Source organism: Apteryx mantelli, chromosome 15 (genome assembly GCF_036417845.1).
Source record: "Apteryx mantelli isolate bAptMan1 chromosome 15, bAptMan1.hap1, whole genome shotgun sequence".
Lineage (NCBI taxonomy): Eukaryota > Metazoa > Chordata > Aves > Apterygiformes > Apterygidae > Apteryx > Apteryx mantelli.
Genome location: NC_089992.1, coordinates 1,466,876 through 1,535,773, shown reverse-complemented (window position 1 = coordinate 1,535,773; position 68,898 = coordinate 1,466,876). Strand labels below are relative to the sequence as shown.

Sequence of the window (68,898 nt, the reverse complement as noted above, 5' to 3'; positions counted from 1 at the left end):
TTGGCCTCCATCAGCGGCTTGACCAAGCACCGCGTGTGGTCCGGGGCTGGCCGGAGCCTCCCTGCGAGCGCTGTGCCCTCTGCTCCGTACCGCCGTCTGGCCGAGCCGCAAGGGCTGAGCCGGGCAGGACGCTCTCCCGGCCGCGGCTGTTCCGGACGTCTCAGGAGACGGAGCTGCTTCTCCGCCCCGATGCTGGTGATGGGCACCCACAAGGGCCACCTCATTTGCGGTTTGCAAAATCAAAGCGGTTGCCAAATAATCAATATCTTCCTTCCTTTTAATGCACAGGAAATGTGGAGGTGGGGAATGGGGGTTGCTTGTTGTTTTTTCTTTTTTTTTTTTTAAGGGCACATGCATTCCATATCCATTTTAACTTTGTCCGCCCTGGGGGATTTATAGCCTCTATCCAGTTTTATTGTTGATACAGATCTTTATCTGCCCTGGGCTTATAACTGACATTTAAATTACACTGCAAACAATGAATCAATATTTATGGATTACTGGTCCAATACATTCGCCGAGCGAGTTGTTATGGGATTCTGTCTCCCAGCAAACAGGACAATGAGGTCAAGGTCAAGGCTTTGTCTAATGAGAAATAGGCACAGACAGGAACTGCCAGCCCAATATTGACTGCCTAATAGGAATGCATTTATGTTAGCCATTTAGCCGAATGTATTGAGCTCTTTGTTAATTTTCTCATTCTTGTCATTTTCCTGCTGATAATTGTTCATAATTTAAAGCCGGGAGCCTGGAATGTTTCCCCCTGCCCATAGCAACCTGGGGGGCCGGCAGCCCTGGCCAGGGCCCGGCAAGAGCGTCTTCTCCCGGCGCGGGAGCAGCGCGCGCACGCGCATGAGCACGCGCACGAGCACGAGCACGCTCTGCTCCCCTGCTAGCACACACCAAATATAGACTCGCCTTCTTTTCATTTTTTTTTTCAGCCCTGTTCTTCCGTGCGAGCTGGGCAGGGTGCGTGTGACTAACTAACTGCTCCAGGGTGGTGGTTATCAGCTCCAACAGCTGCCGGCAAATCCAGCCTGTGCTTCAGGCAGCAAGGGACACCTGCCTCGTGCCCACTTCGCTGCAGACCGTTTCTGGGTTTGAGACCGTTCAGCCTCAGGTGGGACTTTGCATACTTCTCCCCAGCTGAAATCAGAAGTCAGGCTGGCAAAAAAGAGCACTGCTTTTGGGTGTGGGTTTTTGGTTTTGTTTTTTTTTTTTGGCCCTGTTCTTGTGTAACAACGCTGGCGCCTGGTGTACGTAGGTGGCTGTTGTCCCCCCGCAGTGACAGCACCGCGGCTGCTTGTTAGGAAGTGGCGGAGAAGTGCAAATCGCCACCTGAAGGTCTTGCAGGGTTTTATAAATACTGATTTATTATGCTCCGCGTGGCCCTTGGAAACTAGCGGAATGTTTTATTTTATTGATGCGAAAGCTAAAATTTGGTAGAACTCAGCTTCTGGCTTTCCAAAGTGGCAAGAAACTACCAGCCGAGCGCGAAAAACCCCAAGGTCAGCGGCGTGCGTGGTTTCCCCACGCAGTTTCGCCAGGCGGGCGTGCAAATAGGCGACTGCCCAAGGTCACCTGGCAGGAAAAAGCAAAGCCGGGCCCGGCACTGACCTGCCGGCAAGTGGCGCGGCCGCGGTCCGGCTCCGGAGGCGCGGGAAAAGCCACCGCTGGGGCCCAGCGTGGCGCCGGGGCGGCTCTGGCCGGGTCTTGCGCGCGGCTCGGCCCAGATAAAAATGCAAACGGGGAGGCCGGGGGGGGGGGGGGGGGTTCGTTTTGTGACACTTCTCTTAAAGGACGTGTTTATCCCTCTTGTTAAATGCCAGATGAAAAGTTTAAGGCCAAAATGAGTTTTGTCCTCTTGCATTCGTTTATTTACATTATAATAATCCAGCGTCTGCGAATTGTGTCAATTATTCTTTCCTCTTGGCAAGGCAGGAATTCTTTGTTCCTCGCCAGTTTACAAAAGTGAAATATAGGTGAGGTTTAGGACCTTTTAATCCTCCTATGTAATTACTGTTCCCTGCAGACACCGCAGCGTTTTACAATCGCCGTGTGTAGCTGCCGGGCTCAGATTAGGCACACAAAGTCCCTCCACTTCATCAAAGGTTTCCTTATCTGTCCAAGACAGCAAAACAACAAACGATCCACAAATCTCAGCGGACCCAGTGTTTATTTGGCCACCGCTGAAATAAATAAATTTGCTCTGGACAAACCCGCGGAGGCCTGGAAACGTCCCTGAGAACGCTGTGCTCGGGCGGCCCGTGGGTGGGAATTCGCCCCGGCGCTGAGGGCCGGGGACTGCAGTGGGGCTTTTGAAGTGCTTTTTCCACATTTTATGAGACCAAATGAGGATGGAACTAAAATGACATGAAGAAATAATCCTTCATTCAGCCCTGAAAGGATTATTCTAATTACTTTGATTATTAAAGATCAGACAGATTTTTTTCAGCATATGAGCATAAGTAAACCAACCCAGAAATACAAATCCGCACTGGGAATTGAAGAACGTCTTAAGTAAACAGAGGGAACAAATGAGTTGTGTGACAGATATACAAGGCTTCTGTCTACAGCCTTAATCAGACGGGCCTACCACTGGCTTACTGGAGGCTAGGCTTTTGTGAACGCCTGAATAGGGGCTAAATATCCCTTGAAATCAGAACTCTTTGGCTTCACGAGTGTATAGGCCGCAGTCTTGCTCTTTTCAGATGCAAATGCAAGTGGTTTTCTTCTTTATCTCGGTAGTAAGATGGTGGTGTCAAGCTGGGCCTGGATGAATAAAACTGAGAATTTATGCTTTATTGAGATCTATTTTTTTCCCTAAGCCTCATTCCTCGCTCGCTCCGGGTGCTGGGGGGGGAGCACAGATGGTCTCTCCTGACCTGCTATTTATCATTCCCGCAAAAGCTTAGTCAGTGCAATGCTCCGCAGCAATTCAGTTAAGGACTCTGTTTGTTTCTGCTGATGAGGACTGTTAATTTGCACAGCAGTCTCATTAGGCCTAAACCACCAATTAATTTCTTTTGTTCTCATTAAATGGCTGATTCCTAAACATTTCTGCCGCGACAATGGGCGGCTCAGAGCTGCAATTCAGCCACCCTTCGGCGCTGGGCGAGCGGGGCCGGCGCTGCAGCAGGTCCCGGCGCCCCGGCTCGCATCGCGCTCCCGCCGCCTTCGCGGGCCCAACCCCGGCATGCAAAACAGCTCGTTAAATACGTGCATCTTGCCAGCAAACAAATAGCGAAGCTGAGAAACAAGTGTTCTCGAATCCTGGAGGCTGCAGTCACGCCGGCCTGGGGGGGACATGAAGAGAATCCAGAAGCACTTTTCCGACAGACAGGGACGCCGAAACAAAGAATTTTTTTCCAATCATTTCAGCATGTCTAAAATAAAGTTTTTTTGTCTGCGTTCCACTATGGTTTTATCTGATTATGGGTGCGTGCAGGCCAAGAATATCTTGTGGCTTGTATTTTCCAGCTTGGTCGCACAATTTGCAGCCGCATTGAAGAGTCCTTGACTGTCTCTTAGCGATTTAATGCCAGAAAGTGTCAGCTTTTGTCTGACAGTGATGCTAGGGCAACTACTTAGCCTCATTTGACATTCCTGCAGTTCAGTCTTTCTTCAGAGAATAAAATACCCAAGGTGAGGTTACAAAATGGCTTGCGTTTTACAAAAAAAAAAAAAAAAAAAGAAAAAGAAAAAAACACGCCGCAATCAAGATAACCTCTCTGAGACAGCGTTACATCAAAACCCTGCTGCAATCACACTGCTTTCTAGAATAATGGGCTCACTTGCTCACTCGCAAAGTATTGCTGGAATTAATTTTCATATGGGCCTTGGATGTGCATTCAGGCATAATTGCTCTTTTAAAGCTGCTGCTGGGGGGGGGGGGGGGAGCTGGGGGTGCGTTTCTCGTCCTGGCGGTGTCTGCAGTGCCGCTTGAACTGCAGCGCACGTGATGCTGAAAGGGGCACAGTAATATTCTCGCATTTTTGCTTTCCCTTCTTTCGCCTGGTAGCAGCAATCCTGCACTTTGCCGCATAAATGTTTTCTTTCCTTCACTGTGCACGCTTCTGTTCTTTCCCCAGCAGCTAGGAGAGCTGCTGCGCGGAGATAAAATAAGCAGGGAGAAGACACTCCCCTTCTCTGTCAGCTCCTAGGTCTGACAGATTGCCGCTTGCTTCACTTTGGGTGCAAACACTGATTTTGTCCGTTAGTCTCCCAGCCTCACGTCTGCTTTTGTAGGTGCCGTTGTTACTGACCGTGCCTTGGACAAGGGCTCGTCGCGCTCCTGCTGCCAGCCAGGTGGGAGTAGCGTTATTTTGGACAACCCGCTGCTCAGGCAGCGATGGGCGATCGGGCTCCGGTCGTTTGGAGGAGGCGCCTTGCGGCACGCTTGCGGCAAGGCAAGACCCATCCTTTGCAACTGTCCGTCTGTCCGGCACCATCCGTCTCCCAGCGCCTTCCCTCCCTGCAGGACTGAGGGGCGCCGGGCTCAACTGCCGGCAGCAATGGAGCGTTGCGTGAGCTCGGAGAGGCCACGGACGGGCTGGGTGTCCTTTCTGCAAGGAGCATTCAGGATGGCTCCTTGAGGTCGTCTCTGGCTTGCTACGGACACGTGCTGCAGCTGCCTTTCGCCGCTGGTAGGACCAACGTCCCATGGAGCGCGTAGCAAAGCTGATGCCAGTGAATTCCCTCGCTGAGGTCTGGGCTGCGGCCGAGCGCTCGCCTTCGCGTGCTCTTCGAGGGCGTTTCGCCCAGCTCTGCTTTTTGCGGGTCGAGAACCGCAGAGCCCGTCCGCCGCCTTTGGCCTCGTGGCTCTCCTGCGCTTCGCGCTGCCCGTGCGGCCGGGAGCTCTGCCCGGGGCCGGCGCGGGGCCGCGGGAAGGGCAGCGCCTGGGAGCAGCGGAGGGGGTGACGAGCCCCCCGAGGGTGCCTGGCCCCCTGACAGCCACATGCCTGCTGCCTCCGGGTGCTTCCGCGGAGACCTGGGCTGCCAAGAGAAACCTCCCCGCCACCGCGAGCAGGAATATTTGGAGGGAAGAGGAAGGCTCGCAGGAAATGCAGCGTGTTTTTCCTAGCACTTCCAACCGGTTACCAGCTGCAGCCTTGCACGCCTTGCAAAGCGGAGCGGTTCGCTCCCGCACCTCCCCGGCGCTTTCAGGGCAAAGCTGGCCATCGCCTTAGAAGCTGCAATTAATGTGAGAAATGTCGCCGCTCCCCGTGCAAATTCTGTGCTCCAAAGCCGCCTCCAGCATGGAAAGCAAGTGGAGCCGAAGCGTCGTTTCCAGGAGCCGTCCTGCTCCGTGTAAAGCCTCGCCAGCCGGGAGGCATCGCCACGGCGGGCGACGAGCATCTCCCCGGTCAAAGGCAAACGCGGTGTTTCGGGAGCGCTGGCAAAGGGGAGCCAGGTCCCCCGGTGAGACAGGCACCTGAGCGAGCCGCTGGGCGGGTTTCCCGGGAAGTCGGCCCTCAGCTGGCCAGTGACGGGTGAGGGACGCTGGCGAGGCCGGGCTGCCGCGCGGGAGCCGTCGGGAGCGCCGGGCCAGGCTGCAGGGACCAGAGCCGCCGAGCTGCACCCCGCAGCCGCGAGCCCCCTCGGAGCGGGGCCAGCGTCTTGTGCCGCTTGAATCCTGGCTCTGGGTCTCCAAATGGGCTGGAGCACGGAAGCAGTCAAAGGCCCAAACCAATTAACCTTTTTAATATAACCGTATCCTCATGCGGCAGCCGAGTAGCGCTCGGTTAGGAAGAGCTGTGGCTAGGTATAATTACTGCCGGAGCGCGAGCCAAGCGGAGAGAAAGCAGGGTGCAAAGCCGCCGGTGGGTCAAAAGCAGTCGATGCCGTTAAATAACAATTGCTTATTGTGTGCGCTGGATTCGCTAGGATTTATGGTGTCACGGCGGCCTGCCGGCGTAAGCAAACAGCTGCTGGAGAGCGCGCCGGCCCCGCGGACCGAGCAGCGCTGGGAAGGGCGTCCTCCGCGCCCGGTGGCGAGCGGAGACACGCGTGCAAGCGCGGCCCGGCCCCACGTGAACGACGCTGCGCGGTGGAAGCGGAGCGAGCCTCTCCTGGCGCGCGGCTCCGGAGCTGCCCGCGTGCAGGAGCCTGCCGGGGGGCAGCCGGCGCGTGTCCGGCAGGAATGACGCTCGCCCGTTAGGCGCCAGCTGCATTCGTCCCCATTACGCGGGAGAGGAGCACGGCGGTCCCTGGAAAGGGCCCCCGTGCTGGGCCACGCCGCCGCTCCTTCCACGGATTTCCTGCTCCTAATGAAGACAAATGAACGTCACCGTAACCTCTTCAAGCAATTCCCGTTATAAATGCCGGGCCTGGGAGCCTGCCTTCGCAGCGAGCTCTGAGGACGCGCAATGACCTCGTCTTTGCTGCGCTGCTTCGCCGGAGGGGCAAGAGGTTCATTTTGGAAAGGCGACGAGCGGAGCCGGCGGGGGGGTTGAGCTTCTTGGGGCTGCCGCTGCGGGGGAGAGGCTCGGGGCTGCTCCGGCGGCAGCGCCGGTCCCCAGGGGAGCTGAGAGCCAGGCAGAGATCTGTGCGAGGGTGGGAGTCAGGCCGGCACAGACGGGACGGGGCAGGACACCGGGGACCTTTCCATCGCCCACCTTTGAGGCGGGACAGGAGCTGAGGGTGGCCCGAGGGACCAAGCAGTGCCTTGCGGGTTAGTATTTCCAGGAGCTTCACCCAGCCAGATCCAGCCTAAGCTGCAGGTTGCTTAAGGACTTTTTGCTGTCTCTCCCGAAAGGCACCATCTTATGGAGAAGCAAGGCTGCTGGAGGCAGAAGTGCCAGCCAGGCAGGACAAGTGAAAGATCCCAACCATGGTGGAAGGCTGGTGGAGATGTTGGTGGCACCAAATAGAAAGTAGCTATGAAACATACATTAAAAAAAAAAAAAAAAAAATCAGTGTCACATAACACTAGAAGAAGATGGGAAAGGCAGTAAACCCAAGGCTGCAGTTTGTTGAGAACTGATGATGTGATTCAAGAAGAAAATCTAGGCCAGCAGAGGTTGGGGCCAAGACGACCTTTGGGAGCAAACGGCATCTAGACGATGTGCTCCTGATCTACTGGAGGAGGAAGAAAGGGCAGAAGTGTTCGGTGAATGCTGGGCTGGTGGCTAGGAAGAAGCCGAGGTTTGGATCGCTGGCTCGTGATGAAAGACTTTCCCTTCCCAGGGTACTTGCAGGAACATTAGACAGTTACTAAACCAGGTGTTTTTAAATCAGCAGATCCAGTTAAGCTGCAGCCAAGGAGTTTCAAAACAGTTGCTCAAGAACATTGGACCATTAACGTTGATTTTCAATAAGTCTTTGAACACTGGGGAGGTTCCAGAAAAAGAAAGCTAATGTTGTGCCGATATTTTAAAAGGGCGAACAAGATGACCCAGGTAATTACAGGCCTGTCAGTCTGACATTGATCCCGGGGAAAGTAATGGAACAGCTGATACGGGACTCAATTAATAGAGAATCAAAGGCGGACAGTGCAATTAATGCCAATCAGCATGGATTTATGGGAGCCGGCTCTTGTCAAGCTCTCGTGATACCTCTTTGATGAGATTACAAGTTGGGCGAGTAGAGGTAAATGCTGAGGTTACAGATTTCTGCAAAACATTGTGTTTAAGGGCTTGGGACCGGGGCTCCTTGCTGGGCAGGTGGTTTTCTCACCACCCCCCCCCCCCCATGGGTGCTGGCTCTCGGGGCCGGTTGCACATTTTTATCAGTGACCTGGAGGAAGAGCAGGGATTATTACTGGAATTTGGCAGGTGGCGCGGAGATGACGGGACTAACGGCGAGGACGGCAGCTCGCTCGTGCCCGGCGGTCTGGAGCGCTTGGTAAGGCCGGCGCAAGCAGGCTATATGTGTTTTAACCCAGCCAAGCGTAAAACCGCGCAGGGACCCAAGGGAGGTCCGGGAGACGCCAGGCCGGGGCGCCGGGTGCCGCTGGGATGGGAAGCCACGTCGCCACTGCGGGAAGTCGGCCCCGTCGGTTTGGTGCCCCACGGAGCCGTCCCGCGGAGACGGAGGGACCGGCTCAGGTCAAACCGCCCCTCCACGAAGCCAGCCTATTTTAAAAACGTGTCTAGGGGCACCTGAAACTTGTTGCCTGACCTAGGAGGTAATGTAGCACTTTCAGGTTGTTTAATCCTTCTTTTAACCTTTAAAAGGCGGGACAGTTTTTAAATAAAAATTGGGGAGAAAAAAAAAAAAAAGCTGTTTGTAAATGCAAAGGCAGAGTCGCATTTGGAAAATGTCAAGTTCTGAAACAAAACATTTCAGCGGCTTTAAAACAAAAAAAATCCCGATTCATGGCTGTATTTTCAGGCAAAACCCATCAGCCGGTTCAGCGGCGGATTCCTGGCGTTCCTGATCCTGGTCTGCGGAGCGCCCACGGACCCCGGCAGGCGCGGGGCGGCCGGTTGGGTTGGAACGAGGCGGTTTTGGTGGCTGCAGCGCGCGGCGCCGGGTGGGCAGCTCGTGTTGGGGTTGGTGGCACTGCTGCAGGGCTGCGTTCGCAGGGCGGGGAGGGATCCCTTCGCCCGGCCCCGGGGCAGCGCCGCCATACCCGCTGCGGAGCGGGCAGAGCTCGCCTCCGAATCACGCTACTAGTGCGTTTGCAAAGCCCAGTGCGGGCACGGAGCCGTGCGGGCACGCGTGCAACCCTATTTGCTCTTCACCCAGCCCGATTAGCAATCGGTTGCCTTCGGATGCAAAAGCCTGGAGCGAGGCAGTTGTCCGTGCGATGGTTTCCGTCCCGGTTTCCCACGGGTTCTGCGACGCGACGCTGGGCACCGGGCCCAGCACCACGGTGCCGCCCGCGCTGCCCGGGGACCCGGCCCCCGCCGCCAGCTCTGCCCCGCTCCCAGCCTGCGCTTCGCTTCTGGGGAACCTTTTCTTTAAAGTATGAGGCAGGTTATAAAAATGTCACTGATGATTTGCTCATGTTTTCTAAACTGTCGTTAAAAATTTATAGTCAGGACAAAATGTAAAAGGGAGGGGGGAAAAAAGAAAAAAAAAAAAAAAAAAAAAGCCCTCATGTTTTCAGCTGAGCCTCTCCATAAATTAAAGCGATTTGCTTTTGAGGGTGGTCCGCAGAGCTGTGTGCCAAAATAGTGTGTGTTCAAAGAGCGAGGATCACGAGGTTAAGTGTTAGGAAAGGGGAGGGGAAAAGTAACTGCTTAAAGAAAGTGGAGCATAAAGCCGGGAGAGGTCCCCGCATCTGCCGGGGTGTCTGCCGAGCGAGCGGCCCGGGGAGCGGCGCTGGGGGCGGGAGGCCGCTTAATCCCGGCTGCCCTCCCATTAGCATGCAAAGCCGTGTTTTTGCTTTGAGGAATTTTCAAGTCGCTTTCGGAGATTAGCACTACTGGGCCGTCACACGCTGACGGCTGCAGAAAAGAGCTGCGAGGGGACACGCAGGGCAAGCCTTCGGAGCAGCGCTGGGCGTTTTCCACCCCGGCCGCCGGCACCGGGATCTGCTGCCTCCCGTTTCTTGCCGGGCAGGAGGTGGAAAGCAAGTTCCTTATCGAGACGGTGGTGCCCGTTCCCATGGTATGGTGCAAGGCAGCTGTGAGGGTGCGCGGCTCCCATTTTTAGGTGGGAGGGAGGTTGCTCTTGTCCTCCCAGGAAGGGCGAGCTGGAACAGGTTCCAGCAAACCGGGCAAGTCCGGCTCTAGTGCAGGCTTGGACTACCTGGCGCGTTGCCCGCCGGCCGTCGGAGAGCGGCCGACGGCGGGTTCGTGGCTCACGAGAGCTCCTGGGCTGTTACCGGCTGGGATGGCTGCGTTTCTGTCCAAATGGCTCCTCTTCCTCGGAAGGAATTTATCAGAACAGAGTCAAACCTCATTAAAACTGGGCGGTGAGGTGTAGGCACCCTGCCTCATTTTAAGCTGGTTTAGGGGAAGCAGATGATTGATAGTTGCATCATGGTCCAACAGCGACCTCCAGCCCAAAGCGGCGGGACGCTGCCGGATCGGAGCCCACGGGAAGCCCTGGAGGAGAGCGGCACGAGACCGGCTCCGGGTTGGTGAAGGGCCGTAGGCAGTGTCGAGGGACCACTGGGGTTTTCTAATTGTTTTCCTAATCGGCATTTTACTCCGTCTGGGGAATGTGAAACCCACAGGAATTTCCACTCCCTGCAGCCTTGGCCCATGCATGGAGAGGTGTCTCCTGTTCGTTCTTGCAATGGGACTAAGAAAGAACCAAAACACTAGCCCAGAACTATCCAAGAGCCCCAAATTTGCCAGAAACTTCAGCGTTTTGAATGACTGCAAGTCTGCAGTCCTGGAAGGACTAGATTTGTCAAAAATGGGCTCTTTACGCAGCTCCTCTTCGCTGCGGGGTTAGTTGGTGCTGAGGATGCGCTGTGTGCACATCTGCAGGCTTGGGGGGGGGGGCGTAGCTTGGAGCTCCCTTTCTTCAGATGCAGAAGTCATTAAATAATTACAGGATAATATTAGATTCGTACTTAATAAAAGCCTGCTGTTGCTGTTATTTTGGGGGAGGATGGGCCTGGGGCGGGTGCAGGGAGGTGCTGGTGGTGGGGGGGGGTGGCGATCCCAGGGCTGGAGCCAGCTTGCAGCCCCATGAGCGGGCTTCGGGCCGGGACATTCGGGGCACGGCAAAAATCAGTGCTGCAAGCGATGCAGCAGAGCCGATGTGCGAGCGGAGCCCGGTCCCCGGGGCAGGCGGAGGTGCCCGTGCTCCTAAAGCACTCTGCATGCCAGCAACGCGCTTGCTTAATTAAATCAAGGCAAGTTGCATGCTCTGCGCAGGAGAGCACCACCCGGAGCAAGCGGACACTTCCCAGGGGACTGCTCCATGGAAAGAACTGGTTTCCGGGAAAAATAGGTTGCTGGTTGCCCCACCATGAGGTGCAGAAGTTTCTGAGCCCGTTGCCTCCCGGGGAGCCCGGCCGTGCCGCCGGCCCTGTGCCCGGTTCCTTTCCTGTGCAGCGGTACAGCCGCCGCCGGCACGAGCCCTCCCAGGAGATGCAGCCGTTCCCGGGCTCCGCGCTTCGCTCCGGGCTCTGATATTACATTTTATGCTTTGACCTTTCTGGCTTTGATCTTTATCTTTCTTTGAAACTCTGTGTTTTCAGAGACATATTGACTTTTAAAATTCCTCATCCTGCAAAAGAGCAAGCTGGAAGCAGCTCGGGCCGTCTCGGTTTGCTCAGAAGCAACCAGGAGGGCACAGCTGACGCTGGCACGCCGCCGCTGACCGGCCAGAGGAGGCAAGGCAGGGGCTTGCAGGCCTGCCGTGGGCGCTGGTGACGGCCAGCCGTCCTGCTCGCTCGGCCCCCAGCTCCTCCTGACCTCGTCAAGAAGATGGACTCACCACTGCTTTGAATTTTTGTACCTTTTCATCCATTTTTTAATATCTGCACTATCAGAGAAATGTTACGTGTGCGAATTTAATAGCACCAGTAGAAGACTAAATCCCTTTGATGATGCTTTTAATGACCCTCTCCCCTGCTTGGACACCCGGCGCAAGGAGCAGCTGTTTTACAGCTGTGCAAGTGGTGCGCCGGGGGCCGGTGACCCTGCTGTGGCCACTGCCGACGGTGCGCTCGGCCCCATGTCCCCGTGTCCCCACGGCTCTGAGGGCTCCGAGGGCTCCGGCTCTCCTCGACCAGCTGGGCACCTGCAGCCAAGCTTGACAGGAGGCCTGAGGACTTAAAGGTCATAAGTTTCAGAAAGATATAGGCAGCTGACCCCGAGCGAGGGCGGGCACGATGCTGCTGCTGGGCCCTACCGTGCCCTGATTAAGAGTAATTAAGAGCCTTTAGAAATAACGCCTCTATCAGCAGGTCGTGAGCTAACGCCCCCCCCCCCCCCCCCAGCTACACAGTGGGATAATATATTTATCTGCAAGCAAGGTATAAGACCATGAGTCCAAAGCTACAAATCCTCACAAGTGAGTATTAATGGATTATGCCTTTGCAATCCATTGCATGGTCTAGTTATACAACAAAAACTGGGATAATAAAAAAGCTCTTAGTGTCAAAATGTAATTAAACTGCTTCAATACGCCTTGAGATCAGCACAGCTGCCTTGTGCTGCCATAAAGCATTTTCAAACCGCTGGGCCATTTGCTTGGGTGCCTAAACGAGAGCTCCTGGCTTCAGCCGCGGCCCGTCTACCGCGGCGTCTGCCGGGAGGCGCAGCTCCCCTCCCACCCGCCGCGCTCGCACCTAGAAATGCGGGGCCCATGCGGGGCTGATTTGCGCTCTCCCTCTGCAGCCGCGCCGGCGGGCCGAGGTGCAGCCAGAGCTCGGCTCGAGCCGGCGCCGGTTTGCGCATGTGCGCAAAGCCCTCAAAAAAGCGCAGCCGGAAAATGCACATGCAGCCAAGCAAGGGGAAGGGGGGATGCACGGACCCATCGGCTCGCTCCGTGCGCCGTGCGGCTCCGACGCGTCAGTCCCAGACCCGAGTCCCGCGCGGGAGCAGCCGGCATGGGGCGCGGGAAAGCGGCCGCTCAAGCGCTTGGCGGCGGACACTGGTTCGGAGGCAAGCGCAAGGTGAACAAGACCTTTCGGGACACTCTTGTTTCGTGCTTCACATGGCTAAACGAACCATTAATTAACCTCTCAGCAGAAGCGATCAAACTTGCATGCCCGAAATACCAATTATCAGTCAGTCACGGTGTTTATTCTCCTCCGGCCTCGTTACCCGCCACAGGTGTTTCTCGGCCCCGGCGCCTCCCCGTGCGGCTCCCCTATTTTTTTCCTTCTCTGTGTGCATCCCGTCGCTGTGCTCATGCTGCCACAGCTCTTGCATGGTGAAGCCAGCACCGCGAGCGGCAGCTCGTGAGCGTTATATCCCAGCCCTCGCTGCTCGCCAGCTCTATTTCTAACGCCGGTAAGTTTGGCAGTAGCGGTGACTTTTTCAGGTGTGTGTGCGTCTGCGCGCGCACGTGCGCCTGTGCACGCAGCGAGCTTTATCATTTCACCCATCTTCTCCCCGGGGGCGCCGGGGGGGGGGGGTTGACTTTTATGTGTAACAATAAAAACCTTCATTGTAGCAAAACATTGGCTGGTCAAAATTAGACTAGTTAATTCCAAAGAATTGTTTCATCTCAGCTCAACAGTAATAATGAATCTTTTTTACAAGATGAATTGGTGAACAGCCAACTTCCTCGGGGGCAATTCCTGTGTAGTGTTGATCCCACTGGAATTTACCTTGGGGAAAAAGAAAAAAGAAAAAAGGAAAGAAAAAAGAAAAGGTTTAAAACTATCAAATGCTACTATTCATAACAACGTGTTATTTAGCCCAGCCATTTACTGACAGCACACAGACGGAGCCAGGGCTTTTGCAGAAACGCTCACACAACGCTTTTCTCCCAAGCCGACCGCAGCCTAAAGGAAATACGAGGTGCGCACACGCGCGTTATCATCGGCCGAGAAGCCGGGCGCGCGGCGGACGCGCTCCGAGTGCAGAGCGGCCTCTCAAAACTGATACGGGCTTCGCCTCTGCCCCAAAAATCAAAGCGTTCCCGCTTGAACTTTGCCTGTTTCTTGGGTCGTTGCTGCCGGATTAAAGCGGGCAGGAGCCTTCTCCGGTCCCCGTCCCCCTGGAGCCCACCCGGCCGCCGCTCCCGCGGTCCCTCGGGCCCCCAGGAGCCCTGGGGAGGTGCATTCGGCCCCGGTTATGGGGTGCAGAAGGAGGGAGCTGGGGGCGCGCCGAGCCCTCCCGCCGCAGCCGCAGCCGCCGCAGCCTCCCGGCGTGGGCACGAGCTGCCAGCCGGCGCGAATGAGCTTTTCCGTGGGCAAAAACTCTGCAGGGTTTTTGTTGTTGTGATGGTTTGGGGGTGGGATTTTTTTTTTGTTGGGTTTTTTTTTTTTTGAGAGGGATTAAGCTAAATTAGTTTTTATCTGTTTCTGCAGTTTTCCACTGGGATTCAGTGAAGCACCAGTGCCTGAGAACAGAGAAACGATAAACATCTAAATGCAGCCACTCTGAGTACTGTTTTATCTGTGCCATTTGAAGTGATGACACCCTTCAACCAGATAAACAAAGCAGCGAGGAGGGGCATGTTGTTAGATGGAGTGTGTAAGGCGCAGAATACTCCCTGCCACATTACAGACAATGGCAATGCACAATCATTCATTATAACTCAATTACAGTAATTAAAACTGGTGGGATGCAGAGGCAGAACAGACGAAGGGAGTAGTGCCAACAAAATTTACACTCCGTGTCATCAGCTAGCGATAACAACAGCTGATGGTGTCCCAGAGCCTCCCCCCCGCCATCTGTTCGCGGAGCTGCGGCGAGAGGCTGGCATAGGTGCCGCAGCGGCGGAGCGTATGGCGCATGGGAAGGGGGCGCGAAAGGGCTTGCAGCGCTGCCCCGCGGCTGCAGCGGGGCCGGGGCCGGGGCCGGGGCGGTGCGCGCCGGGGGGCCGGGGGGCACGGCGGCTGCAGCAGGGCCGGGGCAGTACGCGGCCCAGGGCACGGCTGCTGCAGCAGGATTGGGGCGATGCACGGGGCACGGCTGCTGCAGTGGGGCCAGGGTGATGCACAGCATGGGGCACGGTGGCTGCAGGGGGGCTGGGGCAGTGCGCAGCATGGGGCATAGCCCCTGCAGTGGGGCTGGGGCGATGCACGGGGCACGACTGCTGCAGCGGGGCCAGGGCAATGCGCAGCATGGGGCACGGCTGCTGCAATGGGGCTGGGGCAGTACGCGACATGGGGCACAGTGGCTGCAGCAAGGGCAGCGCTCCCTGGCCAAAAACACCCCCCCCTCCAGCACAGGCCACCCCCAGGGCGACCAGCCCTGTTCGCCTCCCTGCACCTTTTCCACCCGGGGCGGACACGTGCACCCCGGCGGCTGCACGGGAGCCTCCAAACAGCGGGATCTGGGCCAATCCGACAGAGCCCTCGCCAAACCGGCTGCAATCAGGAGCCGGTCACGCTGCAGCGTGGGCAGCCGCCCCGCTCCTCCTCTGGGGGTTTCCTTCCTTTCTTTTTTTTTTAAGGCAGGCTAACAACCTGTCTCAGCACCAGGATTTAAACACTGTAATTTGATAATTACTGGTTATTTGAAGTGCAATTTGACCTGACTACCAACGCTGCCGGCTGGGCTGGGCAGGCCATGAGGCGCCCGGCTCCGGGCCGGAGGCTGGGGCTCGGGTCGGGTGGGAGCGGTGACCGGCGCTGCACCGGCGCACCGGCGCGCCTGCAATCGCCGTCACTGCCCGACGGCTGCAGCAGCCCCCAGGGACAGGCCTAGGGCAGGACGTAAGCCAGGAGCAAGCGACAGCATCCCCGCGGAAGGTGACCAGCTTGCGTCCAGTGCTCGGCTGCTGCCAGGACAAAATATTCCGCGTGCCTCCTTCGCATGGAGGCACCGTCCTTGCACCATCCTTGCACGCAGCTGATGCTGCTGCAGCTCCTTCAGAGCTGGAGTTCGGTTTTGCACCAAAACCTGCCCAAAGCAGCGCGTGCGATGGCGGGGTGCCGGGATTTTGCCCGGCCTCGTGCAGCCACGGCCACGTCTCTGGAAAGACGACCTCGGCTTACGCTGACGAGGTTTTTTAGGCAGCCGGTGTCCCAGAGCAATGGGCAAATCAGCCGCCCACGCAGCCCAAACGGTCGAGCAATTTGCTAACCTGACAAGCGAAATCTCTGCGTGACAGCGTTTCACAGCAACACCAGGCCAAAGCTGAACTAAAAGCATTTAAAACCCCCCTTACGGATATCTAATCAAAAATTAGCATGTGGGGCTTGGACTACTTTAATTATAAAGTACGTGCGTTCAGAGCCTTGCTGATAGCATAAATGGAAATCAGAGCAACTGCTCATGGATTTAACACCTCCTCCGTCAGCACTTTCTGAAAGGTTGTAGTCAAACCAAATTAATTACAGAGGGCAACAGTTTGCTGGGAACTGTTGAAAGGCAGAAGCAGCGGAGCAGCCGCCCGGAGGGGCGGCGCGGGGAAGCTCCTGGCGGGGAAGCGGCCTCGCTGGCCGAGGTGAACCTTTCTGTGCCCACGCATTGAATTCCCCGAAATTTTACAGCAAAGGGTTTCTTGCAGTTTTTATCTTGTAATGGTCCCATGGGTCTGGCCCTCATTCCATTCAACTTAAAATCAGATTTAAATGCACTCACGACCATTTACCGCCGTGCATTATCGGAAACCCGAGCAGCTAGAGCGCGGCTCCTGCGCTGTACCTCTCCCTCGCAGCAGGCTCTGTCATGTCCAATACATCACGGGGAAGCCCCTGCAGGAGGCTGCATGTGTCCCAGCTCAAGGAAAGGGCTGCGCCTCGGTCGGGGGCGCCCGGGCCGAGAGCGGAGGAATGCTCCGCTCGGCAGCCGCCGGCGTCGGAGCACGGCGCGAGCCACCCCGGCCCGTGCAGCCACGCGGCGACCCTGGGGACGGTCGCTCCCCGCCGAGGGCCACGTCCGCCCCGTCTGGGCCGTACCCTGCCCCGTGCACCGGGCTGAAGGCAAAGCCACCTCCCCGTTCAAGGCTCTGCTCCATCTCACTGCCGGGCTGCTTGCTACAGACTTCAGCAGTGCAAACGAAGCACCTCGGTTATTTCTTCAGTCCCATTTTGAGAAGAAAAGGAAAAGATGGGGCCGGGGATGCCTTGCACCGTGCCCTGCACAGCCTCCAAGGTAACGGGAGGGGGACGCTCGAGGAGGTCCCCAGCCGAGCATCGTGCAGGGCAGGACGCGGCCAGCCCCGTCCGCGTGTCCTCGTGGCGCAGGGTGGGAGTCAACAGCGCTTTACAAACATCTGTCACGGGGCACCGAAAAAGCAGAAAGGCTGGCAGCGATGCTTCGGAGGCCAGTTCAGCTGCCAGCGCGCTCCACGTCGGGTTTGCTTTTCCGGCTGACTTCAGCATCGTTTGCATCCCGTAGCACCCGCCGGGGAGCAGGGCGCAGGGGGACCCCGGCCGGGCGCCCGCGCAGCCCCGCGCTCGCCTGCTTGGCTTTATCAACAACTCGGTGCAGGTTTCCAGAGATCAAATGGTTTATAGACACTTTGTTTTCATTCGCACTTCATTACATTTACTTTTTATTCTTTTTTTCTTTTTTTTTCCTTTTTTTCTCCCTTTTTTACAAAAACCAGTTGTAGTTATTAACAGCTGTACATATTCTGCTACATACTTTGGTGTAAAGTAGAGAAGTCTGCCTTAGTAACCCTCCGCCAACTGAGTTGCACGCAATTCCTTTCATCTTTTTGGAGAAAAAGCAGCACCGACTTGCAAAGCAGTAACCACGCGGGACACGAGCTCATGGCAGCCTTGCCGTCGGGGGAGCTTCCCACTTCTCCAAAGCCCTCCGACAGTTTCCAGAGCGCCGTGGGGCCGCTGCAAAGTGCGGGCTGTGCTCCAAAAACTGCCCCCAGCGGGGACATTGCTGTCCCCAAGCCCCGCTCCGGCACGGCTCCACCGGCACGGTCCCCGGAGGGTTTGGCATTGCCCGTCCTGCCGGCGCTACAGCACGAACGCAACTGTCGAAACGAGCCGCTCTAAGCGATAAACGCGGCGACGCAGACCCGTCAGAAAGGGGGGCCTTTCTACAGTCCTTTTTCTGAGCATAACCGCGCTTAGAACCACTTTCTTTAAATGCAGTTTTGCTTTAAAGAGCTTTTTCTCCTTTCCGTTGGAGAATTAGCGCGTACGCTCCATCGCACGTCCTCCTCTTCGCACGACACGATGTCCTGGGGCTCAGAGGCACCTAACCGCTCCGGGGCCACACAGGCAGGCGCCTTGTGCCTGGGAAGTTTCCCTTATTTTTAACAGAAAAGGGCAAAACATCTCAAAAAAAAGGGGCGTTTTTTAAAAGGGAAAAAACGTTTCCCGTGAGATTTCCTTTCCATCCCCCTCCTCCCTGCGCCGTCCCGCGCAGCCGCGATGCCGCGAGCCCCAGGCCCCGCGGGCACGGCTGTCCCCACCACCCTGCCCTCGGCACCCTCTGCGCTAGCGATGCCTTCAAAACGGGTAGTTCTCGCCTTAACCCTAATTACTTTTTGACCAGATTAAAATCAAAAATTAAAAGATAATCCATAAAAACGTAGTATAAAAATTCTCTTCCGTATGCTACAATACAGGGTGAGCACTTCTGCTACACAAATACTTTTATTTCCTGTTATTTCTTTTTTACCCTTTAGTACAAAATGCTGAAATGCAGGCCTGTGCGGGGTTGGGGTTTGCTTCATCGAAACCTATATACCAGAAGACACAAGACCATATAGCCACAGGACCCTACCAAAGCCAGCCCCTTCCCCCCACCACACACAAACCCTACTTGTTAGTAAACTTTGTTTTAAAAAATTGTATTTTAAAGGTTATCAATTCTAATTCTTTACTTTCATTTGAATACAAAACACATAAGTTGCTATTATCTTCCGTGGCTCCCTGAGCTGAATTTACTAAGCTTTCTTTGAAATCATTCCTCATCGTTTATGTCCGAAGAGCAAGAAGGGCTTGAGCAGAAGTTTCCTAGAACACGGACTTCCTGTTTTCTTCAAACATACGAGCACAAAAATCCATATAAAAACTTGATTGTTTTGCTGATGTCCCGTCAGTAGCTGAAGACCCAACCGGCTTCGCTGCAGTCCATACAGTGTTCGAACATGACTAACACACTGAACAACTCACGTGTACAACAGTAGGAACAACTTTCACCAGTGGACGTCTTTGCTCAGTCTGGTTACAAGCTGCATGTCAAAGGAGCGTCCCGAGCGGACGCTTCGGGGGGGGGGGAAGGAGGAAAAATTGCCACCACCAAAACCATCAGTGGAATACAATTACAGCAGACAAAAAATACACAACTAGTGTAGCGGGAGGGGGCCCCCACCCTTCCAATTCTATTTACTAGTCCGTTATTTACATTTTTCACAAGTCTTATGCAGAACGCACAAAAAAAAAAAAAAAAAAAGATGTCACAATAAAAAATAAGTCCTTTATAGTGCCACCAAAGCGCAGACGGAAAGAACCAGAAAACCAAAAAAAAAAAGAAAAAAAAAAAAAAGGAAACCAAAACCCTAAAAACCAAAACCAAAATTTTGTTTAGGGCTTCAATGTGTGCCATATTTGCAGACCTCCAAATGAATCCGTACGTTTTCTAAGCCAGGCCTCCAACGCGAAACCCCGCCGAGCCGCCTCGGTCCGCGCGCGCCTGGCCGAGCCCGGGGACCGGCACGGCATGGCCGGCAGGACCGTCCCTGGCCGCGCGGCCGCTCGCGTCCCTCCGTCCGTCAGAGTCCTGCCGGAGCCAACAGCCCCATTAAAATCCGCGGTTAATAGATGACCTCGTAGACTGTGGCCTTCTTGTCACCAGAGCCGGTTACGATGTATTTGTCATCCGCTGAAATGTCGCAACTTAGGACGGACGAAGATTCCTTTGACTGGAAAAGGAAGGAGCGGGGGGAAAGAGGGAAAAATCAGTGCGGTTTCCCGATGAGGCTGCTGCAGCGGCGTTTCCCGCACCCAGAGCCACACGGAGAGGCAGGACCGTGCGGACGCATCTGGAGCTGCACAGAGAGGCAGGACCATGTGGATGCGTCCGGAGCTGCACGGAGAAGCAGGACCGTGCGGATGCGTCTGGAGCTGCACGGAGAAGCAGGACCATGCGGACAGCCCTGCCCCACTCCCCCACCCCGGAGCCACCCGTACCTGGAATATGCTCGCTCCGTAGGGCGTCCTCCAGGCGTTGAGGAGGTTGTCTTTCCCGGTGCTCACAAACCATTTACCTAACGGCAGGGAAGATCCAGGGCGTTAGCAGCCGTGGGACGAAAGCGGCAGCTGGAGCCCGGCCACCGCTACCAGGCAAGGGGCGACGGGGAGCAGGGAAGGTTTTGCATCCCCCCTTCTCCCACCCCGTCCTGAAGCAGGCCGCGGACATGCTGCCGTTGCCAGACCGGGCTCCTCCCAGCCCTCCCAGACACTTCCAGCTATTTGCACTCCGAACTTTTATCTGGAGGTTTCCCTAAGATGCCTCTCCCAGCCCCTTTCCTAGGGAGCAGCACCCGCGCCCCCCCCTCTGCTCACTGCACCACACACCCGCGGGGCTTCGGTTGCCCTCTCCCCCTCCGTGATGCTGTCTGGCAACTCGCAGCCTCGATTAGGTGGAGCAGCAGGATGGTTTTACAGGAATAATCCCCAGTTTCATCATCCGCAGGACAAATCCTGCTGGAAGCCTCTGTGCTGAGCCCATCGCTACAGCCTCGACTGTGCCGAGTGTGGCACCTTGCTGCCGCTGCGGTCCTCGCTCGAGGTCTTATGCAGAGGCCTAACTTTAACCCAAGCGATCGAGGGGAGCACGGCGTCTTTAACTCACCGCAGTAGGCAAATTTCAGCGAAAGGACACAGCTCTCGTGGAGGTGCAGCTGGTATTTGTCGGGCTTAGTGTGGTGCAACACTTCCACGTTGCTGCTCTCCATCCCCACCGCCAGCCACTCGCCCGTTGGGCAGTATCCCAGCGAGAAGATCTGCAAGGACACACAGACGACCTCAGGCGTGGGGGCTCGCACCCTCCTCCGCTGCTGGTCCTGGGGGCAGGAGGCAGGTCGCCACCGTCGGTGACAAAAGCTGAGCGCCCAAGGCACGAGCGGGACCACGCGACGGCGACCTCGGGACGGACCTGTCCTGCTAGCGAGGGGAGGTGCACGCTTGCTTCCCCACCTTGGGTGCCAGCACAACTCACCCCGAGCCCCGGCTGCTGAGCAGATGCCGCTGCCCGGCTCCGGCTCTGCCGGGGCAGAGGATCAGAACCAGCCACGCGGCACGAAGCGGGAAGGCTTAATTTTAATGCTTCCTGACTTTTCCAGGGAGACGTTCGGGCATGTCGATGACGGCACCGGGCTGCGCTGAGAGCGCGATTCTCCGCAGCACTGCACGTTTCTCTTTTCTCTGATCCAGGCGCGGTTTAATAAAAACGAAGGCCTGTAGCCTTCTGGTTGAGCTTTGCCCGCAGAGCCGACAGCAAGGCCAACGATTCAAAAGAGAAATGGCCCAACGGGCTGGAAAGGACGTAACCCAGTCCTCATAAATCACCAACTGTCCCGAGCCATCGAAACGCCTGGTTCAACAAATCCAGGAGCCAGAAGAAAACGGCTCTGCCCCTGCAGCACAATCCTTTTCCTTGTTCCGAACGAGGCACCCCAGGCTGAAACGCAGCCTCTTCCAGGGACAGGACTCCTGCCAGGGCATTTATGCGTTTGGACAGAAAGTATCTTTCTGGCATTCTCCAGAATAGGAAACTCTGCACGGAAGGCAGCACGACTAAATAAGCTCTAAGTCATGGTTACTCGCGACTGGGAACCGCGACAGCACGGCTCCTGGATGCCTGGCCTCGCAACGCCAAGCGTTAATACAGTGGAAATCCTGACCAGGACGCAGGTGCCCGGGTCCCGCAGCCATCCCGCAGGTGCTGGGCACCGAGACAGCGCGGCAGGGCCAGCCTGGAAGACCTGAGCAGCATCCCCAGACACACGCCGCTTTCTTAATGGCAGCCTAGTCTTGCAGGGGATGAAAAAGCAATGAAAGAGGAGCCAAAACAGCAGCCCTGGGAGCCCTGCAGCTCTTACTGCCTTGAACGCTTTTATATTACACCTGGGACATCCCTGCATGCAGCTAGCGAGGGCTGGCGAAGACCGTCCTCCGAGCAGGAAAAGCCTCCTGCCACTACCGCACACGGGCCGGTTGCTCCTGCCGCCTCCGAGCGGCCGGGCCAGCTCCTGTGCCGGTGGATAACCCCTGCGGGTCTCCTGCTTCGGGAGCGCATCCAGCCTGCGGCTGCCGCCTCCCCGGTTCGTCATGCACCACGCAAGGTTAAGCCCTAAACAAGGCAACGAGCTCTACAGCGCGGCCGGGACGTTTCCCCCCTTGCGGGGCCCGGGGGCGCCCACTGCTCACCTGGGACGTGAAGTCATGCTGCTGCAGCTGCCTGCCTTCCCGCAGGTCCCACGAACGCACCGTGTTGTCCAGACCACCCGTCCACAACTTCGTGCCGTCGTGCGAGATGTCTATGCAGCTGGCGCCATCCGTGTGGCCTTGGAATTGCCTTCGAAGAAAGAAATTTAACCCTTCAAGGAGGAGCGTCAGCAAAAACCACGTAGGTGGTTTCAAAGGAAGCTCAGAAAACGCCTGCAATTGTGCAACCCAAGGCTAAGAAAGGCGAGACGCAGGCAGCTGAGGCACGAACAGGGAGGGAGGCAGTTTAAACAGAGCAGTCGGGGGAGTCATGTTTCTGACGTGCCCTGCAGGCCTCGTATCGGCTTCGCGGGGAGGAGAGCGCTGCCTGCGTGACGTGCCCTACCCTGCACCATGCTCTCCAGAAACCCCAGGGTGTCACTACAGCCATTTCCACCTAGGCTGCGTTTTCAAGGCTTTCCCCACACCAAGGGCGTCTGGACACCCAACTGCTCTCCTCCCATCCCCTTAATTCAGGCTCAGCCACTGGCAAACCAGCAGCTAACGTGAAACAGGGTCTCCTCCGCCAAGGCACGCCAGCCTGGAGGAGCCCGTTTGGTTAAGTTACGGACAGAAAGCACCACAAACTGGCTCTCTCATTGCCATCCCTGAGGTTCTCAGACCAAAACATGGCCAAAAAAATCCCAGATCAACCAAGAGCGCAGTCGGCATGCTCCAAAGCTCCCCACCCTCCTGCTTTGGCCACGCACGGGGCTAGAGGCGCACGCACCTGACGAGCGTTTGGTTGTGCAGATCCCACACGGCGATGTTGCCGTCGCTGCAGCAGGAGAAGCAGACCTTGGCGTCGGGGCTGATGGCCAGAGCGTAGCAGGCCGGGGCGGAGGAGGTCAGCTCGGCCTTGATGCGGGGCGTGGGGGACGCCAGGTCCCAGATGGTGAGCGTGCTGGCCTCCCCTCCCACGATCAGCGTGCGGCCGTCGGGCAGGAGCTTGCAGGAGCGGATGTAGTTATCCCTGTTCTGGGGGAGGGAGAGCAACGGGGCCGTTACCGGGAGGGAGGAATAACCCACCGCGCGGGAGGTGGGGACACCAGAGGGGACAAGTTCTGCTTAGCGACGAGCACGATCTGGCGGGGGCTCGTGCAGGTGTCAGCGATGCTCCGGGGCAGCTGATCCGGATGCTCCAGGTCCCCGTGCGAGGGAGATGGTGCCGCCCCGCGCCCGCCTTCCCCTTACCAGGCAGTCCAGCTGCGAGATGGGGCTCTTGCTGCCCGGCTGGCTGATGTCCCAGATCTTCACGCAGCCTTTGCCCCCGGTGTAGACGTGCCTGGTGGGGTTGCTGATGGTCACGGCGCACACCACCTCGCCGTGGCTCAGCGTGTTGATCTGGCGGGCGTGCCGGGGGATGCCGGGGCCCGCCAGGGCGTCGTGGGGAAAGGGCACCGGCTGCATCTGCCCGTCGGCGCTCACGTGGAACGAGTAGGCTCTGCCGAGGGAGGGCACGGGAGGCGTCAGCCCCAGGCAGGGAGCGCGGCTGCGACGCGGCGGCACCGCGACCCAGCCGCCGGATCGCGCTTGCATTCGGGCCGGGACGCCGCGCGGGGCAGGAGACGGCGGCCGGGCTCCCTGCCCAGCGGCGGCCGCGAGGAGGAAGAGGAGGAAGAGGAGGAAGAGGAGGAAGAGGAGGAAGAGGAGGAAGAGGAGGAAGAGGAGGAAGAGGCAGCCGGCCAAAACCCCGCAGCCGTGCCCGTCTCCAGCCGCGGGAGAGGAGGGGACGCGCGCCCGCCCCGCCAGCCCGCCCGCGCCGGGAACGGAGAGGGCTTACGGCTTCCCGCCGGGGATGGAGGCCAGGCTCGTGGGCAGTCCGGGGGCCCTCATGGGCGGGTGCGGGTCGAAACCAACCTGCCGAGAGACACAGGCGTGAGGCCGGCACGCGCAGCCGAGCGGCTCCCAGCCCGCGAGCCCGGGTCAGAGCGCAGCGGCTCCCTGTTCTCCCTGGCTACTGTAGAGCTTAACGTTATTCTTTTCCCCAGCAGAAAGGGGAGAGGACTTGGGAACCAGCCAGGGAGTTCGGGTCTGCAGTGACGGGGCGGGACGCGCTCGCCCCCCCTTGCCGCGTGTCCCGGCCCCACGGGGACACGAGTGGCCGAGCCGTGTCCCAGCCTCCCGGCCCTGCACCGGGAGCCGGCGGGGCCGGTGCCGCGGAAGCCCCAGGCCCTGCCATTAACGGCAGCGTTTTAGCTGTTGTTCGGATCGGGTTTCGCCTCGGACACGTACGAGCAAGTATTTAGCAGGAAAAGGTGAAGGTGGCTGCGCCATGAGCGTTTCCCAAGGGCAGCGGCTATGAGAAACCCCAGCGCAGCGGCGCGTGCTCAGCACCCCACGGGGAGGCGGCGGCTCCGCTCCGGGCATCCTCCGGAGGCAGCCGCCGGCAAGGAGCCACCGGCACCACGGCCCACACCGGGGAGCCCCCCACTTCCCACCGCCCAGGTCCCCCCCCCGGGAGCCAGAAAAGGAGCTAAAAGTGCTACGTACAGCTCCAAAGCTCACCATTGGCGACCGGCCGTAGGCGGCGGCGGCGGCGGCAGCGGCGCTCATCTGCGGAGGGATGTTGTGGAGGCCGGCGTAGGCGCCGGGGCTGGTCAGCGAGCCGTTCATCTCGTGGTGCCCCATCATGGCGAAGGGAGCGGCGTACGAGCCCCCGATGGAGATGGGCGTCCTCAGGGCCGAGGCTGCGGGCAGGGGAGGGACGCGGTCACGGCGGGGACGCCGGCCGGCCGGCTGCCGCGCGGCTCCGGACGACTCCCCGCTCATCCCAAAGGAGGGGGTGCAAACGCGATGGCTGCGCCTCCCGCCTTATCCCATATCTGGCAACGGGGGCAGCCTGAGCCACCTGCGTCCTTGTCCTGAGCTGGATTAAGCCCCCGATAAGCCTCGTCTCCCCAGGGCTGCCGTGCCACCGATGGGGGGCACGTGCCGAAGCCGGGCTAGGGGCGACGGCGGAGCTGCAGCGCTGGGATCTGCATGGCACTGGAAACCGCATGGCACTGGAATCCCTGTGGCACTAGGATCCCAGCAGCACTGGGAACCCTGCAGCACCGGGAACCATATGGCATTAGGATCCCCATGGCACTGGGAACTGCATGGCACTAGGATCCCCACGGCACCGGGAACCCCATGGCACCGGGAACCCCATGGCACCGGGATCCCCGCAGCACCCACCCAGCGGGTCCATGCCCGTCGGCTTGCCAGGCATCGGCCGGAGGCCCGGAGTCGTGCTCGTCCCTGGGGTCGGAGCGTCGTTCCTCGGCGTGGGAGTGTTCGACTTGAGCCCGGGCGTCGACGACTTGTCGTTCTGGCCGGAGAGGGGAGAAAAGGGAGGATGAGGTCCAGCCGCCGGCGCCCCGAGGCGGGACACCCCGTGGCATCGGCATCCCGCTGGGGCCGCGCCGCACCGCCCGGAGGAAGCTCCGCCAGGCGGAGCGAAGCACCTACGTGGCCCAGGTCCTTCGTCTTGGAGGAGGGAGTGCTGCTGGACGAGGCGACCGAGGCCGGGCTGTTCGGCGCCTCGCCTTTCTTCAGCCCGCGCGTTTTGTCTATGCCGTTCTCGGGAGGCGAGTGCGCCGGGCTGACGCGGGGGGTGGCGGGGTCCTCGTTGGAGACGTCCACCACCAGGTCGTCGCTTTTGTCACCGTCGCTGTCCTGAAAGGCGAAGCGAGTCGCGACCCCGCCGGGAGCTCCCAGACCCCGCGGCAGGGCGCCCAAACCCTCCGGGGCCACCGCGACGGGCAGAAGGCACCAGTTTGAGAAGTTTTACCCCAAACCCACTTCCTTCCCTTTAAAGTCCCGCCCGAGGGGTGCACGGGCCCCCGGCCCCGGCGGGCACCTCCGCGCCGCGGCATGCCCCGGCCTCGAGGTTTGAGTCCCCGCACCGCTCTAGCCCGTCCTCGCCACTCACATATCGGCTCATGCTGTCCTTCTCCTCCGCTTTCCGCTTTTTGGAGTCGATGCTGTAGTCCGTGGAGCTCCGGTGTTTCTCGCTGGCTCTCAGGCTTTCCGAGGGCGAGACAGAATTATTCTGGAGTAACAGGGGAAAAAAGAAGAAGAAGAAAAAAAAAACTTAAGGAGTTGGAAACGTGAGAAAACGGGATTTCACAAGCAGCAGTTTAAAAGGCAGAGCAAACGGGGGGGGGGGGCCCCGCCGCGCTGCCCCGCTAAGGAGCCGGGGAGCAGGCCGTGCCCAGGCTCCTAAATCCCGCGAGCGGACGCGTCCGGGCAGCCCCCGCGCGAGGGGGCACCGGAGGCTGTTTACCGCAAGCGAAGTGCCAAAAAAGGGAGGAGCAGCCTGTTATTTGAAAATGAAAACCCTGCGAGGAAGTCGCTTGCAGAGGCAGCGCCTCCCAGGCGGGCGCTGCGATCGCTCAGGCGGTGACCGGCAAATAAAGATGCACAAAAAGGCTCCGGGCAGGGAGGGGGTTTTGTGTTCGTTTGCAAGCACTAAAACCCAGAAAACACTAAACACGTTGGCTTTTCCAGGAAGGCCCCTCGCACGCCAAATGTTGGCTCGGAGCGAAAATGGCAGCGCGAAGCCTCCTTGCGAGAGAGCTGGAAAAACCCCAGCAGCTCGGCCCTACCTACAGCCCTGCAGAACAGCGACATCCCCGTGCAGATGCCATTCAATTAGCTGCTCCGAGCTGCAGGAGAAATTACCATCATTTCATTTCTTGTACCAGAGCCTGCCACCCCTGCTAAGCAGAAATGTTTCTAAGCTCCTCTGCCTCCCTTTCTTTCCCGGCTGAAAAGGAGAACTAAAGCAGTTCATGTTTCTCCTCGGTACCCAATAAGCAGCTCTGGATAACACCGGGGCCTTTCTTCTCGGGCAGTCATGCTGAAAAACCTTGCAGCTACCAGAGAATCATGTCAGGCATTTAGAGGCATCGATCCATTCAGCCTGCTGCTGGCCCACCGCCAAGAAACTAAATATTTTTTATTGCTCAGGCAAGGCTAGGAAAATATGAATGACTAACTCTGATTATCGTGCGCATTAAACCTCCGCGGGGAATACTCTGTATTTTATTTTATAGCTCAGGAACATTCCCATCTTTCACAGCCCCCCCACCCCCGGCCCCGCCGCCCCCCTCCTGACGAGCAGGTTAACGATGCCCAGTTCCCCTCTCCCCCCCCCGACACGGCGCTTTGCTTCCCACCCGCCGTCGGCTCGCTGGCTCTCCCAAGGCCCGTTTGCGGGGCTGGCGCCGCCTTCCTCCGGCCTCAGCCCATGGAAAAGGCTCGCGGCGCGGCCGCCTTCCCCTTTTCTTGCTAAACACCCGCTCGCCCACTTTGAGGCAGAACCCAGTCAAAACGAGAACTAAAAACGCTGCCGTCGACACAGAGGTGTCAGGGGACAAAAAGAGAAGCTGCGCTCGGAGGCGACGCTCGCCCTCCGCCGCGGCTCCTTAGACGGTTAGTTAACTGCTTGACCTTCCAAGTCCTGCTTAACACAGCGTAATAGCCCAAACCGTCCCGGCAGATTAGATGACCCAAGATAATAGAAGAGTGATCAGGAATAAAATAGCTTTCCTAATCGCCGAAGGATTTCTATCCGCGCAGACTTGACTGCGCTCATTCACAAAGCTTAGTCAATTGAAACGGAACCTTAAAGCCGCGCGGCAATCGCAAAGGTTTAAACCAAATCTCATAACTGGCACGGAGGAGGTCTCCTGGCACGACGCGGCGGCGGCTCCGGTGGCTCCGGCGCGACCGGGGCGGAGCGGGCGCAGCCTCGCGCCCCAGCCCGAGCCGCCGTTTCCACGCAACCCTTTAGTATTTATTTTTTTATTTTTTTTTAAATATATGACCCATACGAAAGACATCTCCCAAGCTCACACCCAGAAGTCTGGTTTTTAAAACAATAGATAAAATAGAAGCGCACAGCGATCAGAAACTAAGATAGGAGGGGGAAAAAAAAGGAGGTAACTGAACTTACTGCACTTGAGTCTCGCTCTTTCAGAGGAAGCCGGTGTCAGAGGCGAGGTCACAGCCAACACGAAGAGAAGACAGAAAAACAAACAAGTTAGAATAAGTCTTAAAACAGAAAAAAAAAACGGAGGCTCCCCATTACCTACGGCCTCCTGCCTTAACTCAGGACATACCTGGTTTCTCCTCAGCTTCATTTTAAAATTGACTTCCCCTGTTCAACCGGCTCCCACTATCTCCTCCCCCAGCTTTTTTTCTGTCAAAGTGATTTATGTGGCAAAACATACAGCGCATAAAGGAAATGCACTGAAGTACAAAAGGAAATAGCATCAGCCCGAGGTATCAATACACCAAGTCACAACTGCAGGAGAAGAGGCACTGCACATCCAGACTGCCCCTCTCCGCAGAATTGCAAAGGCAGGCGCTGCCACATTAGCAGGATGTGCTTTAGTCATTAATTTATACATAAATAGCCCCATTTTCCCTGGGATCTCCTGGTAATTTAAATCCATGCAGAAAAAAAATGAATGTAATTGGATATTTGCTTCCAACCGATTTTTCTCACTGACTTTCATGGGGAAGAAAAACCCAAATCCAAAAGCAGCAGAACCCAATAGGTTCATGACATTGTAAGATAACTAACTACCCTGTAAATGCCCTGTATTAAGGGCAAAGATCTCAGATCTTGATATGTTAATGGACAGGTGGACTTGCAAGGAAAAGCTTCAACACCATTGATTTGCAACTGAAGTCATGGACCATTTTTTTACTAAAGAGATTTTCTTATTCCTAATAAAAAGATAAAACAAGTTTGCTAGTGAATGTTGTTGGTTTCCAGACCAGGGAAGCCACGGGATGGAGAGAAGCCAGGAGGAGGGGTGCATGGCAATTCATCACGGCCAGATAACCTTTCTATTTATTTGGGGCTGGGTTTTTTTGTGGTTGGTCGGCTTTTTTTAAAGAATACCTCACCCACATGCATTCCCACGTACTCTAGCGAGGCTTTGCTTTCTACTGCTGCTCCCATGGCTAAGCATAAGGGATTGCATACGAAAAGCGACGCCTGCAAAGCATCTGAGCGCACGCAGGCTGCTGGTTGCAATCCCTGCAGAGGGGCCACCGGCGCAGGGGGAGGCAGGATTTGCAGCAAGCCTTCACCAAAGCCTCCAAGGACTCACACCTGCGTGTAAACTCGGGGGGGGGGGGGGGTACACGAGCAAATCGACTATCAGAGCTCAATTTGCTGGTGTCGGTTTTTTGCAGCAATTTGCTTTCACTGTCCTAAACGGGCAAAGAAAGCCTGGAGCTGGGTCCCCGCCGGCGCCCGCCGCTCTCACCTCTGTGGTCCAGGTCGTGGTGGTTTTTCTCGTCTTTGACGGCGAGGTGCGCCTGGCTGCCCAGGGCGCCGAGGGCCAGCAGCCCCGAGCTGCTGCCGGTGACCGGCGGGATTCCCGGCGGCTGGAGGCCCGAGGGGTGCGGCGGCAGCTGGACCGGGGGGCCGTGCGCAGCGTGAGAGAGGTGCTGGGCCTGGAGCTGCTGCTGCTGCAATGAAAGCACCAGTGAGCCGGGCAGAGGGCAGGGGACTTTGGGGAGTTTCGAGGAGCTTCGCAGGATTTTGAAGCCGGGCGGTCACGCGGCGGTGGGAAGAGCCCCGGGCAGGGGCACGGCTGGCGTCCCGGCGGGGCGAGGGCAGAGCCCGGTGGGAGCTGCCCGGCTCGCCCGCCTGAAAGCAGAACCTCGTTAGCGGGCCGGCAGCGGGGACGGAGGGAGGCGCCGGCGGCCCGGCCAGGCTGCGCCAGCATTGCCGCAGCACGCTCTGCCCAGGTCGGACCGCGGCACTCTGCTCCGATTCGGGGCACTTCACGTCGTCGCTGCAGATCCGGCTGCTTCCGCTCTCCGGCAGGTACAAGCAAGAAAGCACAGCAATGCTGCCCGTAGGAGACACCTCGGAGGGCTGGAGCGCCCGAGGCGAGGCTAGGTCAGACAAGGAGAAGGCGAGCATCCGGGCATCCTTCCACACCACCGCGGAAAGGAAAGTTTTCGCTTGTTTGCTAGGGACTAGTTTTAAGGCATCAGATGGTGAAAACAAAACCACTGGCAAAGCACCTCTGCGCGCTCGCGTGGATGAGCCTGCCGTGTTGCACGCTGACCTGGGCCAAGCAGGGCTGCCATTGCTGAGCCGCCCTGGTCGGCAGCGCTGTCCTTGGGACGTGCCGCCTGGACCGGGTCCCCAAGCTGCCTCCGCGCGTGTCCCTGCACATGGCCAGGCTTGCTCGGCGTTAACAAATGCTAAGCGTTAATAATCGTGGCTCAGCGCTGGCTCCCCACGGCTCTGATCCCGCGGCACCGCAGGGGCAGCGCGCACGGGGAAGGGCATCCTCCATGCAAAACCGGGGTCGCGCCGGGCCGTGCACCGCGTTGCACCGTTTGCAGGGCAAAGCCGAAGCCCGGGCAAGGCGGGCGCATCCCGCAGCGCTGCTGGGCGACTGCAGGGAGACGGGCACGGGCGAGTGACGTTTCCAGCGAGGGGGCTCAGGTTGTCTCTCAAGAGTGACCAACCATACGTGGACACAAGCCACAGCCCCTGCCCGGCCAGAGCCTCGCGGGCCGTAAGGATGCGCGGTGCTCTGCTCGCTCGCTCCTCCCCGGGGCTCCCTGGAAAGCCGCTAAGCCCAGCTGTCCTGGCACGCACGCAGCCAGCCATGGGAACAGCCCACTCCTTTTTGGCTGAACTACAGCTTCGGGGAGATGAAGCAAAAACCAAATGCATCCCTTGAATTTCTGTTTCAAACACAAACTTGCTTGAAGCCCAAGCTGAAATCACAGTCGGCCGGTCATCAGTCCACGGTGCCCCCAGCACTTCCCCTGCCCTAAGGGGGCACGGGAGGCAGCCAGGGCACTCCGGAGCGGGCAGTCGGGTTTCCAACCCTTGCTGCCACCAGCTCCAAGGCCACCTCCAAGCAACACCAACGGAGCCGCAGGGGCAAGGCACGCGGGGGCCCGCAGACCGACCGCGGGTCCCGGGCGCCGCGGCGGGAGGAAGCCCGGCTGCGGACGTGCCAAGCCCGGCAGCGAGGGTCACCGGAGCGGGCAGCTTTCTAGCAAACTGTGCCGCGCTGGGAAGATGCTCTAGGAGGGGACACGCTGCCCACCCCGACCCGGGCACCCCAAAGGCAGGGCCGGCAGCCCAAGAACAGGCACAGCCTCCGAGCGACTTGGCTTGGACGCTGCAGCAATGGCTCGCACCCCGGCAGGGATCCCCAGCTTACGAGGGGGATCCTAGGGCTCAGCACGTGCTTTTCCAGCGAGGGCCAGCTGGGGAGCCGGTACCCAGCACCCTGCACCCAGGGCCGCGAAGGCGTTGCAGCCTGGGACACTGCCGGAGCCGCAGAGCTGGTCTGCAGCAGCCTGGAGGATGCAGCCCGCCGCTCACCAAACGCCAGGAAAACGTGGCGAAGCGGGTTGAACCCAGCGGAGACCAGAGGGGCCCCAGAGGTCCATGCTCAGCACAAGGCACCGGGGCACGTCGACCCCGCCGAGCACGGGAGGTGGATTTAAAAGGTGCTAGGGAGTCCCGGCCTCATCCAGCGTAGCGCCACGGCTTGAAAAGCCCAGCCGTTATTTACCCCCGGCAGCTCCAAAGGAGCCTTTTGAACCAACTGTGTCAACAGCGCAAGTATGCAGCAGGGACGGGCTCCCGCAGGGAAGGGCTCCCGCAGGGAAGGGCAGCCGGAGCCGAAGCAGCCGCTTCGAGGCCCGACAGCAGCTCGGCGGTTGCAAATGTTTTCCGGGTGACCTCGCCAAGGGCGACGGGTGCCCAGCCCAGCACCCCCGGCCACCCGCGGGGAACGCACGCCTGGGACGGAGCAAACCCTGCGTGCCGACCGGACAGCCCCGGCGAGGCGAGGGCAGGGTGCCCCCCCCGCACACGGCAGCCCCCACGCTCCCGCTGCGGCACCAGCCAGGACCCAGCTCTCTGGAAAGACAAAAAAGCCGGCACTGAGGTCATCTCTTCTGGGGAAGCACCGGTTCCACCCACCCCAAACGGGCACTTGTGAGCAGAAGGGCCTATTTTAAGTAGTAGCAGGAATCAGTGACTTGCCGTCACGTGCCGCTGCCGTGCGGAGCGGGGCCGGGTGGGAGGCAGAGCTGGGCGCGGGAACGCCGGGTGGGCGACCCACCCGCACCTGCACCCGAGCTTTCGGTTTCTCAGCCCCGCGTCGGGGGCGAAGGGAAATCCCCGGCGAGGAGGCAACCTGGGTCAGCTTTGAAAGTAAGTAGCTGCCGTTTCAGGGAGAGGATGTGCGTTATCTTAAAACGCAGCTTCTTCGAGGCAGTACAAAGGCCTCGGATGTGGCAGAAGCCAAATCTAGAAAGCGATTAGGCGTTTGCAGTGCTATTAAAAAAAAAAAAAAAAAAAAGCGGCTGCTTTTACCAGCAGCCTTCCCGCAGCTTTCCTGCCGGGCGGGAGCATCGGCCCCACGCTGCCGGACGGACGCTGCTCCTGGGAGGGGGGTTTCGCCCCAGGGCGGACCAGCTTCTGCCAGCAAGACGAGCCTAGAGGAAGGCGCCTGGTTTGGGGCGTGCCCATGTCCACGGCACGGCCGCAGCAATCGGGGATCGACGTTCTGGCACAACTCCCGGAGACAACGAAGCCCCATCCCGACGGAGAACAACAGCACCTGGTCGGGCAGAGGGAAGACGAGAAGGCTCCCCCCTTCCCCCAGCGCCTCCCTCCACTGGAGCAGAAAACTGCTTGGTTTCTTGTTTTTAAGTCGCCAACAAACAAGCGCATCCAACGGCTCAGTGAACTGCGTAGGACCTGCCCCGCGTCCTCCGAAGCCGCCCCCGCGACATCCCCGCTCCGGTGCGCAGACGTGGAAACGAACATCAAGACGCGGTGTCCGCCAAGATACCGCCCAGGAGCCTTTTCCCCCTCCGGCTGGCAGGGACGGGCGGGCAGGAACTGCTTTGGAAACTTCCTTGCGCAGCAGAAGATCTTGCAGAAGCGCGACCTCTCTGCGTCGGCCGGTGCTGACCTGTCCACACGTCCGGACGCCGGAGCAGCGTGGGGATCATGCACCCAGCGTGCGCCCCAGCTGTGCTGCAAGCCGCCCCAGCACTGCCGAGGTGCCCCGGGAGCATCCGAGAGGCTGCAGGGTCGCTCCCACTCCAATCACCGTCCCCGCGCCGGCTGGATGCTCTGCTGCGTTGGTGCACGTTGCCCCGCGGAGCGGTCGATACTTGTCCCTCGTGTGCAGCATTGCAAAGTCGCATCCCGGAGGCTCCAGAAGAGGGGAAACCTGCCCGGGCCTCCCAGCCGAGCAGAGGGATGTGGGCTCGCTCAGCACCTTCATTGCTGGAGAAGTCCTTCTGCCTCTTGCTCCCTCCTCCGGAGAAGGTTGCGTTCAAAACCCAGCGCCGCGGGGGCGGCAGAAGGCGAGACCATGCTGGCCGGGGCAGCAGGACCCCCCGAAACGCGTCCCTGGCAGCGCGGATGAGCCGGGTGCTCACCCCGCAGCAGGATCACCTTCCTGGCCAACCGAGCGGCGCAAACAACGCGGCGTTTATAAGGATTTCAGGCCGGCGGCCGCTTCGGGCTCACGTACAGCCTCGCCGGGTCGCGGTGCCCTGTCGACACCTCCTCGACATGCCCGAGCCGCAGAACAAGTTAAAACCAGCTCGGGACTTTGCACCAGGGTTTTTCACCTGCTGGCGGGACCTAAAGCTGGCTTTGCTTCCCTGTAGAGCCAGGACCTCCGTCTTGGGCAGCGGGGTCTTACAAACCCAACGTGGGCGACAGCGGAGAGCCAGCGAGACTGAAGACCTGGCCGGGGCGTGGGGACGCCGGCCGGGCGTTTTGCCACGGCCCCCAGCAGCTCTCCCAAGGAAAGACCCCGCAGCTCGGGGGGGAGCGGAGCGGCGCCCAACTCGCTCGCTCCAGCCCTCGAGCCAGCGGAAGGAAGGCGGCTGGGGAGGCGCAGACCCAAAGACGTTTTCCTCCGGGGGCCTCCGGGCGTGTGCCAGACAAATATGGCTAAGATATGAAGAGGTTACAATTTACGAGAAAGGCTGGCAAGGAATATCTTGTATGTAGAGTGTTTTTAATTGGATTATGTACATCATGCTTCATGCCTTTGTTAACTGATTTAATGGTTCACCACTTAAGTTCACCACTTGCGTTAAATTTAGTAAAGTAGTCTAATCATTTCCAGAGCTATAACCAAATCAAGGGCTCAATTTCACAGAAGCCTGAAGCAGAGGAACTGTAAGACAATGGCCTAGATGCATAAAATTAACAGTTCTTGACCTCAAAAGGGGCGAAAAAAAAAAGGTTTTAATGATTCGGTGCATTTTTATGCGTGCCAGTTTTGTTTTCAGCACCTGCACCAAGATGCTGACGCGGCGTATAAATAGAATTGCCGTCGCTCGCTGCAAGGCGGCCCACGAGCCCCCGTGCAGCCCCACGGAGCTGCCGGGGCTCATCCCGTGGGCACCGCAGTCCTCGCGGGTGCCGCTCCGCTCAAGAAGGACACGCACAAGCCATCCTGCCCCGCGCGAGCAGCCCTACGATAGCAAACCGGCGTGCGCACACACCACGGGGAGAAATTCAGGTTGGCGAAGAAACCCAAAGCGCTCGGCTTGGCACTGCGAAAGGGGCGGCGAGGCGGGTGCAGTGCCGTGCCACCCTGCGGGCGAGCCCTGCCTGCCGAGCCGACCCACGCCGCCGCGCTTCCCGGCGGGCCGGTGCTGCCCGTGCCGCGGTCCCACTGCAAGTGCAGCGGGCAGCACCGCCTGCACACGGGTCCCCAGCGCCACTGGGAGCCCCATTTCCCCGTGGGCACGAGAACCGGTACCAAAGCCCCCAGCACGAGGAGCCGGAGCGCTTGGTGCCAGCAGCGTGCGGACGCTGCAGCAGGAGGGGTGCAAACTGCAAGCTGCTGGGCTGCTGCTGCAGTGCACGGCGCTGCAACCGCCCCGAGCGCTCTGCCCGGGCACCGGCCTCTCCCCCGCCGCTCTCGGGCGATGCCGCCTCCGAGGTGGCTGCAAAGCAGCTCCGCACGCCTGCGCAGGGCTCCGAGAGGAGGAGCGCGCCGCGTTTTTCAGTGACAGGCTCTGCCCTCCTCTTCCACGATCAAAGGGCAGGGTGATTTCTCGCTATCTTCCTGCCAGCAGCCACCTCAGGGTCCCTCCCTCGACAAGATTAAAAAAAAAAAAAGAAAAAAGAAAAAAAGAAAAAACGCTCGCCTCTCCCCAGCCTGCACCAGCACTTGCCCGGATTAACTCCGGGTTCGCTGCGAGCGTGCAGCCGAGCGTGGCCCCACAGCTCAGCGCTCTCCTCTGCCGCCCATAATTTCTGCCTTGTGAAAGTTCGTCAGGCAAAACGATTAAATGGCTGGCTGCTTAATGATGGGACGACACTTGCGTTAGCTCTGATCCGAGGAAGCAATTACCTTGAAAATGGGGGTCACGGGCCCCGCTCATTCACCCTAATTGAATTCCAATATCTGCCTCCAGCTGCCTTGACTCCTAACTATGACTTAAAGAAGCTAATCAAAGCACCACGTCTCCCTCATTTTCATGTTTCTGCCATGGATTCAAGGGTTCACCTTCCCGGCTGATGCAAAGGAGGCGCGAGACGCCGCCGGCAGCGGCAGGCTGCAGTGAGCACACCGCTGGGCGCGCGGTCCGGGGCACGCGCCCGCTCCCGCGAGGAGGGGCAACGGGACAAGGTCACAGGGAAGCGTGTGCAACACCGGGCACACGCGCAAACACGAGCTGCAACATCTTAAACCCATCCGAGGGCTCGAGCGCCAGCACAGAACGAACGAGGCAGGTTCCTACGTCTATCAGTTTCCACTCCATGCCTCCGCGCGGGCGCCAGCAGCCCCGTCCCACCGCAACACGTCCAGGGCAGAGGCGAGCGGCTGCAGCCAATGCTTTGATCTACCTCAAAAAGTTGTTGGAATCCAGAGCACGTTCCTCCACTTACATCTACCCATAAAAAAAAAGAAAAATGTATATAAAGTCTTCAGGTTTCACGGGACATACAAAATCAGCAAGAGCTCTACGCTGGCAGCAGCTCCCATCACAGCCGCGATGAGGCTGCTCCAAAAGGGCTCATTAAAAAGCAGGAAGAATCGAGAGCAGGTTAAACAAGCTGACAGAGGCACGGAGGAGAGGTTTCCTTGCAGCTTAAGAAAGAAGTGCAAATAGTTACTTAAAAAAAAAACAAAACAAACAAACACCTAAACCCAGAAGGGCTCTAATGGAAGTCTAAAGCCAGCGCACAAGGACACCGTGACGGGGGACTCGGGGGTCCCACGGAACAGGCCACTCAGGGCTTCAGTGGGGGGCAAGTTTCCCGTGGGACCGAGGAGACCGTTACATCAGTTATATATATATATATATCAGTTATATATATATATATATATATATCAGTTACATCAGTAAATAAGGTCCGGGGAGGCAGGAGATCGTGGCGGCAGACCCCGGGAACGCTCGCGCGGGGAACCCGATGCATGGGACAACGACGCCGTCACGCTTACAGCACATTTCACATCAACAGTACGAACAGAGACATGCCCGGGCTCAGGGGACCTCCAGGAGGGCTGGAGCACCCCCGCCCCGCGTTTGGGAACCCCCTGGGGACTGCTGGCGCCTCCGCTCGGATTTGGGAGCGGCCACCAGCCAGCCACCAAACTCGGGGGCCGCCAAATTTAGCCGGCACGGGCTCTTGTGGCTGCATTCGTGCCCAGAGGGCAACCCGGCCCTGCTGCCCCGGGTCCCACCCCACATCCCACTCGATGCCGAATCGGGAATTTCTGGCGGCAGCGGGGCCTCGGGGTGCTGCAAGCCGCCCTCCTTTAACGCCCCCTGAGCGCAGGCTTGTCTCTGGCTATGGTAAATGATAGGAATAAAAGGGGTATACACACGGTGAGAGGCAGATTGGGAAGTCCACGTACCCCGATGATAGCATTCAACTCCGTCATTGTCACTTGCTTGGCACGTTCAACAGCCTGTGCGACTTGCTGTTGGTGCTGCGGGGACAGAGGTTCACGGCGGCGTCAGAGCGGGCGACGGGGCCGAGCCGGCTGGGACCGCGGGACCGACCCCCCAGCCCCGCGGCGCAGAGCGCCGGCAGCACTCGGCACCACCCTCTCGCCTGTTTTTGCTTTGCAATCCCCCCCCTCCCCGCGCTCACTCGTGGGGGGCAGCAGCAGCAGCAGCCGCCCGCCCGGCGCCTTTCAGCCCTCTCCCCGTTTGCAGGCTCGGCGCGCCGCGGAGGCGCACGGACCCGCGCAGCTGAGCGGAGCCTCCTGCAAATGCGCCTCCCTTCCCTGGCCCTGCGCCACCGACCCTCGGAGCAGCCCGCGAGCCCCGGGGAGCGTGGACGCGCACCGAGGGGCCCACGCAGGCTCCGAGGGCGCTGGCTCCGCAGAGGACCCCGAGGGAGGGGGATGGATGCTGGGGAGGTCTCCTCCTCCCGGCGGGGCGATGCACGGCTGCACCGCACCTGCGCCCGGGCTCCAACGCAGGCAGCTCTGCTGCTCCCCGGGGGTCCCGTCACCCGCACCCACGTCTCACGCGGCCCCGAAGAGCCGCCCCTGTCCCCCACCCCGCCGGGCCCCTCCCCGGCCCCCAGCAGCCGCGGCGCTGCGTTTCGGGGGAAAACCCACACAGAGGAGCACTTCCATCCCCCCGCCTGAAGTGTGAAAACGTCCTTACCTCTTGTGACAGAAAAGGCATGATCTGAGCTAAAATTGTATTCAGTCTTTTAGCAATTTCTGTCTAAAAAAGGGAAGAAAAAAGGCAACAGTTAGTACAAAGTGGTCTTGTGCGGACTGCGCAGAGACACTGAAAACATTAAAATGAGGCTTCTCAGAACAAGCGATTTGCATCCCCTCCCCATCCCTCCCTGGTTGCACAAGAGGAAGCAGCTACTCCCAAAAGAGGCAACGAAAGCGCGCTCGTGTGTGCGCTCTGCGCTCGCCAGCTCGGGAACACGGGTGCCCTCTCCCCACTTTGTACTTTTTTGACGTTTTGGTCCCGTATCTGTCACGAGATCGAGTGTTGCAAGCCAACCCCAGCAGCTTCGCACCAGTCTGTACTTCCTCGGTTTCAAGGAAATAAAGACACAGTCCACAGCGGCAGGACACCCTCGCCCGTCCTAGCCCACCGGGACGCATGCCCTTCCGTGCAAACCTTCAGGAAGTTACTACAAAAACATCATTTTTAGCCCTCTAGTAATGACAGGCTTATGGACACCATTCATACTGGCTCTTAAATAACCTGCTTTGCGATAGCCTACGCAGGCAAACACCACTTCATTTACTATCGAACAACTAAGCCTGGGACTGCAGTGCGGAGCTGCGATTCCTGCTCATTTATCCAGGCATCCAACAAAGCACCTAATCATCAGGGTAGCTGGTGCTCCCCGAAGCGCAAAGGTCAGTATTCCTCTCTCCCACTGCCCTGCTCCATTGGAAAGGGAGCCTGGAAAGGGCTGGCGCAGCTCCCTGCTTTGGAGGCCGCGCTGCACCGCGCTGCCTGCCACAATTCGGGAGACTTCTCCAACTGCACAGCTTCTGAAAATACTGGATTATGCAAAATGGATTTTGCATGTCCAGCCCGAATTGCGCGTGTGTGACAGCTTGTCAAGATCACGTTCCATTCCTGCTGCTTATTTGCAGGAGTTAAGTTTCTTCATGAGAAACCTCTGCAAACATTAACCGCCTGTGCATTAAGTGTTTAGTCAACAGCGAGTCTTGGCCAGTGCCATGAACAATGTATGGTTTACTCTGATCTTGACTTCATCGAGATCTTTCCCCACCCCCAAACTAAAGCCATTGGAGCTACTTTTGCCATCCTTACATCACACTCAAGAAATTTAACCCATAACCATTTACACCTGTCAGCTTGACCACATAATTTAGGAGTTTAATAATAACAGCCTATGCTGTCAAACTGTGGTTTCTGCAACATCTCTATTAACTTGGAATAACATTTTCCTTGAGTGAAAACCCGGATTCACATTTCATGCGAGTCAGCAGTTCATATTTTAAACCCTGCTGCTAGGAGCTCCCACTCGGATCTGCACCGCGCTCCCTGCGCAACGCTCTTGCTCCGCAAAGGGACCCGAAAGCGGGCGCGGAAGTACCACGCACCCAATCCAAGGCTGCGGCACTGCAGAGGAGCCTAAACGTCACGGCAGGTAGGTCCGATCCTGACACTTAGCACCAAGACGCGCAGCTGCACGAGGACCCCCGAGATGGGGGGCTGTGCCGTGCCGGCCGGCCAGGCGAGCCCTGCTCAGATCCCAGGGAAAGGCTCCACGTTAAAGCCCGAACGCAGCCAGCGCTGGGTGCTCGGAAACGGGATTTCAGCCCCCAGAGCTCCAGCCAAGAGCAAAAACCCCCTTCGACCCCGCGCCATGGCAAGGTAAGAAACCCAGCACCGTGCGCCCCTCGGGCTGGCGCCGGAGCCAGGGGCTACGCCAGCGGCGCCGGAGCTTCCCGCGGCGGGAACGCTTCCCGGAGGAGTCCTGCAGGACTGCGGAGCGCGCCTCGCATCTCAAGAGTTAAGCCGGGCAGCCGTTCCGACCAAGGCAGCTGTTAAAACAGCTCTTGGTCCAACTCAAACAAGGTCTGAACAGCCATAAAGATTCAACGCGGCAACAATGGCCAGAGCAGAGCCCTGGAACGCAATCAAACGCCGAAAAATTCCTTCTCACCGCTCCAAGCGGCTCGTTATCAATAAAACAGAAGTGATTAGTTAGGTCTCGCTCCAGCTTCCCCCAAGCGCCGCTCTCCATGCGCAAGGTGCCTCTTCCACGGGACGGCCAGAAGCCATCTGCGTGGCGAGAAGGGGACGGAAACGCTGGAAATGCCAATACGGTGGTTTTGAGGGGGAAATTCGCACCGCTCGCTTCAGGGAACCAGGTAGAGGCTAGAGGCGCTTCGGCATGATTGATCTAATGCCAGGTTTGATGCCAAAGCAAGAGAACGGCTACAGGTCATAGACCGTCGATACTGCAAGCAGGCGCTTGGAGAACCCCAAGCCTTCGTAACCCAGACTTCTCCTGCAGAGGAAACCGCTCCCGGGGACAGCGCGTCCCTCCAGAGCTCACAGGCGCGCTCCGAGAGCTTCTTACAGACCACACCTGGTCTTGCAGCAGCACGTTGCTTAAAACAAATAAAAAGGCAGCATCTTTATTCTGGCATTGCTAGTTTGTACTTCAAAGCGATGGCGATATTTCTGGAAGTCTTTTCAGAAAGCATCCCGGTGATCAGATTACACCTGATGCTTTTATTAGCTCTTTTAGAGGTCAGGAGAATTTGCTGGCTCTCTGTTTCAAGCAGGAGGCATCTGAAAGTTACTGCATTTTGGATTCAGATGCGTTAGCTACAGTCTCGAGCCCTGCAGACATCAGTACTGTAATGGACCCAAACGCCAGGACGCAAGGCTCACGAGGAAGCCTGCAAATTCTCGCGCCCCGGCGAGGCTGGCCCAGGCCGGCAGCGCGGGACGACTTCGAAGCGCAGCGGTGCCGCAGATAACCGCGGTGCTGCTTACATCACAAATTGCTCGGCGATAGGTAAACCTCTTTAAAGGCCTTTTTGGCATTGACGTATCGATTAGATTATATATAAACTACAGCTCCATTAAATATTTATTCCTTCAGATGAAGCCTATTGGATTCTCAATGCAACAAGCACTAAATGTATTGCTCTTTCAGGGCGATTGCTCCTCAGGAGGAGCTCGTCTTAGCTCTTTTTTGCTAGCCCCTAACAAATTCTAGAACAAATTCAATCCTTATTTGAAGGGAAAACAGTGGTGCCAGCACGAGCAGTCCCTCTGGCTGCGTATCGGAAAGGTCGTTTAGGTGCAAAGGAAAGACTCCAACATCCAAACAGGTCAGCTCAGCAGAGGAAGGAGAGGCGGCTCCTGCCTTTCCCTGGGCACCACAAGCGCTACCGCAATCCAGACAAACTAAACGCACAAAGACAACTGCCATCGGATTTAAGTCCGGTTTTGCCCAATCTTCCAACAAAGATTTGAGGAAAAGCTTCATGCTCTGCAAAGAGAGCAACCTCCCCTGTGGAATTCAGCAAGCAGGAACATATTAGATGTCCAAGGTGTTATGTTGGCAGCCACGAGGTTTCCTGTTAACATGCGATTCAAGAATCTTTAAGTATTTCTTCACTTCGACTTTTCCCATTCCCAAGCAGATTGAACCCGGTTGTCCCCATTCAAAGTCTAACGGGAGGGAGAAGGGCTGGCGGGGCTGCCCGGCCGCCCGATCCCCTCCATCACCATCGCAAGCCATCCGGCAGGTCTCAGGGCACGGCGCCTCCTGCCCGGAGCTACAGCAGGCCCCGGGACAGGAAAGGAGACCCAGCTTCACCCTTCCACCCTGCCACCCCGTCCTCATCGGGGGGCGTTTTGCCGGCGAGCAGAAAACACCGTGCCCACACTCATGGCGCCTGCAGGGCCGACAACGTGGAGAGCAAACCCCGCTCGCCCTGGCCGCGTGGACCCCCACGCGTTGATGCCCATCCCTCCCGGAAAGCACGCGGCACCCGGCTCGACGCTCCAGGCAGCCGGGGCCGGCAGAGAGGAGGGCGGCAGCACGGCACGGGCGCGCAGGGCAGAGCGGAGCCCTCGCTTGAGGTTCACCCGAGGCAGCGGGATGCCCAGCGCCAGCTCCCCCACGCTCGTTAAAAAGGGCAAGGAGTCAGGAGAGCCTCAAATCCCGACTAATCCCCCCTCCGCCCCCACTCCTGCCGGCAACCCGACCTGCTGCTGCTGGTTCGGCGTTTCCCGAGCAGGGAGGGGGCGAGTGAGAACATTTGCACCGGCTGTAAATCTGCTATGCCACGAGACAGCCTGCTTGGCCATGGCTGCAAGTGCTGCCGCCCGCTCTTAAAATGGCCAAAACAGCTACCAGAGCCCGAAGCACTTAAGGACACGGACCGGCGCTGCTGGAGCGGAGCCGAGCGCTGCCGGCAGGCTCCGGCCACGCAGCAGGCGCACGCAGCAGCGCGACATTAAGCAGCTCCCAAGGAGGGGTCTCAGCAAGCATCACCTGGCCTGGCCTTGCGTCTTGTCATCTTTACACCTGGACATGGCAGAGGGAAGTTTAAAAATAACACTTGCGGCTTTCAGTCACAGGATACACAGGGTACCACCGAAACGAGTAACCTTAAAAATTACTTAAAGCATCTGAGCACAAATAGGAAGAGCCGCAGCCTTAAACCAGGCTACCCCACAGTCGCACACGTGCATTGGAATGAGCTGCTTCAGGTGGCGTTTAAGACCAGATTTTGGGCCACACCGGACTAACCTCCAGTCTTAAAATACCTGCCCTTGCTTATTGATTTAAATGGGGAGGGATGAAGGCCAGGGACCCAGGGCTGAACCCAAGGCACAACTCAGCCGGCCCGTCCTCCCCTCGAGGAACCTGCCAAACATCTCAGAGATCTTCCGCTGCAAGGTTAAACCCCTGAAGCGCCAGGGCCGGCAGGGCTGCCCATGGGTGACGGGTTGCTGGTCACGCTAATGGGGCGCCAGCATCACTCGAGGCTCTGCGAGAGGGCGAGAGGTTCCCCGGGAGAAACCCTCGCCTGCAACGCTACCCAACTCCTGCCGGCCCCGGAGGAGCTGGGCTCTCTCCTCGGCTCAGGAATACAGGCGATTCCACGCGCACCTTGGAGTTGCCCCAGAAGGGGCCAGACTGGTCCGTATCGACGCAACCTGCTCTTCAGCAGCCCAGCAAGCCGCTACGCTCGGCGCTCCCCGCCACGAAACCTTAACCAAGCGCAGGAACGGAGCGTGAGGAGGAGGAGGAGGAGGAGGACAGAGACAGGGAAGGAGTAAATCATACCACCGGTGAAGCGCCAGAAGCATTTGTTGAAACCAGGATATTGTCTCTTTAAGCACATGAAAATAAGGCCCTTGAGCAGTGTGGTTCTCACTCCGGCACACAATTATGGGTACTTTCAGCTGTCTACCACTATTTCAAGTGCTCTCTCCAACCAGGCTGTCAATGGCATGTTGAAAGCTATTTGCGGCTGCTATCGTTATTAGCAAAGTGGAGAGCTTCGCTGATGAGAATTAAATTCGGGGAGGGGGTGTGGAGGGGCGGCCACAAGCAGTCATTACAGAATTACCACCAGCCGCAGGCACCCGGAGCCGCTGGGGGCACGTCGCTGCCCCTGGGTGCCCCAACCTGCCCCGGGGCTCTGCCGCGCCAGCGCCACGGCCCGGCCCGGCCGGCGCTAAGCAGTTAAACTGCCTGAAAACCATTTGTTTCTACCTTAGGAGACCTGAAAGTATCATACTAACAAATTACTTGGCTTCTGAAGTATTTAGCAAATTATTACCTGGCACTCCTTGCTAACGAGCATGACAGAAAGTATATTGTTCTTGGAATATTCTAGAAAAAGCAGGCTTCTTTTCTCATGCAAGTGTCAGTAGGGTTTAAATTTGTTCCAAAGCATTAAGTGTTTAAGCACAAAAACAAGAAGTGCTTATGTGGAGAGTTCTCAGGCATAACAAAAAAAAAAAAAAAAAAAAAAAAAAATCAGGAACAAAGGTTCTCTCCTCCAAGGTGTCTTGTTTCCTAACCTGAAATTAGTTTTTCTTTTGGAATGATTATTCCATTAGATTGCATTTTGCGATTATCTAGAAAGATCTGAATAAAAACAATGCAAAAACAACATGGGAAAGAAAGTTTCTTTGTAAAATCAATTAACCTTAAAAAGAGTTTCATTCAGGGTAAAAAAGAAAAAAAAAAGCACAAGCCTTATTTAAGAAAGCTGAGCTTGGATAACAGTATTTTATTCACCAGAAAGAGCTTGTCAGATGTAAGGAGCAATTCACTGCGTTATATGCAACAAAGCGGGTAGTCACTTCCTAAATATTTCCTCGCATACGGAGTTGTTTATGAAACTACATTTTTTACTTAACAAGAAACGAAATGAGAATAAAGGAAGAAATACACACGGACACATATGCGCACTCTTAATATTCAGTGTAGAAGACATAATCTGTTATATAAGCCTACAGACAGACAATCCCCTTTTGCTTAAAGATGAAGTATCCATCAATGTTTGTCTCAAGCAGATGTAATCACAAGCAGTCAAGTCTGGAGGGCAGGACACTGCATGAATAATTCAAGCACTTCAGTCTACTTGATTGTGTGCAGATAAACACAAGTCAACCGCTAAACAGGTCAGCTGATAAACTTGTTTGTTCAGGACTAGCCACCCTCAACCAGATGCACCCAGGACCCGGCTGCAATTAGCAGGGGATGCGTTTAGTGAGGATGCCGCAGTCAAGAACAGGGGCAAACCCTCTCCAGAGGATCCCCGCAACGCTCCCGGCTGAGCTCGCCCGGCTCCGGCCGCCGCTCCCGCGCCCCGTTTCCGCCCGGCGGCGCGCTCCGAGCGCGAGCTTTAGCTGCCGGCTGCTTTGTTTTCCTGCAGCACCATGCACATCGCTGTCAATTAGAGAACAAGACAGCTTCGCCTCCCCAGACTTCCCAGATCAGGCAGAGCACCAGGCGCGCAGCATATGTCACCCAGAACAGCCAGCGCGGGCGGCAAGGCTGCGCGCAGGCTGGAGGAGCTTGGGGAGCGTGCGTGTGCCGAGTTCGGGGCAGCGAGGCTCAGAGCAAGGCACACCAGAGCGACTCCCGGTTGGGGTTCCCGGTACGTTCACGTGCACCACGTTGCGGAGAGGAAATCACACCACGCCGTCCCGGGGCCGAGCTCGGGGGAGGCCACGCTCGCTCGCCCCCAAGAGCACGGACTCGCTGCAACAGTGCAAGACGCGGCGCTCCGCTGCCTCCAGACAGCCTTGCTAGGCTAAAACGGCTACTAAGCATTTTCAGGTTCCTCAGCTACCCTCTGAAACCATCCCAAACACTTTGCCTCACCACATGCCACCGGAGAAGGCACCATATTTGATTACACTGCATTAAAGAGCGGATGTCAGAGACAAGAGCAGAATGTCCCATCGACATACTGCAGCAGCCAACAGCAGCCGCGGGCTCTCCTCACCCCTCTCCAAGCCCCTGACACTCATCCAGTGGTGCAAACCCTCTCACACTAGCTTCTGGTCGCAACCATTCTCTGGTGGAAAACACACTACACACCCCAGGAAGCATCAATAGTTTCCAAAGCTTCGATCCAGAGGAGAAACTTAGTATTTTGCAGAATCATTTCAATATCTCTCAGCATTTGCACGGAGCAAAGCCATTCCGGCACCGCATGACCAGGTGGTAAAATGCATTCCCTCGCAGGAAAGCGGCTTTCACGATCGCTTGCTTTACTCTAGTCCCTTGAGCATTTCTGAAGAGATTGCAGGTTCCATTTTCCTTTAGACGCCTGCAGCCCTGGGAAGAGGCCCTCCACAGGAGCCCCACGCAGGCCTAAGCACAAATTCGACATTCAGGGATATTTCTGGCTGCACCAGGACAAAACGGACTTTAGGCTGCCCCAGCGCCCTGCTCGCCCTGCGGGTCCCCGGCTCACCCCGCGACGGGGGCCGGCGCCGCGGGCTTGTTCACGGCGCTCACAAAGGCGCCCGCGGCGCGGCTACGGCAGAGGGCTGCACGCACAAGGACACTTTTGTCCAGGCAGAAGCAATGAAGAGAAAGAAGTCAGGATTATCTGCATGGAAGAAGATATTTTTAAAAAACTGAAGACTAAGCAGTAATTATTTTTGTTACTCTGTGAATATGTACCAGAAAGCCAAGGGGAACCGCGTGTGAAGAAGAGAGGCAGATTCACAGACATACTGCTTTGAATTTAATCAGTCTGTTGACAACACTTTCTTACTTAGGACAAGTGATGCTGCTATCACAAAAAAACACTTGGGAGTTGAACAGGGTTGGTTTGTGAATTGTAAAGTTGATGTCAACTTATATCTGCCTTAAGTTCTTAATTAGAACTACTTCCAAAACCAGTAAGCAGCAGCAGCACAAATAATCAGGTCTAATCTCAATAATAACTTTATTCCTTTAAGTTTTACCATCATGTGCCCAGCCTTTAGGCTCTTTAAGTATAATCTTATCAAGGTAGCACACCACACTCTGCTATAGTCCTCTACATTCTTCCTTCAGGCAAGTTATACATTAGAGCAGACAAAAAAAAAAAAAAAAAAAGAAGTAACAAACATTGCTTCATTTTCCAGATGCAAAGACAAATGCATGACATTGAGCAACACACCATTAGATACCAGTATCCTAAAAGATAATTCCCTCCTAAGTCTCACGCTACAGTGCTGTAAGTATCAGAGGTATGACCTTAAAAACAGTCAAGTTGTACCAATAACAAAGCCAGAGGAAAATGCACTAGATAGCAGTATTTTTCAAGCGCATGGAACACACTAATCCAGGTACAAATCCCTCAGTATGGAAGTTAATACTATTTTCATCTCTTCTTATTTTTTAAAACCCAAGTTTCTCCTGAATACATGCAAAAAAAAAAAAAAAAAACCAAAAACCCACTAACCTGCCATAAACTCACTGTTCCAAATATAGCTACTGGGCCAAGAGATCTAACCTGAAGTCACATCCCTGACTTTAGCACTTATTCCCTATTTACTGCAATCAGGATCTAATTTTTCTCAGGTTGAGAAAAGGGCAACAGGAGATCAGTCAGAATTTCCCCCCTTTAAATTACTCACCTGTTTGTGCATTTCAATATTCAAACCATATGACATTTCATAGTACTGGAAAAAAAAAAGCCAAAAAGAATTTTAATTAATTTAACATAAGGTATTTGCATAAGGTCATTACCAGAAAGAAAACTGGTCAAAACTGTGCTTAAAGCATTTCTAGCCAAGGAAATTATACCTTGTAATAAGCATGTGTTTATAAGGTTTAACCGGCACGCATTTAACAAGAGGACACTCCTTTTTACTCCTGTTTTCTTCTCCTAAGCTACTTAGGAAAACAAAGAGCAGGGCTGCGCGTGACAGGCGCCTGCGAGCCCCAGCAGGACAGGTAGCGCCCGCAGCCCGGCCGGCCCCGAACCGGCCTCGCGGCGCCGAACCGGGCCAGCGGCCAGGCAGCGGGGCTGCCCTCTTCCCCCTGCTCCAAGGGAGATGCCTGCTCCCGGCAGCCCGATCAGAAATGCAAATAAAAGCATTCCCACCTATGGCCCCGAAAAGCAAATTTAGCGAGGAGGCTTCTGCGGCAACAAAAGAGCCCTCCCAGCCCGCGGGCAGGGGGAAGGATGCCCCGAGAAGCCAGCGGCAGCCTGCGGTGCCCCCGCGCCCGGGCCGGGCGGCGAGGGGGGGCCGAGCCCGGGGAGCCCCCGGCGGCAGGAGCCGCGGGGCCGGGGCTCCCCACCGGGCCGAGGCTCCCCGCGGGCGGCGGCAGAACGGGTTAACAGGAAACTTGCGTTTTGTTTTCAGCCTTTTTAAGTCTCTGCTGCGCTCTGGCAGCAGCCAAACCCAGAGCGAGCGCCGCGGGCGAGGGGGGGGGGGAGCCGGGCGCCCCCCGGGCGGCGGCACCGCCGCCGGCAGCAGCGAGACCGGGCCGGGCGGGGGGGGGGGGGGGGCGCGGCCGGGGGGGGGGACGGGGACGCCTTGTTCCGCAGGGGCAATTCGCCTTCCGAGCGTCTCACATCACGGCCAGTCCCCTCGCCTGTTTACGGCTCCATTATCAGCTAATGACATTTGCAGTCTGATGCAAAATCTGATTAAAGTCTCTTACCATAACATAATGGCGCTGCATTTCTGTCTTTTCGTTAGCGAGCTTATCGTATTCCACTTTAAGACTAAGAGGATAAAACAAAACAAATATATGTTTAAGATCCCGCAGCGATAAAGCGACAAGTCTACGTTAGGGGCGGCAGGGAGGAAAGGCAACGCTGCCCTTCTTAATGGCACTTCTCGAAGCCACGCCACCGAGACCGGCAGCTCATCGCAGCTGTGAGGCGGGCGGTGCTGGACACCGGCCCGCGGAGCGGCCCGGCGGCCAGGGGAGCCCGGCCCGGCTCACCTGTGGTACTGCGCTTGCAGGAACTGGAACTCGTCCTTGATCCTGTCGCAGGACTCGGCCACGGTGAATTTGAAGCCCGGCTGGCCCGGCTGGTGCGGAGCCTGCGGGGAGCAGCCAGGGAAAGGCGCTGAGCGGCGGGGCCCCGGCGCGCCGGCCCCGGGGGGGCCCTGCCCCGCCGCCGCGCTGCCGCCCAGCCCCGCGGCGCCGCGGAGGGGGGCGGCGGGCGGCGCGGCCCCCGGGCAGCGGGGGCCGGGACTCACCGGGTGCCGGCCCTGGGGGTACATGGCAGGGGTGGGGGCGCGGATTACAGGAGCCAGCCGCCGGCGCCGCCGCGCCTTGCCTCGCTACGGCGATCCCGACGTGCGCAGCTGCCCGCCGGCCACGGAGCGCTCCCGGAGAGGCCGAAAACTGGAACAAAGAGACAAGAGGAAAGTCCGTGCGGGGGGCGGAGAGGAGGAAGGGGGGGGAGCGGGCACGGCCCGGCCCGGCTCGCTGCGCGCCCCCCGCGCAGCGCAGCGCAACGCACCGCCGGGGAGGCGCTGCGCGCCCGCCGAGCCCGGCTCGGCGGCAGGGGAAAGCCGCCGCCCGCAACGCCGCTCCTTGCACCGTCGGGGGCCAGGTGCCTCCCCCCCGTTCGCCTCGCTCTTCTCCACGATCCTCCTTTTCCTCTCTGCCCCCCCCGGGCTCCCCCCTCAAAAAAAAATAAGGAAAAGAAAAAATAATCCCCGAGATATTCCTCCTGCGAGAAGAAGGGGGAAGCAAAGCCAGGAACTAACGCCGGAGTAGCACGACTGCCATGGAGAAGAAGAAGGAGGAGGGAGAGAAGGCCATACACATCCGACTTTCCGGGCGACGCAGACATGCAAAGTGCGAGCCTTGACTCCGGCGGCCGCTCTCGCCTCTCGCCGCGCTTCCCCGCCGGGCAGCCAGCGCCGAGCCGGGGGGCGGCGCGGGGGGGCAGCTCAGCTCCTTCCAGCCGTCATCGCCGTAACTCCACAAGGCATGGTGCCGCCGCGCCGCGCCGCTCCGCCGCGGGATCCCGCGGCCGCGGGGCTGGAGAGCCGGCCGGGGGGGTGTCCAGAAGCGGGGGGATCCCAGGCGTGGGGCGGGGCGCCCTGGGGAGCCCGAGGCGTCCGAGGCGCGAGGAAAGGCCGCTGGTGGCGGTGCCGCGCTCCCCCTGCCCCGCGCAGCGGCGCCCCGGCCCCCGCGATGCCACACGCAGACTGGAGGCAGGAGCCGGAGCACGCGGTCCGCACCGCCGCGAGAGCGCTCCGGCGAGGGGCGGCCGTGTAACAAAACCCGGGCGGCCTCCCCACCGCCGGCCAATGGCAGCGCGGGGAGCCCACGTGGGGCGGGCGAGCGCGGCCGGCGAGTGGGCGCCGCCGACGGGAACGTCACAATGCCATCTTGTGTCTGAAACTATGTATCGAGCGCGGCGGCGGGGCTGCCCCGGCGCGGCCGCGTGTGCAGCGCCGCGCACACGCACCCTGCGCGCCCCCGGCCCGGCCAGGCCCGGCCCTGCCCTGCCCGCGGCCCCGGCCAGGCCCGGGCGCTCCAGCCCGACGGGAAAAGCTCGCCGTCGATGCTAGGGCTCGCTTCGCCGCACTGGAGAGCGTGCGCGCACGCAGAGCGAGCAGGCCCGAAAAATCGCAGCCGAGGCGCGCAACGCCGTCTCTCCTCCTGCCTGCCTCGCGCCCAACCCCGGCAGCAGCACCGCGCGGCGTGTTGTGTTTTTCGAGAGCTCGGCTCCCCCCATTGACTAATATTCATCGGAGGGAAGGGTGGGAGCCATCAGCCTCGTAGCTATAAGTAATAATTTATCGGTTTATTCTCCAGCCTGTGAACGATAGCTTTCCCCATAATCTCATTAGATCTGCAAAGCAGTCCAATTAGATACTATAAAACAAACAGAATCGCTTTGTCACTTTAATGTTTTCACTTCATAAGATTTAATACCGATAAAATGGTTGGTACAAAAGTAGGAGAGGGGAAAAATAAGCCTCCTTCACCAAAAAAATAAAAAGGCAGCTGGAGAATGGCAGGATGGCTTTCCTTCCTTCTTCCCCTCTCTCATTCCTCCCCTTTTCCCATCTAAACTACAAGAAAAGCAAACATCCCCTTTGATGTGCCAGGCTCTGTGAAGAGGCTGAAACTCTGCCTGGTGCTTATACAAATGGGAACAGCCCTTTCTACTATTACTACCTGTTTCCCCTAATATTCCTCCCTGTGTCTCCTTTCAAGTGTGAGCAGCTTTAATGAAGAACACGGGTAATTTCATTAAAGTTACACATTCACCCGAAATGATTTGAATCTCCCCAGCTTTGCATGCCCTACAAAGGCCTGTTCATGGGGGGTGAGGGGGTGGACAGCCCCACTGCACCGGTGCCCGTTGCGCCTCCAGCTCATCCCAAATCCACGCCAGCCGGGCCTGGCTTGTATCCTTCCCAGACCAGGCCCAGGAGCTCCTGGATTCAGGGGCGCTGGAGAAACCCCCTGCAGCAGGCTTTGGAGGCGAACCATGAAAAGTTTGGCCAAGTCATCTCCCGCCGCTGCCCAGGCCTTCGGGCGCTGAGGAAGACGGGGTGAGCAGAAACCCATCCCCAACAGACATCCTCCCCACACCCCTACCCAGGCCTCCCCGGTCCTGGCAGCCACTGCCCCCACCAGCTCGGCACCTCGGGAGAGGCCAAGCCGCTCGGCCAGGCCTGTCCCCCCCCCCGCCCTTCCTGCAGAGGGTCCCCGGGCGCGGCCCCCTCGGGGCAAGCTCATCCCCCCGCCCGGCTCTATTTCCCACTGACGAAGGGGCAGGAGGGGGGCGGCAGGCGTGTGGTGGTGCCGGGGAGGACGGGAGCGCTGCATAGGGGGCCTCGGCCGGGTGCCGGCCTCGGGATGCCCCCCCCCAGCCCGGTTCGGTTCGGCCCGGCCCGCGGAGGGGCCCCCGCCGAGCCCGCTCCGCGCAGCAGCTCTCAGGCACAAAATGGCTCCTCTCCCGCACGTCACACGGAGCCTCCCCGCCCCACGTGGGCCCCGCCGCGAGGAGGCGGCCCTCCCCGCCGCCCTTCCATCAAACCAGACCTCCGGCCAATGAGAAAGGAGCGAAGTGCGCTCCTCAAATCCCATTGGAGGGACCTGGCCGGGCTGCCACTCCGGAGAGGGAGCTGTCAATCAAAGCCACGCGGGGTCGGAGCGCTGACAAATGCCTCTGCTTTTCAGCCTCCCGCTTGCAAATACTGCTTGGAATGGCTGCTTAATTAGCTTTGAATGGCTTTTCCTTCCAGCTCAAACAATCTGTCACTACCATGTGGTAAAAAGGAGCCATGCATAAAAAAGTAAGCAGAGGCTAAATATCAATTTGATTTTGTGTATCAAAGGAATATTTTATTTTTCTCCCTAGTAATGAAACGTATCAATTTAAATAATAAAAGGTAAAAAAAAAAACCTCTCTCTCACACACACGGAACAGGTAATTTTTTCTCCCCTGGGCCCATCAGTAAAGGCGCCTTCTCCGAAGAAGGGGGATCCCGGGGGTCCCGCCTGGGAGCGGCCGGGGTTCGCCTCCTCCGAGGCGGCCGCTGCAAGACGGGGCTCGGGGCCCTCCCCGTCGGCCTGTGTCGCCGAGCCGAGCCGAGCCGGCGGCGGAGCGGCGATGCCTCACGTGGCTGGAAACCGGGTTGCAAACGCTTGCGAAGAGGGAACATGGTTAGCTATGCGCGCTCCCCGCAGCCCAGCCCTGCCCGCGTTCATTAGAGCAGCGGGCGCAAATTACCGCGGGCTGCGCTCCTCCCCCCGGCCGCGGCCCCGGCCCCGGCCCCGGCCCCGGCTCCAGCCGTTTAGCGCGGGCCCCCCCGCAATCCCCGCAGCGGCAGAAAGCACAAGAGCGGAGCGCTAATTCCGAGCCACCCCGGCCGGGGCGCAGCCCCCGCCCCAGCGCTGCGAGTGCGAGTGTGAGTGCGAGTGTGAGTGCGAGCGGCCCTTTTTTTTCAAGCCCCAGCCCAAGAGCCTGACAATTATTTCCCAAAGTTCAAACGTCTCTGTCTCCAGCTCTAATTGGATACGTTTCAACTGTTTATGTTACAAGAAGTGTCAGGGTCATTTGCTACTGGAGCGCTGCCTTCCCATTGGCCGCCGCGCTGAGTGCCGCCGTGCCCCACGTGGGGGCCGAGCGCCGGGCAGGGCGCGGCGGCGGCGGCGGGCGCCCCGCAAAACCCGGCCCGGATTCCCTGCCGCGGAGCCGGACCCGCAGCGACAGGCCGCGCACCGCCCCCTCCCCCTCCCCCGGCGGCCGCCTCCTGCCATCCTTGCTGGCAGGGCTTCTTTTATCTCTTTTTCCTCTGCCTCCCTCTTTCCCTTCTCCCTCTCTCGCTGTTCTGGAATTTCACTCCCTTTCACTTTTCCTTGCTTTTCTTTGTTTTTTTGTTTTTTTGTTTTTTTTTTGAGAAGCTGACTTTCTCAAAGCAGGGGAGGAAGGATGGGCTGGTGGAGGGCCTGGAAAGGAAGCCATGAGAGCAAGCCCTGCCACCATTTTCCCCCGTGGGCTTTGCTTTTGGTGGGGATGGGAGGGAGACATGACGGTATGGCGGTTGCTGCAGGCCTGGCTGCGTGGCAGCGCTGGGTGTCCTCCCAGACGTGGGAGACTGGGTGCTGCAAGGGTGCAGACGCTGCCCAGCCAAACGGCTCTGGACGTGCACGGCATCAGTCACTGCTTCTAGAAGTGCCGTCGGGCGCAGTCCTGTGCGCTGGGTGCCAGCGTGGAGGGCTCAGACGTGCCTGGCCATGCGGCTCGGTGTGGCCAAGGGACTTGTTGTGCAGGGTCAGCGTGGCCCTCCACGGCGCAGCTCCCCCCCTCGGCTTGTGCTGTGGGAGGTGTGGATGGGACAAGCAGGGCGTTTGCGATGGATCCAGAGGCCGGAGAGCCCCGCTGTGGCCTCAGGCCAAGGGCTGCACCAGGCAGCCCAACTCCAGACGGTACCTGCTCGCCGAGGTCAGGGAGTCAACGGTGGACGGAGGGACTGACGGGCACAGCTCTGCGTGCCGCTGGCTGCAGACACTGCGGCGGCCGGGCCGTGCTGGGACGGTGGCCGCGTGCGTCGGGCGCCCGGGCACTGCTTGTGCCAGGGCATCCATCAGCCGGCAGTGAGCACACGCCAGGAGAACGTCCCGGGAAGCGAGCCTGGGAGAACTGGGACCACAGTGGCCACCCTGAACTCCGAGCCATGTAGACAGGGCTGCTCAGATGGACTGCTCCCTGTAAAAGAGCACAAAATTAATAGTAATTAGTAACCCTGAGAACATTAGTGGTGAGGCCGGTACTTATTTTTCCCGTAAAGAGCTCTCTCTGGCAGTTAGTTCTGCCAAATACAGCCAGGGTACATCTATTTAGTCAAGAAACGCAGCCAGCGTTCTGCTGCGTTACACACGCCTGCACACCCTCACCGCGGGCCCGGCACCACCGCAAAGCACGGGCGGGAGCGGCCGAAACGCTGCGCCGGCGCTGAGCCTGCCCTGCCTCCCGTCCCCGCGCCGGCGCCGCTGCCGGCTGCAGGGGACACGGCCCCCAGGCTGCCTGCGAGCTCGCAGGATCAAGGGAGCCGAGATAATCCTCCGGAGCGTTGCGCCTCGGCCTCGGTGCTTGCTCGGGGGCTGCGCGTGTTTGTTAATTTTTCATGGCTGGGGAAGGTTAATTGATCTTAGCCCTGGTAACTCTATATCTGCGCCCGCTCCGCAAGCGGCCGTCCACTGCGCTGGTCCCAACGAGACACAGAACGCGCCGCTCCTTGGGGCCTGATTCTGCTGGGCGCTGAGCCCGGCAAGCCCGCGGGAGCTGCTGAGCCCCCCCCTTGCCTCGCTCCTCGCGCTGTGCCAGCCGAACCGCAGCAGCGTCGCTGCCCCTTCGTGGGGCCTGCTCTGCCCTGGCGAGGACAGGCTGGGTCTTGCTGTTGGCGCCGTGCGCTTTTAGGTGAAGACGTGCTTCGGACGCAGAAACCAAACGAATGGAGCAGAAGCCCCTGAGAGCATCTGGTGAGGGGGAACAGGAGCAGCTCCGGAGGGTGCGGAGCCGCCGGCCGGTTCTGTGCTGAAGCCGCTTGGCCGTGCAGGGCCAGGCTCGCTGCACGGGCTGCGTCGCGGGGGGAACCGCAGCCCGGACCCCAGAGCTGGGCCACTGCCACCGACCCCCCAGGCAGCACCCAGGCCTCCGGGGACGGGGCGGCCAGTCCCTCTGCACGGGGGTGTCGGGGTCCAGTTACGCTGCTCTCAGGAATCCGGGAGCGCGGGGCGAAAACCCCAGTGCGCCCTGCAAAGCGGCAGCATGGTGCCCTGGCCGCCGGGGAGCCGGGGCTCGGCCGCTCCGGAGCCAGGCGGGGGCCGAGCCGCTGCTGGGCGCAGGGCCCTGGGGAGAGGAAAGGGAAGCGGTGATTTTGCACTGAAAAATCAGGTTTCATTGCTCAAAATAGAACACATTAGATGAGCTGTTTCCCTCCCCCAGTGGTATTTATGGACAAATTCTGATTTTTATTTAATGGTTTCCCCGAAAAGGTTGTAATTTTCTTCACATTCCCACCCTGCCAGAGCTCCAGCGTTATTGTGGTGAACTCAGACGACCGAGAATGCCTCTTGTTAATTGATATTCTGCACACCAGGATGACACTGAGATAGCAGATGTTTTATTTTAGGTTATTAAAACTCACCTGGTTGAAAAAAAAAAAAAAAAAGCAATTGGGGTGAAAGGAAATGTTCTGGTTCATATTGATTTAAAATCTACTTAAACTGATATTTGCACATCCCAATTATAAACGATGATCTTTTCCCATAAGTTCTTTTTCTGAGTTTTTTCTTAATGAGCCAGGAAAAAGACTCCGCGGGAGAAGCAATCGTCTCCTCTGCGAGCCGCCCAGGCCGTGCTCCCGTCCGATCCCGCTGGAAACGAGCAGCTCTGCCCTGGGACGCGTCCCCGTGGTCTCCCCAGGGCCGGCTGTGCGCTCGTGCCCGTCCCGGCAGCCCGTGCAGCGCCTGGCTGCAGTGGGGAATAAAGGCGACAGGAGCGAGGGAGGGAGGCGGCGTCTTTCCGGCAGGACCCCGGCGCTCCTGACACTCGGGGAGCCCCCACCGCTGCTGCAGGGCTCGCGGCCCCCGCGCTTCCGCTGCGCTGCCCGAGTCGAGCCGGGGCAGCAGATGCCGCGGGCAGGCGGGCGCCGAGGACGTTCGGCGAGCTGCCGGGGGGAGGCTGAAACGCGGCGGTGGAGGGCGAGCGCCGAGAGGGCCGGGGCGCGGGAGCAGGCGGCCCGGGAGGGCTCGGCACAGAGGCCCGCAGAGCCTCGCGGCTGGCGCAAGGCACACGGCGGATGTCCCCATCACCCCCCCCCCCGCGCCGCGGCTTCTCGGCACTCGCCGTCTTGTGACACCGTCTCGTCCTTGCTGCAATACCGCCCTTTCGGAGAAATAGTGTGAGCTGCTCTTCCCGCCCGCAAACGGCCTCTGCGGAGCAAGTGCCGCCGCGCGCTGCACCGCTGCAGCTGCTCCCGAAGGCGCGTGCCGGCGGCCGGCAGCACCAGCCATCCCGAGCGGGGCCCGGGGCGGCCGCGCGGCCCCTCCTGCAGCGCCCTGCGCCCGCAGCACGGCCTCGCTGCGGTGAAGCCACCAGAGGCGTCGGGCGATACAAGCGGCACGACTTTCCCCGTCCTTCCCCCCCCCCCCCCGCATACTTCTGTGCATCTGTTAATCCCGGGGGAGGCTGGCTGGGATCTTAACGCAGCCTCAGCAGAGCCCGCTGAGCTGCTGCTCGGCTGCAGAGGGGGCAGCCGGGAGAAAAGGAGAAACCTGCACACACGCACACGCACGCCCGCCCGCCGGTAACCGAGTCGCTTCTGTTCCCATCTCATTTCCTGAACGACATTAATAGATTAACTCGCCAAACACAAAAGCAGCGCTCCCTGCGCGCGGCCGTGCGAAGGCAGCCACCCCGCGCGGCACCGTTATCGCTGACAAGCCGTTCCCGGCCCCAGTCAATACCGCGTGTTTACATTTAAGGTGACACTATCTGCCCTCCGCATAGGGCAGGACCCTGCCTGCCAAATTTCCTTTAGCTTTCAAGTTTATCTAAACAAGGATTTCAGAGCTGGAAAGGCACTGAAATGCATACTAATGACCGACCAAGGAGAGCGGAGAACGCTATCGGCAAGTTTATTTTGCTTTGCTGGAAGCCCGGTTTTATCTGCGTGGGGCAGCGCGGTTTCGCAGCCCCTCCTGCCCGAGCGGCTCGGTGCCTCGAGTGCAGCTCGCCCAGCATCACTGTAGCGCCCGTGCAGCCGGGCCCACCGGCACCAAAAGCCTCTGCTAGTGCTTTGAATGTTCCCTTCGGTGGTGTTTCGAAAATTAGAAGCCAGCCTAAGCAAATAAGCAAGCAAAGAAATACCGCGCGGCTCCCGCAGGACCCCGTGCACTCAGCCCCGGCGCAGGCAGCTCAGCAGAGCTCCCTGGGAGGCAGGAGGACCCTCCGGCTTCAAGGTTTTCCAGCTTCTCCCCCCTCTCTTCAGGGCAAACCCTGGGTCTCCCCACGAAACACGCGCCCACGCCAACCCGCAGAGCCGTGCAGGACGGCAGGGCCCTTCTGCAGGCCTCCCCCAAAGTCCCCCGACACGGGCACTTCCATCGCCAATAAAATGCAAACGCCTCACTTAACCCAAGTTTGTAAATGCAGCTTTCTTTATCAAGCGCTGAAGCAGAATTTTGGAGCTAGGATTTTTTTCTGCTCCACAGCAATTAGAAAGAAAACAAAAATGAGAAAGTAATCCTTGGTGGAAGGACATAAACCCTCCTGCAAGGAGCATTTCCGAGAACGGACAGGGCTGTGCTGGCTTCTCCGCAGCCATCGGGGCCCAGCACAACGCCCAGGGACGGACCCTGGTGCAGGACGTGCTGGCCAGGGCGGCACTGCGGCAGCGCCGGGCAGGTCCCAGGAAGGGCAGAAGGCCTTTCACACCCGCATGGGGGGTGGAGAGGAAGAGGTACGGTGCGACCTGCCGGGGCATCGCAGCTGGCACGCAGCCGGGCTGCCCTGCTGTGCCATGCCTGATGTGCAGCGTGCCGTGCTTGCTTCACCCTGCCGGCAGTGCGGCATCAGGAATGCCCGTTCCCCTCCTTGGCCACGTGTGCCCGCTTTGCAGATCCGCACCCACCACCACGGCAAGGCAGCGGGGAGGTTTTCAGCCTGGACCAGCTCGCCGATGCAGCCCGTCGTGCCGCGAGGGAGCCTCTGGCCAGCAGCACCTCCGGCCACGCCATCGGCTGCTGCTGTCGGCGCAGCAGGCGCCGGTTCCCCAGCGCTTTCGCAAGCAGAACCCTCCTGCCGCCCCCTTGTCCTCCAGACCTGCTTGGGCAACACACGCGAGGACACAGCCCCGCACGGCTCCGGGGCGGCGGGAGCCGGGAGCCCGAGGAACCTGCTCAGGACACACCAGAAATGTCCTAGCAGGAAACGAGGGCCTGATGCACACTCTACCCCGGACGCTTCTTGTGCCTGCGCCTCCTCCGAGCCAAAGAGAGGAACTTTCCTCCCAGCCTGCGCGCACTGGGCCGTGCTCGGCCGGGTCCCGAGCGGCCTTTCCCCTTTGGCGGTGCAGGTGGAGGCAGCTCCCCTTCGCCTGCGCTAGTGCCTGGTCTGTCCCGCAGAGCCGGGAGCGCTCGGGCCCCGCCGCGGCCCCTCGCAGGCAGCCGCCCCGCTGCAGCGCCAGCTTCCTCCCTCGTGAAACAGCTGCCGACAGCCTCAGATCGCAGCCTGGCTGGCCGAGGAGCCCTGAAACGGGAAGGGGCCCTTGAGAGCTTGCGGTTCCCAGCGGCGCCGTGAGCCGCCCGACCGCCCCGCGCCGGGGCCGGGAGCCGCAGGGGCAGCCGGGACGCAGGAGCAGCCTTTGAGCCCCGTGGGAGGCAGCTCTCTGCGCTGGGCACAACAAGCCTGCGACACCCCCAGCTGCAACGAGCTGCTAACAGGACTCAGCTGGCCACAGCTCGGCCCAGACCCTGTTGACTCCATCAAACACCCCGCCTATGCCTGGACCCGGACTGGGGAAATATGGGGCAGGAGAAACCTGTCCGCAGGTCAGACGTGATCTCCCCGCCTGCTCCCCGCGCTGGGCAGCGCAGGGCCGTGCGCGCCCGGCTCCGAGCGCGCCGCACTGCAGACCCTCCCCGCGCGCAGCCGCCACCTCCGGCACCCCCGGGACGAGCACGTCCGGGAATGGCACCGTGATTTGACGCAGGGTGACCGCAGCGGCTTGCGTGTGTCGATGATACCGGTTCAGCAGCACATAGCCAGCGGTGCCGGGAGCCAGGCGGGATTTTGTTCCCAGCGCGGCGCTGCCTCTCGCGGTGACCCTGGCTGGTGTGTGCCTGCGCCCCGCTCTGCTCCGCTCCCCCCCGGCGCAGGGCCTGGCTTGCAAATCAAATCTTTCCGCTAATAGCAGAGGCTCGGAGAGCTGAATCGACTCCCGGCATAGTAACGCCTTGCACTTATGTGTGTTTAACGCCAGGCTGCACCCTGGAAGGAGGTGGGAGAAGGCAGCCTCGCCGGCCTGGGCAAGATCAGGTTCGTTCGTGCTCGTGCCCTGCAAGGCTGCGATCGTGGCTGCGTTTCCCGAATCCCCTCGGAGCCTCGGGAAGCGCAGCCGGGAGGTCAGCACATCCGCCCGGCGGCCTCGCGTCTGCCCGGGCTCCCGGACAGGCAGTGCTCAGCCACTGTCCCCATGTCCCGGCGGACGCCACGGCCGGGGCTGGATCCACTGGCTGCGCGCGGCGGGCACACACGGAGCAGACCCTGTGCTCACCTGCCCTCCCCTCCCGGGGCGAGCAGCGCGGCCCAGGCTTTTGCTGTGTACTGTCTAATTATAGATATTATATTGCAGATGGCTTTTGGGCCTGCTAATGGTATTACTGGTGTTATTCTTCTACTTGTTAATTATAACCAATTTGTTTGGGATGCCTTCCCAGTTTTCCTCTGTAATTGCTCTCCCCGTTCCCTGATGACTGTGACTCAGCAGAAACTCTGCAGTTTCGCTCAGGGATGATATTACTCCTCGGCTCCTGCCAAGCGCGGCTGCGGAGCGCTGCCTGCACCGCACGGCTGCCCGGCCCAGCCTGGCCCGGCCCAGCCTGCCCCGCAGGTGGCTGCGCTCCAGCAAGGAGCAAGTGAATCAGCGACGGGGACGGAGGCAGGCGGATGCCGCTGCAGGGTGCGCAAGGCTGGGCTTAGTGCTCTTCTGGAAGCCTGGCAAACGCAGCCTTACTTTAAAGGTCTTGTGGTCGGCGCGGCGGCTTGCCGGCAGTGTTCCCGGAAGCGGTATTGCATGCAATAGCTGTTGGGCTCAGCCTGAGCCGTGTTCAGAAGCAACTTGCTGAATCAGGTTTGCAGCCCATAAACCATTATAGGATTCTGCCTGCTAAAACCCATCAAGGCTCAGCACGACTAAAGGCTTAGCTAAGGAAATAGGAAAATATTAAATGGATTGTTTTCCTTTTATTATTGCTAAATTCTAAAGAAGTTTGCTCTCTCCTCTCCCCAGCATTAACTGCAGATAAGTTATTTGGAAAGCGAGTATTTCACCAGAACAGCCATTCAAGCAGCCTAATACACACATTAGAGTCTATTTGCACTTAAAAGAAGTGGGAGGTATTAAATCAGCCTCTGGCCAGATAGTCATTGTATAAACAAGAGCTGTTAACTCCTACTTGATAGCAGTGATAGCAAGAGAAAGGAAAACAGCCCTGCAGTGTCGTGACCAACCTGACACAACATGTTTTAGGTCTGGGGAAAAAAACCAAACCCCGCAGAGCTCATGACGGCCCGGGCTGTTTGAAGGCGCTCAGCCGGGGAGGCTCCTTGTCGGGCTCCCTCCGCCCGGAGCCGCTCCGAAGCCCTCTCTGCAGGCGCGATGCTCTTCGTGTCCCTTCAGCAGTCCCTTCAAACACTCTGTCGTCGCTGGTTTTGCACCAGGGGCAGGAGGAGGAGAGGGGTGGGAGGGATGCTGCAGCGGCGGTGGTGGTGCACGGGGCTGCCCGTCTGGCGCTGCGCCTGCAGCGGGCCTGGGGAGATGCCTGCCCCCGTTTTGCCGGATCGCCACCTCTCCTGGCACCGGGCAGTGCATTCCCTCCGCTCCCTGCTTCCTGCCGCAGAGCCGAGGCCCCATGCAACAAGACGTGAAGCTCTCGGGGTGCTGCTGCTCCCCCGAGCTGCTGGGTCTGGGCATCGCGTGAGCCACAGGCTTCTCACCCCAAGAGCGCTATCAATTGCAGGGACGTAGCTGCAGGCACAGCTACAGCTGGTGAGATCAGGAGAGAGCTGGGCCCAGACGTCCTTCCTTCATGGCCATGTCTCTGGGAGCAGCGGTTGTACCTGAGTCTCCAGCGATAGCACCGAGCTCCTACCTCCAGCCTGAGGAGCAGCTTAGCGCCGTTGCCTGTTTACGGACCTGCTAAACCCCCCAGGAACAAGGGCCAGATGCTTTATTTGTAGCCGAAACCCCAGGTGTCAGTGGGTCTCCCACCTCCCGGGGTCCTACCGCAGCATGAATTCCCCCCTGCAGCAGAGCAGGGACGCAGCTGAGCGATTCCAGCTCCCACCACCCAGTAACAGCAGGTCCATCATGCCAGGCCAGGCTGGCACAGAGGAGATGGAGATCTGCACTGCCCCATGCCGAAGGTCTCCCCAAAACCCCTGCAAAAACGCTCCGTTGGGGGCAACTGAGCACTGAGCCTGGGGGCAGCGCACAGCGAGACCGTGGGAGCTGAGGGAAGGATCCTCCGGCTCCCTCCGCTGTCCTGAAGCGCGGGAATAAGGGCAGCAACGTTCCCTAGTCCCTCCGAAAGCGGCTCAGACAGCCGAGGTTAGCAAGCAAAGTTTGCTAACTCCAGCGTAAACCCTTGTATTAATGAAATTTATGAGTCACGGCGAGCATAAGAAACTGTTTTCAGCTGACTTCACTCACCACTTCCTTTCCTCATGTTCATCTCTCCCGGCAGCCCGCTTATCGTCCCCTCTGGAGCGCTGCCCACCCTTCCCCTGCCCCGATACGGCTCTATCGCTAACAGGCCGAAGCATTCAGCACCCGGATTGCTTCGGAGTTTGCTCACTCACTCACTCAAGCACTCTCAAGTTGTTCTCTGCGGCTAATCAAATGTCAAAACAAGCTACCCCTGTGATTTTGAGAGCTTTTAAACAGGAAGACATTTACCACTGATACATGAGAGCCGCGCGCGTTTGTCTGGGGCTGAGCCTAGCATGGCTTTCAGCGATAGCTCAGGGCTGGTTTCGGTTGCAGCAAGTATCTCTCGGGTAAGAACTATTTTGTGGTCGCTCTTTATAGGAATAATGACTATTCAAGCCCATGGCAGGGATCCCACTGCTTTCCCAAAGCCAGCGCTTCCAGCTCTCCGAGACATGGCTTCCTTCCCTTTCTGCTGGCGCAGAGGCGACGGCAGCGGGCGGCCAAGGGACGGCAGCGTCCCTCCACCTGAGCACACCAGCCTCCGCCGCTAGCGCAGGGTGGCTGACAGTGACCCTAAATCTTGTCCTTCAGGACTGAAACAGTGAACTTCCAGTGCCGACAATTAATAGTTTCCAAATCGTCTGGAAGCCCTGCAGTCCCATAGGAAGGGCAATGGGAATCTTTTGCTTCTCCAAGGGGTGCGAATGGCGCCTTGATGTGAACTCAGCGAGTGGCTGGAGACATTTCTCGCGCTGGAGGCAACTGGACTCGAACGGGGAGGCCCGGCTAAAAGGCAGGGTGCGTGAGTGAGCTCTGCCGACTCTTCCAGCAGAGCTGTCGGGAAGATGCGGGCGGCCGAGCATCGCTCCTCCGTCACTGAAGCAGGAGGCATCAGCCAACGCTGGCCAAGCGCTCGGCGTGTGACTCCCAGAAGGTGCCAGGCCCTGGCTCCGGGCACCTTCCACCTTGGAGCAACCCCCGCTCCAGGGGAAGGGGCCGGGGCTGCTGCTCTCGCGGGCTGTCGCAGTGCCCGGCACGGCCGCGCTCGGCCCCTGTGCCACGTGCAGGAATTGCGCTGCCCCCACGGCCGGACCGGCGTCCAGCATTGCAAAGCCGAGCCCACAGACCGGGGCAAACCGCACGCCACGGAGACCCCTGCTCTGGTTTCAGCCTCTCCGCCTCCCCCCCGTTCTGCCCAGGAATATTCCCAAACTTCAGCTTTCCTGCTTTGCTACGGGAAAAGCCCTTCAGCCAGCCCGGGGCAGGGAGAAGAAGCGCCACCAGGCTTCATTCCCCCGCGACCGCAAGGGTCTCGAGCGCGGGGAGCCGCAGCCGCCTCCCCACGGTGCCCCACGCGGTCTCGCGGCCGTGCCGGCAGCGGGATACCAGCGATGTCCCGCGGCACCAGACCGCGTCCGAAGGGCGTTCGGCTCAGACAGGCCCAGGCTTTGTCCCAGCCCGGGACAAGGAGAATGCTGTTGGTTTGCTCCGAAACAAATGAATGGATTTTACTGTTTGACCAGCGCTCACGAGAACGCCAGTCAGCGCACGTCTGGCGAGAGGGCTGACACTTGTCGGCTCTGGTTTATAGCTGGAGAGAAGGAGCCAGCTCTCCGGAGGAGAATGACGCCTGCGCCTCGCTGTGCGTGCCTGTTCTCGGAGGAATGTGCGGCAACAGAAGATCAAGCAAATACTTGGGACCGCTACATCACGGAGGACTTTGTCAGCTAGCCGGAAAGTTTTAGAAGAGCTTCACGCTCTTTAGAGGCAGCCAGTTCATTGCCTGCAGCTGGAGCAAAAATACAAGAGCGTGGGCTTTGTGAGCGGCATTTCACCCGAGCCGCAGCCGCGCCGCGTGCCCTCCGAAGGCCCTCGGCGAGGGATTGCAGTAAGCCCCCCCACGCACGGGAAAACTGGCATCCAGCAGGGGAGGAAAAGTGGAACTTGGCCACATTTTCTTTGCAAGGAGCCTGGCAAAGCCTTCAGCAGCTGTTGCGGACACCTTCACGGCCCAAACCAACTACCTGTTGCCAAAACAGTCTGAAAAAAGCTGGTGTCACTCGTGCCAGATGCCGCTCTGGAGGGAGAACACCCCACCGCGCGGAGCACGCGTGCTGCAGACGACGGCTCCAAGCCCGGCTGGCCCCATCCCAGGGGCGCGCACCAGCTCCGCAGTGCAGGGCTCCTTGGGGCAGCCTGCCGGGGGGGGCTCATTCCCGTTTGGGAAAAGCCAAGGGAATCATTCACTGCTGGAGTGCAGACAGGTACTTTCCACCAGGATCCCGCCCGCTGCAGAGGCACCTGAACCCCGGGGACATTTGCTTCAGTGCATGGCGCGGGGGTGGCTGGTTCCCGCGGTCTGGAGACAATTTTCCCCTTCGCTTGCACAAACGGAGCGGCTCAGCAGGACCTGGGAGCTGGCGCGGGAAAGGTCCAGTGTCAGCGCAGCCCGGCTGCCGTCCCGGGTCAGCCGGGGCTGCTAGCTCAGCGAGCGGCCGCAGGGCTTTACACGTCCGCCGCACAGGAGTCCGGGCAGGACACGCTATCTCAGCCAGGGACAGCATTTCTCTCTATTTAAAGAAATCAGCTCAGCCACATTTCCTGTGCAAAAGCCAGAAGCTGGGGTACAAGACACGTGTGCAAGTTACTGTGTTTTGCTTTCTAAAGGCTCTCCAGCCCGCAAAGTGAATTAGGGTTTCTCTGCCTTGAACGGCTAACCAGAATAGCTTATTCTGCAACATCTATTCCAGGCAGTTTCTCCATGTTGACAAAGCCTTGGGATAGGGAAGGTCAGACGTCTTTTGGGATCATTCCCTCTTCCTCTCGCCCCTCTCGCTTGCCCGAGGAAAGGCAGGAAGGCAAGAGGCCTTGTCCTGCTTCCCCGGGAGGCCTGTCCCCACGCTGGTCCTAGGCTTGCTTCCCCTTTCTTTGGCCTGTCTCCCAGAAACCGTGATGCCGCAGGGCCAGTGCGAGCAGCCGGGGATCTCGCAGCGGGGGGAGCGGAGCCAGCGCCGGGGTGCACAGTGGCAGCAGCATCCCCGGCAGCAAGGAGACGGCACCCACCGCACCCCCCGCAGGGAGACGTCCCCACAGCTGCCTACTGCCCCCAAACGCGCAGGGGCCTCCCGCGCTGCAAACAGCCCCGTCCCACTGGACGCATAGCTTGCGGCACGGACAGCACTCGTGTGGCGGGAGGAAGCCGGTGTCGCGGTGTGCGGGGCCTCCACGGTGATGCTGCACCAGGATCAAAGACGGAAGCCTGTAAAACGGCCCTGACCAAACAGACCAGAACAACTCGGCATGAATCACTGCAGGCAATGGAGCAAATCACCCCCCTCTCTAAAAGGGCAGTAATTGCCCTTCCCTTGGTTGCTTTGGAGCAGGTCTTAAGGAGACAGGACTTTCTAGTGAGCATCAGAGAGCACTGTGATTTCACGCGGTGGGAAGGGTGTGTGTGCATGCATGGCTAGAGGGCAGATGGCTTTCTTTTCTCCCGGCAAGAGATTTTTCTCCAAGGCATGGCACAGCTCTGACTTCGACCTGCGGTAACAGGGCTCGTCGGGTTTAGTGCTGACAGCTCAGACCGATGCTGCAGCCCGGCTTTGCTGTGGTCTAGGTGGCCCTTGAGTATGGGTTTGGTAGGCTCCACCTAGCACCTAATGAGTGTTTGCCTGCTGCGCTGTGCAATTTGGCACGATGGGCAGCCTCTGCGCAGGAGCTGCCCCAGTCTGGGAAAGATAAGGGTGTTGCAGGCCAGCTCCGAGGCGCAATGACAGAGCTGTTTGCACACAGCTTCTCTGATCTGCCCTCTTCTGCTATTACTCCCCACGCAACCATTAATAAGCAGACTCATTATGGGGTGCTTTGCCATTCAGAGACTTAACAGCTCTCTAAAGCCAAATGAGCAAGGCGGAGAGGTTACGTGCTTTACCCAACTTGTGCAACAAGTCCAGAGCCGAGCCAGGAATCAAACCCACACCTAATCGCTGCACCACAGCTCGCCCGAGTGCTCACCTTCAGACACTGGAGAAGAGCCAGGCGGGGACTCCTCTATCGTCAGAGACGTTTTGCCAGCCCACAGCAGCACGGTGCTCAGCGCTCGCAGGCAGGGGCACGCTTATCTCCACAACCGCGTCCTCAGAGGGCTCACTTTCCTTCAGACACTGCTGATCCAGGCTTAGTGCTCTGCCCGACTTCATGCAGGGGATCCGTGGAGGAGAGGAGGATCAAACCCCGTCTCCCCAGTCCGGATCCAACCTCCTGGATCGCCCTGTTACAAAGGCTCGTTTTGATCCTGAGCACTGCAGCCGACCCACACATATCTCCCCAGGCTCCGTTGGGAAAGGTCTCCGGTTGCTCCAGGAGAGCAGCCGCACCGCTCCTCCTTGTCCCCTTCTCCATAGGACAAAGCCCATGAGCCATTGCCCTTCTTTACCCCAGACGTAGGCGCATGCCTCAAGCCTTCCTTCCCCGGATATCTCGGAGGCATGCACGGTGCAGGACGTTCACACCGTGTCTGCATTACGTAGAGCCTCGGCGGTGAAGGCCGGCTGTTGACCAGGCAGGAAACGTGGCCTGTCTGCTGCAGAGCAAAACTCTCCCAGGCTCGCCTGCTACGAACCCGCAGGGATGACGGAGGAATGGGGGCTCCGGGGGCTCCAGGGGATTTCCTGACTTCCCAAGGGCAGGGCGAGACCTCCTGTGCAACAGGGGATTGCATCGCCGCGTTGGAGCAATGCTCCCCCGGAGCCGGGGACTGCTCCTTTTGCCTTGGGAAGCGGCCGCGGAGCAGCCAGGGGAGGCTCAGCGGCAACTTTCTCGGCAGCCGGCGAGGCCAGCTCGCCCTCGCCTCCTCCGCTGCCGCCTGCCTCTAAGAGGTGTCGGAGGTGGCCGCTCCGACGGCTGCGTCGGTCACAGCAACCTTCGCCCGTGCACTACCATCTGCTATAGGGGATCATCAGTCCTCAAAATAGCTCTATATCATTAGTTACGTTTAATTGAAGGTGTTTTGAATGCAACCTCCACAACACGCAAACCAAATGGGAAATGACATACCATCAAATTAATGCCCCCAAACCATGATAAATCACTGGTTAGATGATTAATGTTTCTATTTCTTGTTTTAAGAGAGAACAATGCAGCTCGGCCTAGCATTTATCTGCGTTGTCTGCAAAAGGTCACCAGGCATTCTCAAAATAAATAGGACTATCACCCCACTGTTGTGCCTTTAAATACACTGTGGCCTCTCTCATCTCCTTAAACGCTCCCACGTCTGCCTCTCCAGCCCAGCACGCTCGGGGCTGCGAGCAGGGAAAGCGGTGAGCTGCCATCGTGCTCCGGAGGGAGTGGAGAGGGACCTGCCCCGGCCGGATCCCATGCCCGGCTCTCACGCAGCCCTTCCCAGTTCCTCCTCGCCCCACGTAAAGCCAGCAACGACCCTTCCCAAGGTCCCTTTTGGCTCCAGTACCATCGACATCTCAGGCTGTCTTGGAAAATCAGTCCCTGATGATCGTCTGAGGAAATTGGCTGTCAGAGCACTGGTTTATTGGATTGGATTTTTGACATCTGAGAGGACTCCTTGCTGCACTGACTGTTTTATTAAATCATTAAAAGACATTTCTTTAGGAGTCCCAGAAATATCAACTTTTCATGTGGCCGAGGCAGTTTGCTGCTCTGCACCTGGAAACGGCACAAACTCTCTTTTAGGTTCAAAGTCGTCTGGCTTCTGACACGCCGCGGGTAATTAGAGGTAATTGGAGCGAGCGTGTTCAAAGGAGACCCGGGAGCGGAGCAGCAGGGCCGGCGGCGCAGTGCCGCCGGGGCTGGGGCCGGTGCCGGTGCCGTGGTGCCGGGGCCGGGCTCCCGCGTGCCGCCGGCCGCTCGCGGAGGGCGCCGGGCGAACGGGAGCGCGCGGGAGCCCATCGAAGCCGTGCTCGGCGGCGCCGCCGCGGTTGTGCCCCGGGACGGGACGGGACGGGAAGGCGGCGCGACCCGAGATCCTGCAGCTTGTCCTGGCAAGACGCTGTTTGTGTGCGGAGATTAAAGTCTCCTGTTTAGCAGTAGGAAAATGCAAATACTGTTTAAACAAGCTGTTAATTGTTAAACCACATTATTTAAAGGTAATAATCCCTGGAACACCTTGTACTGCTAAAATGAGGCCAAAAGTTCCCTGGTCGTGGACTGCAAAAGAGGAGGATGTGCCTTGTTTACAGGCTGCGTTTAACAAAAACTATTAGGCAGAGAGGTGGGAAATGGGGGGAAAAAAAGGAAAGGATTGAAGCGTAAAACTAGAGGTTACGGGGGACACGGCTCCAGGTTTGTGCTTCTCCCACCTGCCTCCAGCCGCCGAGGGGTCGCTGCCGAGCCTGGCCGGCTGCTCCACGGCTGCTTCCCAGGCACACCGTGCTGCAGGCTCCATCCCGGCTCCCAGCAAGGGCCGCTCCGACGTGGGGCCACAAGCTCGTGTCGCACAGGCGGTCTCACCCTGCGCTCGGGAAATCCCGAGCTCCCGCAGCATTTCCCACCCAGCCACTGCGGGACGGACGAGGAGGAGGAGGAGGACGATGACGAAGGGTGGCCAGACCCTACCAGAACCAGGGACAACCTGGGGGCATCGGTCCCTTCTCCGCAGGGGCAGAAACGCGGCAAAGCTGCCACGCAGCCGCCCCGGTGCCCCGGGCAAACTCGCTGCAGTGCTCAGCGGCGCAAACGCGGAGGCCCCTGTTTTCGGGGAAGAGGGGCAGATCCCGCGGGAGGAGAGCGGCTTGCTTCAGAGCTGGGGTTTAAGCAACCAGAAACTCATGTATGTTTTGGATTTTAATCCAGCGCGGCTGGGGCCATGTGCAAAATGTAATTTAAGCTCCACATTGGGGTCCAAATGTTCTCCAAGTGCAGAGGTTTTGGCACCGGTGTTTTGGTTTGGGCCCAGCTTTAATGGTAAATTAAATAATCATATGAGAGAGCGGAAAGGAGAAAAAAGCGAGAGGGGAAAAAAATCTACTGACAGTTCTTACAAAAGTGGAAAGAACCAAAACGCATTTTGGCTTCATAAGCTCTGAAACAAAGTTATTTCCCCCTAGATCTGGCACAGCCTTTCCAACAGTGTTTTTCAATTTAACTTCTTATTAAAATAAAGCTGCGCCCCAGCAAATCCGTGCAGCGCTGCTGCTGTGCACGGCGTCGGAGCTCTCCTGCTCTCCCGGAGCTCCCCGTGCCCCGGCGGATGCACCAAGCTTTTACAGCTCGCGCTTACGCTCCCGGCATTGCCGCAAACGCCGCTTCCAAGACGTCGGGGGCCTCTGGGAACGGCTTGCTCCGAAGTGTGCAGCAAGACCCCCGTGCACGTGTTTGAGTCACCTGCCGTTGCGCTAACTTTCTGGCCTCGTATAGCTCTTAATTCTTCCCGTGCTCGTAGGTCTCCGCGGCTTAAAGGGCTTTTGCCGCACCAGCACCGCGGTGATTTGTCCCGCTGGAGCTTGCCCCCACGGCACAGCCGGGCCGGCCCCGCTGCCGAGGGGATCTCGCGGGGCTTTCGCCCTCCCCGCAGCCCGCGCGGGGGAATCCCTCGCCTCTCGCCCGCAGAAGCGGCGCGGCGGCGGGCGCTTTCCCCTCTGACTCATCGCGCACCCTGCGCAGGGGCAGCGCGCCGCTGCCGCGCGGGCTGGAAATCCCCCCGGCGCACGTGTCCCAGGGACCCCCGGCACCGGGCAGGAGGTTTTGCCCGGGGGGCAGAGGAAGGGTCGGTGTCACGGGCCAGGGCTCCCTGACCCACATTTCGGGGGCCGGAAGGGACGGTGCCGCTCCCTAAGCAGGTCTCCTGCAAAACACAGGCCTAAGGGCCGCCCTGAATTCATTTGCGTTTGAACTAGGACTTTGCCTGAAAAGGAGAAAAAAAGCACAAACTCCCTAGATTTAAATACCGCCCGCACCGGGAAGGCTCCGGCTGCCGTGGCGGGTGCTGCTGGGGCTGACGCCCGCTGCAAGCGCTGCTCACAGCCCGGCCCCTGCATCGCTCCCTCCAGGCGTCCAGGCGCCCT

The 68,898-nt window shown here is 58.8% G+C and overlaps 1 protein-coding gene across 8 annotated transcripts; it reads right to left on the bottom strand.

The window, feature by feature from the left end:
- Window positions 1-18,062: 18,062 nt before the first annotated feature.
- On the bottom strand, window positions 18,063-50,142 carry TLE3 (TLE family member 3, transcriptional corepressor). Of its 8 annotated transcripts, none has more exons than XM_067305696.1 (20): window positions 48,665-50,142; window positions 48,149-48,296; window positions 47,889-47,989; window positions 47,601-47,664; window positions 46,568-46,612; window positions 37,601-37,663; window positions 36,808-36,912; window positions 29,209-29,413; window positions 27,882-27,898; window positions 25,854-25,973; window positions 25,391-25,597; window positions 25,118-25,250; window positions 24,431-24,627; window positions 23,721-23,797; window positions 23,132-23,381; window positions 22,668-22,915; window positions 21,881-22,028; window positions 20,304-20,454; window positions 19,640-19,716; window positions 18,063-19,371 (listed from the first exon to the last, which is right to left on the bottom strand). In XM_067305696.1, the coding sequence occupies exons 2-20, from the start codon at window positions 48,170-48,172 to the stop codon at window positions 19,264-19,266; spliced, it is 2,340 nt and encodes a 779-aa protein (XP_067161797.1). In that variant the 5' UTR covers window positions 48,173-48,296; window positions 48,665-50,142; the 3' UTR covers window positions 18,063-19,263. The 8 variants fall into 8 exon arrangements, with proteins under 8 accessions (XP_067161797.1, XP_067161798.1, XP_067161800.1 ...); XM_067305697.1 differs by having other exon boundaries at window positions 48,722-50,142; XM_067305699.1 differs by having other exon boundaries at window positions 24,446-24,627; window positions 48,149-50,142.
- Window positions 50,143-68,898: the final 18,756 nt, after the last annotated feature.

Excerpts from the sequence above, each read along its gene's own strand:
- TLE3 (XM_067305696.1), bottom strand. The coding sequence starts at position 48,172 with ATGTACCCCCAGGGCCGGCACCCG. Across the intron at positions 36,913-37,600 it reads TGCCTTTTCTGTCACAAGAG|CACCAACAGCAAGTCGCACA; the intron begins GTAAGGACGTTT and ends CTGTCCCCGCAG. Across the intron at positions 23,798-24,430 it reads CAATGGTGAGCTTTGGAGCT|GTTGGTTTCGACCCGCACCC; the intron begins GTACGTAGCACT and ends GTCTCTCGGCAG.